Here is a 72,089-nt window from a genome sequence, read left to right as displayed (position 1 = left end):
CCAGCTGGTCAGCGGGAGCTTTGTGATATAAACAGTAAACAGTGAATAGGCGAAGATTTATTTATTTGAACTCTAACACATATTCATGATTTTGCCTTAAGAAAGCTCTGAGAGAGAATGTACCACATTTTATGGGAACAGACCAGGGTGGAGAAAGAAATGGTTGAAAGTGGTGATTTGGCCAGTGATTATCAAGGAATACCTATAGTTTCCATAAACTCAGTTTAAAAATCCTAATGCAGGACCGAAATAGACACGTATCTAAGGTCAAGAAGCAGCTTCATGTGTGTCACTTCTACCAAGTTTGCTTTTGGCCTTTTGACACTATCAGTTGTACCATCCCCACTGGAGGTTTCTGTCTTTTCTTTCTTTCTTTCTTCTTTCTTCCTTCCTTCTTTCTTTTTTTCTTTCTTTCTTTTTCTTTCTTCCTTCCCTTCATCTTTCTTTCTATTTTTTTGTTAAGTTCTGAGCTTTTTCAGAGACATAATGTGCCTATGACATAAGAGAATTTTATTTAACTCTTTATTTTCATCAAATTATGTACAAAATATTAAACCAGAAAAAAAGTTAAAAGCCTTAACAATTAAAATTTCTATATGAAATTGTAGACAAGTAAAATTTAGGACTTTCAAAAAAAAGAAGCCTTTAAAGCAAAACCCATAGCTTTGGAACAACTACCAAATGTACTTGTTTGGTCTTAAGTGTAAATACTTTGACACCATAAGAAGGATAAAAAATTTCTATAAGTAGGATGAAAATATATAATATTTATGAGATTTTGGTCAAATTGGAACATTCGATAAAATTTTTTAAAGTAATTTTACAGTTTAGGGAAAAAAATTTCTCTTCAAAGAATTATCGAGATTTCAGGAAATTCCAGGCACTGTGCCAGGGTCTAGACACTAAAGAAGACCAATAGGCTCTGCCTTTTGGAACTTACATCCTAGCAGGGGAAATAAGCAGTAAACAAATACATGAGATAATGATAGAGTGTAATTCTTCATGCAAAGGCAATAAGCAAGGTGTTGTGACAGAGCTCGAAGTGAGGTAGTCAGAGAGGACCTCTCTGAGTTGGTGACACCGTTGCTGTGACTTAAAGGATGGAAATCAGCAACTAACATCAAGACAAATGTAAGATCATTCCAGGCAGAGGGGACAGTGAGTCAAGGTAGTGAAAGGAGGCCATTGTGCTTAAGGCTGAAATTATGGGAATAAGAGCAGTTAGAGAGACTCTGGCCTACTCTTCTGGGATTTTCATGGCCATCACAAGGAATCTGGATTTTGCTCTAAATGCAAAAGAAAGCCACTGGAATGTTTTGAGTCATAAAGCAATCCGATCTGATCTACATGATCCCCTTTACACTTTAAGGGCTTACTTTGGCTCCTGGAGGAGGGAGGCCTACGAGGTTATTGGGGTAGTCCCAGGCAGAGAGGATGGTAGCTTGATATGGTGGGTGATAGGAAGATGGAGAGAAGACATGCTTGGGTATGTTTGCAGCTAAAACTCACAGGACTTGGATATGGACTGAACAACTAGAAGAGACAAGTCAAGGATGAACTCTAGGTTTTTGGCTTCAGCAATGTTGGAGAGCAGTGCTATGCACTGAGGTGAGATATCTGATGGAGGAACAGGCTTGGGGAAGAGGAAGAGCATCAAGAGAATCTGATCTGAGTCGGGGTGAGATTCCTATTTAACACCCAAGTGAAGATGTTAAACAGGCATGTGGATATGGAGTTCAGAGGAGTCTGGGTTTGAAATAAAAATACAGAGACTTCATTATGTGACTATAAAGCCAAAAGCAGAATGAATTCCCCTAAGGACAGTGGGTGGGTGTAGAGGAAGATCTACAATACTCTAAGAAATAAAGGTCGGTAGAGAAGGGTGTAAACTGAAAGACAGAAAACCTTGAGTATAAGGTGTTTTGGAAACAAGTGGGGAGAATGATTAACATTGCTCCTGAGAATTCAAGTAAGATGAATATGAGAAATAGTCCTTGAATTTAGTAACCTGGAAAAGAACAATTTCAGTAAAGAATGAAGCCAGATTCAAGTTAGGTGAAGAGTGAATGCAAGATAAAGATCTAGGTGCAGCATGAGTAGTAATTTGAAGGATTTGGGTGAAAAGACAAACAGGGAAATGGAAGGCCACTGAAGGGGGAATGTGAGGGTACAGGAGGCTGCAGTTTTTGTTCATTTTTAAAAAGATACTTAATATAGAACTGGTTAAATAAGTTATGATACATATAATGGAATTTTACAGTTGTAAAACAGAATGAGTAAACTGTGTATGAACTATGTTGGAATGATTTCTAACATGAACTGCTAAGTGAAAAAAGCAAGTGCAGAAAAAATGTGTGTGGCACACTACCTTTGTTTTCCAAAGGGGGAAATGAACATACATATCTGTATGTAACTACACATAGCATGAGGTGTTTTAAGCAGGACATAGTAGATGGTGAAAATGCTGCCTGTCTACAGGGAGAGCAATGAGGTAACTTGAGCACACTGGGAAAGGGAGGCTGTCCTTTGTAAACCTTTCAAAATTTGAATGACATGAATGCATAACCTTTCCAAAAATTAAATAAATAGCCTCTGCTAAAGCATGTTTGAGTGATCACACATAAAGAGAAACCATTTGATGGTGCAGTAGAGATGCTAACTAAAGAGTGATGTCCAGAAGGAGTGAGAGGAGGTGGGTATCAGAGCCCCAGTGGAAGAGGCCCACTTGGCCGTGAGCAAGGACACTGTTTGCTTTATGATAGAAGGTAACTGGCAGGTTTGTACATTAGATGATGGGGAGATAAGAGTGTTTTGCTCAGATGATATTTATTTCATCAGTGAAGGAAGGGATATCAGCTAAAAGTGCAGACAAATGAAAGAGGTTGGGAAAATTTAATGGTTTCAAAAGATGAGGTATAGTCCCTAGGAAAAAGGAACATGATTTATGAGTAAAATTAGGTGGTCACAAGTTAAAAGCAGAAGTAGTTAGTCTAGTTGTTTAATATTTTTCAGTCTCACTGAGATGGCCAGGTATATGTCCAGCCAGGGGGTGGTTGAAGCGTTACCATTCTAGTATGACCTAAGCCAGGCAGAAATTTAGGATTTTTGCAGGAGATTGATTCAAGAAGGGACCACAGAATCTACCTGGATTAATTGGAGAGTGAAGGCCAAGAGAGAGGCCTATGAATAGTTAAAAATAGGTGGTTTCAACAGATTGGAGGTTTCTATTACATGGATGAATCATTGCAATGGAGGTTTCAAAAGAGAATGACTTAGAGGGACAGGGAATGATGACAAGAATGAGATCTGAAATGAGTGGCAATGTAGATCAGAGCACACCCAAAGGAAGAGAGGACTGAGGCAGATACAGGAAAATGATGGTGACCAGGAGGCCTCAACATGGATAAATTGGGGTGTTGGATGAGGCCTTGGGATATGGGAAGGGGTGGAGATGACTGAACAGCTGAAGTTGGTATAGAGGTCTTGAGATTAATCTGAGCTGAAATTTTTAAAGGAGGAAAGAGAAATAGTTTGGAAGCCACAGGGGTGGGGGAGAGGGGAAGGAGGGAGGAGAGATCTACTGAGAAGCCTCTCCCTGAGGGGACTGTGGGGCCAGCAGTATCCCCAGGGGACAAAGCAGTCACAGGAGGCTGAGAGGAGTTTGAGAAGACAAGCATGTCCTGAGAAGGCATGCATCCCAGAGGGCACAGTGATATGTAACTGATACACATCTCCTACCTCCTTTGACCTCAATTCTTTCTCTCCCGCCAAACATCCACACCTTTGCACCTGGAGCTAAGGCTCTTATCTTTGGACCTGGATCCCCTGGCTCACTACAGATTCACAGGGGTTCCAGGTGGAGGCCAGCCACAGCTCCCTCTTGGTTTCTGTGGGTTGAAGGACATTACCTAGCAACCACATTTTTTTGAGTGATGAGAGTATAGCCCAGGGGAGAAGAGATTCCATGCTAGCCACGTAAGATAAGGATTATACTGACAATTTGTTGTCAGAAATTGAACACACCATTGTTCCCACATGTAAACAGGTACAGAAAACCTCCCTTGGGCACTTAGGCTTTTGCACAACAGGTATGTAGGACCCTGCCCCCTTGCTCAGAGGTAATTAATGCATTTTATCACCTTAGATTGGGTTGCCACTTGTGGTGTAGACTGTAAGTGGGATAAAAGTGGAACTGAGAATGGTTAATGGCAAGAAAGAATTATGTTAAACAATAGTTCCCCAATTCTAAAACCAGAAAGAGGACACCAGGAAGATATCCCATCAGTCATTTCCTATAGTGGTGGGTCCCTAGGTTGTGAGGCTTCAAGGTCCTGAGAAGGTCATTATGGAATGCCCTGGGTCTTTTGTACACATGTCCCAGGAGCCTGACGCATCAGAGAAGGATATTTGAGGACCTTCAAGCATCAGGGTCCTCACCATTGGAGGAAAATTGTACTTTAGAGAGTTTGAGGGCTCAGTTATCCACAACCTAGGCAGCCCTTACAGCTAATACTTTGCCTGGAACAGAATAAGAACTAGGAAGACTTTTAAAAACTTACCATCACTCCCTTTTCTTCCTGTACCCTCCAATGATTGTGATTCTAATAAAATCCCAAATAGACCTTAAGACCAAGCCATTACTTGCTTTCACTCACTTCATTGCCTTGAATAAATTTCCCACCTGAAGAAGTCAAGCATCTTTACTCGTTTCCCCAGAGTTTCTAGCTGTAGTGCCAGCTGTAACCTTTAGTGTATACGGTTCTGTGTTCAATCTCTTTCTGGATCAGACCATCTGGCTTTCTTCTCTTTCAGGGTTACAGACACTTCCTTAGTTGTGGCCAGCTCTAGATGTTTTTAAGCCTGAGTTCAACCAGGTCAGAAGAGTCTGGTCTGTAGTTGGTGCTCAAAAGGGCTGTTTTCCTTCTTCTATGATCATATCCTTGCCAGTCTTGGGGCATTCTTATGAGCATATAGTCTTGGTATTTCCCTCACTCCTTATTCTTTCTGATCCTCTTAATATTGCTAAAAGGATATGCAGAAGCAATAGAAATTCTCCTCCCTTCCTCTTCCAGCAATTTAACAGTTGCAGCTGGAGAGATCAGAGAATTGGATTTACTCTAATGATTAAAAGTAAAATGTAAGAGCAAATCAGAGGTGAAGTGCTGCCTCATAGTCACGGTTAGAGATGAAGATATGCAAGCAATATTGGGGGAGGTTTTGGTTGGGGTAAGACATAGGGTAGATTTACCACTGAAAGTTATGATTAGCTCTTGATGCTTTAGGAAGAAGTCAGCTCTCTACAAGTCAGCACACACTGGAGATGAAGAGAGAAGAGGCAACTCGTGACTGGATTTCTGCCATAGGCTCAAAAAGATGCAGGGACACCCTTGGCCTTGGCATACTCAGATAAAAGGGTACTTTGTGTTGTTTTGGTTTCCATGGGCACCCCTCTGTTCCTAGGATAATAGGACTTAGTATAACTGTCTGCACAAAGTATTGGATGGCAGAATCCCAGTTCATTGCTAGGGGCCAGTAACACCAGAGGAAGTATGACTCCAGACAAGAGAGTGACATGAATGACCTAAAAGGGAATCACTCATCTTCTGGGACACAAGACGCCTGTCTCCTTAGTTCTAGTACTTCCTTCAGACAGAACAATTTTGTAAAAATAAAATACAGCAAAATTTAATAGGAGGAAATTGAGTCTTGTATCATTACAAGGTATTCAGCCAGCTACTGCAATTTTTGTCTGGATAGTCACATGGAGATGCTAAGCTGGGAGGCAGCTTTCATGCTGATGACAAACTTTGCTAATCACAGCTACCCTGCTAGCCCTGGCCCTGTTGGAAGACTGTTCTGAATAGGTGCTGCCTGAAAAACACCTCTTCTCCCTGAGGCTCTTTCCAGCTCGTGTAAAAGTCCTAATTACTCACTATTCATGTTCTTTTCTGTAGGTTAATTCTCTCTGATTTGGTAAAGCTGAAATTGTACTGAGTGACCATGATTTTCATTGGGAAGATATTCCGGTAGAGGGTATGTGTGTTGATTTCCATTGGGAATATGTAGTAAACAGAGCTTCCAACACAAGAATTCTAAATTAGGCCTTTGAATCTAAAAATCATGTGATTCTCATTACAATCAACTGGAGCCCGACTTGTGCATCCATAACCAGGTAACGGTGTATGAATTCCAGAATTAGCTCATTAGACAGCTACTTCAATCTCCCCCTCCCCAGAAATGTTGAAATTGTACAGCTGATAAAATCACGGGTCTCAGATAGCAAAGAAAAACATGAAATTTTGTTAATCTACAAAGTAGTTTGGGATTAACATATATATAATACATACACATAAATTATATATGTACATTATATATAAAGTGGGTAAACAATAGACCCACTGAATAGCATAAGGAACTATACTCAATATCTTTAACACTAACCTACAATGGAAAAGAATCTGAAAAAGACTTTATATATAAACATATATATATACCTATATGCTTGAAACTAACACAACAGTGTAAAAAAATACTTTTTCTACTTCAGTTAAAATTTTTTTGTACTTCAATTACATTTTTTTTTTTTTTTATTCTTTGTCTTTTTGCCATTTCTAGGGCCGCTCCCGCGGCATATGGAGGTGCCCAGGCTAGGGGTCGAATCGTTGCTGCAGCCACTGTCCTATGCCAGAGCCACAGCAACGTGGGATCCAAGCCGCGTCTGTGACCTACATCACAGCTCATAGCAATGCCGGATCCTTAACCCACTGAGCAAGGCCAGGGAACGAACCCGCAACCTCCTGGTTCCTAGTCGGATTTGTTAACCACTGAGCCACTACGGGAACTCCTTCAATTAAGAAAATTTTTGCATGCCAAAAGAAAAGAAAGAGAAATCAGAAAAGTTCAAACAACTCCACTGTAGCTTTTTGTTATTTGAAAGCCATAGTGCATAGTTTTCTATTCCAAGAGTTAAATGTGCAAAGTACAAAAGGAAGGGAAAGAACAGGATATTAAAAGGATTAGCATAACCAAACCAATATTTTCCCCAAGATTGAAAAAAAAAAAAAGTACCACTTCCTAATACATGCTACAACTCCCACCCTTGTCAAAGAAATATTTTAAAACTAAAATTATATTGTAATTAGCCTTTCAAAAATGTGAACACTTCAGTATAGGAGTCCATTAATAATCTAACTGCTGCTGCAAAGCTTGTTTCTCCCACACATGTAACTTAATTAAACTCAGGGCCTCTCATTCCAATCACCAGACAGTCATGAAGAACGGGTGGTTCCCATCTTACAGATAATGCAAAGATAGATCTTGCTATGACTCCTCACGTCCAGATGAAATTATCTAAATGCCTTCCTTGTTCTTTTTTCTGGCAATTTCTATTTCAAACACATATTTGCTTCTACTTTATAGGATTTAAAGTTCGAGCACTACCTAGGATGAGTCTAATGAAAATTAAATGTACATTTATATAATGGTCCGTGTCATTCCTCATTTGTATGATCTCAACAAATCCTTACTTTCTAGAGTTAGGAGGTTAAGTTAGTGCTAGGAATAATTACACACTGGATAGTGTGAATTCAAGGATGCTGAGCAGAGGATAACGAACAAAAGCAGCAACCTCTGAGAATCCTCTCCCTCTTCACTAGTGGGTTATGGGTTAGGTGTCAAGAGTTCAGAAGCCTGGAGGAGTAGGCAGGTGGTTGGATTGAGTGAAGATGCTGAGTGGATGGGTGGCAGGCATGTGTTTATCATGCCCTGTCTAGACAGGCAGCCTCCACCCCACTCCAGCAGATCCTTCACAAGAGTCGGGAGGCCAGATCATCTGATGCTTTAGGAGAAGAAGTGAATTTCAATTTTTAGGTGCAATCTTCTAATTATAAAAAAATTGGCACCTAATTAAAATTTTCAAAACCCATGGATGGGACAAACCAAACAATATACAGGCCTAGAGTCACCTCTGGGGACTGCTGTTGATTAAGACTTTGATCTGCTTTGCTGCTTAAGAAGGGAGATATTTTAAGTTATCAATCAGACATTCCCCAGAGTAAATCCACAATCTGAGAAGATGCTTTGAAGAGGGAAAAAGATGTCCTGCCAGTAAGGAGGGGAGAAATGTGTCTGATGGTGCTAAGTCAGAGGAGAGGGTCTATTGCAATTAAAATATTCAAATCACAAGGATGAGGGAGACACAGAGAGCTAAGGTCCATCTCTACGTTTCAGCTGAGTAGATCTGGTGCTGTGGTACTACAGTGGACACTGGTAATTTTAAAGACAGAAGCCTTCCTCCTGGGCACTCAGCCTTTCATTGGCTCATCTTAATGTCCTTCAGCAAGCACCTAAAACTCTGGGAGATTTCTCTCAGCCTGAACGGAGTTCCAGAGAGTTAATACCATCTGTCCCATCTGCCCTCAGAAAATAGCCTTCACGACGGATGGGAGGTGGAGTGTCACTGCTCCGTCTTCCCCACTTTCAGGAGCACCACTCCACACCATCTCTAGACCTCCCCCCTGGAGGACTGAGCCCCAGTGACGGCAGTGGCAACATCCTCATAAAGTGCCCTTTACTGTCTTTCTTTCCTATCTTATTTTCCTGTTCCCCTCCTGGTACTTCCTAGGATCCTCTCCCAAACCATTTAAACTCATATCCATGCCTCAGGTTCTGCTTCTGGGGGGACCCAAGCTAAGAGTCTGCACTGCCACGAGAGCATCTCCTGCAGATCTTGCTCATTGCAGCTGACCTGAGGGAGTGTTTCGTATGACTTGACCTGGGGAGGGTTTCGTATGACTTGAGCAGGTAGGAGTGTGTCCTCTTATCTACAAAATGGGAATCATTTTATAAGAGCTGCCATTCCAAGCTCACAGTATTGTTATGAAGATCAAATAAGCTGATGTCCATAAATGTGCTTCGTGTGTTGCAAAGTGTGACACAGAGGCTCTTTTATAGCTCCTCTCGTTATTGAAATCCAATCATGGTGTGTCTCCAGGAGCAAAGATGGGCTCCATGGTGGGGGAAGAAGGAGCGAGGTGTACATTTTGCAGAATGGCCTGGTAAGTCTCAGAACAAAAACATCTTCCTGCTTGGGGCAGCTTTTATTAGGTGCCTTCGAATTTATGACACTGCAACAAGGTCGATCAGTCCATCGAGGTGGCGCTGTGGAGGCAGGTACTATTTACAACACATTTAATGCGTTTGGAAACTGAGTTATTGTCCCCAGGACAAGGGGAAGAAGAGAGTGGCTGACAGAAGGCATAAAACCACAGTTTCGAGGAGAATTTCATCTATGTAAACTACAGTGACTAATTCAAACAATGAAGTATTTCAGTGTCTCTGAGACTATTTATAGTGGAAAATTCATGGGTCTTTTATACCTGACTTAATGGCCTTTTAAAGAGAAAAAGTAGAATCACAGCCCAATCAGTGGAATGACTGATATTTACAGGTTGAATGATGATTAACTAGAGGGAGAGAGGGACAAACTTTTTTTCTAGAAATTTTGACAGTTGAGGTAGCCTTGAGCTGTGGTTAGATATAAACACCTTATTTTTGTGGGCATAGGGGTGTGTGAAGCTGAAGGCTTTAAACACCACAGGTGACAGGCATGCACTATTTGCCTCTTAGAGCTGCTGAACTGCTCTTTAGGATTTGTTTCTGCAGATCATTATTTCAGGTGAGTCTCTCTTTTCCCTTAATACCGCCAGGTAAGCTTTTTCCCTCATGATCATAGGCATTCTATTCAAGAGGAAAATCCTAACAATTCTATCCACACCTAGATTTTTCACTGCTTCCCCAACTTGCCCTTTGCTTTGATGGCTTGCAGCAAATTATTGTATGCAAAAGGAAGCCTGGTTGAAATATTTAAATATGAACTTCTTTCCAAGAGATAAGCCCTACTCAGGGTTCTTCAAACTCAGCACTGTTGAAATTTGGGACTAGAAAAATTTTTGCTGTGGGAGCTATCCTGTGCCTTGTAAGATGTTTAGCCGCATCACTGGCCTCTACCCACTAGATGCTAGTAGCAAACCCCCATCTGTGACAATGGAAAAGTGCCTGAAACGGGAGTTCCCACTGTGGCTCAGTGGGTTAAGAATCTGACTGATATCCATGAGGGATGCAGGTTCAATCCCTGGCCTCAATCAGTGGGTCAGGGACCTGGCGTTGCCATGAGCTGTGGTATAGGCTGGCAGCTGCAGCTCCAATTCAACCACTAGTCTGGGAAGTGCCTGAAGTTATTATCAAATGTCTCCTGGGGGGGAGTATGTGTGCCAAACCACTCTTGATTGAGGACAGCTGCATTGTGTGTGAAACATGGGGTAGTTGTAAAGTCTATTTAAGAATTCCCTTGCATTGGGATCCCTGGGGTGTATTGAGACTTTTTTAAAATTATAGTTGCTTTAGTGTTGTATCAATTTCTGCTGTACAGCATAGTGACACAGTCATACATATACATACATGCTTTTTCTCATATTCTTTTTTTTTTTTTTTTTTTTTTTTGCTTTCTAAGGCCAAATCTGCAGCATTTGGAAGTTCCCAGGCTAGAGGTTGAATCAGAGCTGTAGCTGTTGGCCTACACCACAGCCACAGCAAAACCAGATCTGAGCTGCATCCGCAACCCACACCCCAGCTCACAGCAACGCCAGATCCTTAACCACAGAGCGAGGCCAGCGATTGAAACTGCATCCTCATGGTTTCTGGTCAGATTCATTACTGCTGAGCCGCAATGGGAACTCCCTCATATTATGTTTTATCATGTTCTATCCCAGGAGACTGGATATAGTTCCTTGTGTGGTACAGGAGGACCTCATTGCTTATCCATTGTGAGACATGATTGAGAGACTGGATGCCTCCACCAGGGCCTTGGGTGGTTTCTGAACAATACATTTCCTCATCTGCCTTGCAGTGTGAGAATTAGAATGGAACATTTATATTTATTGAATATTTACTGTGTTCTAGGCCCTGTTCTAGGTGTTTTGGATGAATTCATTCATTTAATCTGCATGTCAACCTCTGAAGTAGGTACTCTAAGTATCCCCATTTTACAGCTGAGGGAATGGTGGTAATCGGCCCAAGGTCATGTAGTTGTGAGTGGCAGATGGATTATAAACTCAGGTATGTGGCTTTTGAATCACCAAATCTACCTCCACACCACACAGCCCCTCTAAGACTGACTGGATAAAGTAGCCCCCCCCACCTTCTCTGCGGTTTTGCTTTCCACAGTTTCAGGTAGCCACAGTCAACCACAGCCTGAAAATATTAAATGAAAAATTCCAGAAATGAGCAGTTGATAAGTTTTACTACTCGCACTGCTCTGGGGAGCCTGATGAGTTCCCTTGCCATCCCGCTCCATCCCGCCGGGGATGTGACTCATCCCTTTGTCCAGAGCATCCTGTCCCTTGGTCACTTAGTAGCCCATTTGGTTACTGTCACAGTGTCACATTGCTTGTGTTCAAATAACCCTCATTTTACTTAAGAACGTCCCCAAAGCACAAGAGTAATGGTTCTGGCAAATCGGTTATGCCAAAAACAAGCCATAAAGTGCTTCCTTTATGTGACAAGGTAGAAAGTCTCAATCTAATAAGGAAAGAAAAAAATTGTAGGCTGAGGTTGCCAATACCCACTGTAGGAACAAATCTTCTATCCTTGAAAATGTGAAGAAGGAAAAACAAATTTGCGCTAGTTTTGCTGTCACATTTCAAATGGCAAAAGTTAGGGTTTATGAGCACAGTGCAGGGTAAGAACTTAGTTAAGACTGAAAAGGAATTAAATTTGTACAACAAGATATTTTGAGAGAAAGTGGGAGAGAGAGACCACATTCACATAACTTTTTTTTTATAGTATGTTGTTATTACTCTTTTATTATTAGTTACTGTTGTTAATTACTTACTGTGCCTAATTTATAAATTAAACTTTATCTAAGGTATGTTCATTAGGAAAATACATAGTATATCCAGGGGTTGGTATTATCTGTGGTTTCAGGCATCTACTGGAGTGTCCTGAAATGTATCTCCCAGGCATAATGGGGGACCGTTGTAGAAGCACTTTGTAAATGCTAAAGCAAGAAATCCATTGTGAATAAACTTCCACTGCATGCCCAGACCGCTCTTCTGCAGGCGAAAATATCTTAAACATCTTAGCAAGGAGCCTCTCCACCATATTTTCCACTTGCATTGCTTACTTTCCATTTCTACAGATTTAAATTCCACCCATCCTTGGAGACCTTGCTCAAATGCCACCACCTCCAAAGACCTCTTCCTCTTCATTCCTTTCAATTTCTGCCATGAGCGCTTCATCTCTTAGAACACCTTCACACACTTTAGACTAATTTAATGGACCTTGTCATCCTCTAGAGCAGTGACACGTGTGTGACTTATCCCCCCCTCTAGTGGCAAACTCCTTGTGCTCATCAAGCACCCTCAGTGTCAGTCCCTTACAATAGCTAACATGGAACCTCATCATTGCCTGCATTGAGATGGACAGATTGCTAAATTAATGGATGAATTGAGAGGATCACTGGATTGAATAACATTGATTTCGACCAGTAATCATTTACCTCTCTTTTACCTGCCCCCCATTGGCAGGGGGTGGAGGATGGTGGTGGAGAGAGGTCACCCAAAGAGGACTCTTTGGACTCTCTTCATCCCCAGAAGCCCCAGAAATATGGATGCCAAGAGCACCCACAGTGTGCAGAAATCAGCTGAGCACACAACTGCTTGCATAAAATAGTGACTGAATTCTGCTGGGTGAGCAATTGATGAAAAAAAGTCCTGAAAGCTGTAATCCACCATATGCAACTTCTCTCCTCAATCGAGGGACCTTTTTCTACTTTGCTGTTGTGTCATTGCTGTTGAGCATCACCTTACCCTGATGGATGATTTGCCATAGATGTTGACAAATACCTCATTGATCAGATTTTACCAACTGTTCAGGCGAGAGATCATGAGAGGAGAGACCAGCTGACACGGACCTGATTACTTAGCTTACAAAAGCTTTTTGTAGCTGTCATTATCTGGGCTTTGCTCCTGTACTCTACAGTGTCAGTTTCTTAGAGAGATTGAACAGGGCTGCCAAAGGCATTCTTCTTTGTCAAATGTTGCACTTATTATTGAGTTTGTACCCAGGGAAACATTTATCTCTTGTGGCAGCATTGCTGCCATGCTTGCTTCTCTGATGCCAGATTTGGTCCCAGTGAAGTTTCAGGAAGTCTTGTTAGAGCAGAAGAGATGGGTGTTGAGTGTATGAGACTAATTAGCTTGAAGATGCGTGATCAGGATGTCAACATAGTAAATTTATGCCACAAGGATGGAGAGTCAGAGGCTTTCCACTGTTAGAGATGCTCAGAGTTAACTCATTGAGAGCATGATATGTTTCTTAGATATATCTTTGGTTGACCTTTATTCTAGACTCTGTTTTTAAAGAATGCTAGTCCACATAAAGTCTTCACTAATGAGAAGCAACAGCCGAACTTGGTTCATTGGTGGTATACAGTGTTTTAGGCTTTAAAAAAAAATTACCCTCTAATGCATCCTAATCTAAAATATTATAACACACAGTAAAATCAGAGAGATTGTGGTTAAAATGGCATTGTCACATGGACTATTTCTTCCCTTTTCTATATAATTTTATTTTATTTTATTTTATTTTTTGTCTTTTGAGGGCTGCACCCAGGGCAAATGGAGGTTCCCAGGCTGGCAGTCCAATCGGAGCTACAGCCTCTGGCCTACGCCACGGCTACACCAACTTGGGATCCAAGCCACGTCTGTGACCTACACTACGGCTCATGGAAACGCCGGATCTGAGCAAGGCCAGGGAACAAACCCGCAACCTCCAGGTTCCTAGTCGGATTTGTTAACCACTGAGCCACGATGGGAACTCCTCTAATCACCATGAGACTGGTAGATCCCTGAAAGAAGAAGTAAATTCTTCATCAATGGCATTATGGCTCTTGCTAACCAATTGCTACTTAAGACCATATTTTATGATGCAAAGGGGGAGAAATAATGTAATTTCTACTTATGATGCAAGAGGCAGAAATAGCCCAGCTTTGACGGAGATCCATATTTGAGCATGCAGTTAGAAAAACCCTTCTCTGACTTGTAAGATGAGCAAGTGTGATGCAGATGTGACTGAAAACAAATACCTAACTCTTAACTACCCCAAGTTAAGGCCTTTAACTCAGCTTCATTTTCTCCCTCCAGGCACAGCCTTATTGGGGAAAAAATAGCACAGCAACTTGACAGATTTTCTTTCAAAGGTTTATTTGTTGCAAGAAACCAACTTTCCTTCTATCCCTGACTTTTCACACCATCTGAATTCAGAACACAGCTCCTGTTTAAAAATAATATTTCTTCAAAATAGAAAAATAAACTTGCCTGTACATGGAACATTTCCAGAGCAAGAGAACATGAACAAACAGGTTTTTAATTTCAGGTGGAAAGTAAACATTTTGGCCCCAAATTAATTGCAGATAAGAAACTCTCATGTCTAGGACTTAACTAGCTACCCTCCAATGACGGCTTATTTTATATACACAAATCAAGAACAAGTTATTTATTTATAGATGAAATGGATAATTAACCATAATACTGCTATATTTGGAGATCATGGTTTTCCAGAAATCAAGAAGCTAAGAAAATTTAAGTCATCATCTTATAGCTCAAGTATAAGATGATGCGCTCCTCTAAACAAGTAGCATTCGAATGCTTTGCATGTAAAAATCGACAGCCTGAAGGGCTTCACCTTACAGTGCTGAGTAGAGGCATGCTTGCATGACAGCCTCCAACCTCTGTGAGAGTTTAATCCTTCTGAACTGTATCTTTACCCAGATGACTTTCTATTCCAAAGAGCAAGAGTCTGACTTCCTGTTTTATACTCTGCTGAGTTTTGAAAATTGGAAGCACATTGTTCAATTAAGAACCAATTAATGTGACATTCCAGCATGAAAGAAGTGTTAGGCAAGAGGAACCCACAGCAAGCTAATCAGTTTAAAGTTTCATTGACTCGCAATCCACTGTTTTCTTAAAGGCACAAGAGTGTTTTGCATTTATACCACCTCTGGCTCTTGGAATTTGTCTGGGTTCATAAACTATGTAGGGTCAAGTTGAATCAGGATCACAGGGTGACCTTCCCAGAGCATCCCAGTTTCTGCAAAAACATGTACAACTTGAGAGAACTTTGTCTCTCTCACGTTGCTACTAAATCATCGGTTCTCTGCCCATGGGTCTGTTTGCCATGTGACTCAAAAGACAATTAGCAACCGGAACCTCAAAGGGCAGGTGTCACAAAGCAATTCTCTTGAGCACAGCTTGTGGCCCTGAACTTCAGTTTCCTCATCTCTTAAATGGACTCAACAGAGTCTATTAAATGGAACAAATTTGCTGTGTCACTCATTACCAGAGAAGAATAAGCCTTGCTTTTTTTTTTTTTTTTGAATAAATGCCAGCCTCAGCAATTAGTCCATCAACTTAAATTCTTCTTGCAGTTTCAGTTAGATTGCGAACCCTTCCCTGGTTTCCACTAAGGCTGTTGTGCAACATTTCTGCAAGGCTAACAGCTGTCTTATTCCACCCCAGAGAGTGCTCTATTTCAGCTACGCCTGCATTTGTAGTTCATGAAGCACTCTGGGATCTAGTGGGTGAAAGGCACTCTTTAGCATTGCACGATGATGTTTGTTAGTAGTAAATAAGCTATGGTAAAAAGGCAGGCAGTGATGATACTCTTGTTAACAAGTCACTCTACACTCTGGTTACATTCACTGTATTGAGAACGAGTTGAATATTGAAGAACTTGGAGTGGCAGGTTCCATAGGGGACATTGTTTTCTTTAATGCCAGAAGTTCTCATAAAATAAAAGAATTCCAAAGATGGATGTTCACAATCTCTCAGCATCATCTCCCAGTTCAAAATGAATGTGCCAGGAGATATTCTATACAGTCATTTGGCAGATTTATTTATTTTTAACATCATTTAAGGCAGCTTGTCAAATAATATTCTAAAAGAGATAGTTTCACCAACATTCTAGTCCAACCCAGAGAGCTGTATTTGATTTCTCTTTCCTTCTTTCTCTCCATTCATCTCTATTTCCTTGTCCAGCTATGTTCACTTCCTTCTACTATGCTCCTTTTCATGATGTTAGGAGACGTCAAACACTGCTGTCAGTAAATCTTCCTTAGAATTCCCCCTTTAGCATCCCTGTGGCCTACTGTCCACCTGTGCACCTGCCCATCCTATCCTTTCTCTGCCCTGAGCCCAAGAGCCTTGCCCTGGCCTCTCCTTCCCCCAGGCTTCCTTGACAGTTGGTGTTGGGTTTGGTCAGTGGGATGCAGGAGGAGAGAGGTTGAGGCATTCCTTCTTCCCTTTCCCTGCCCTGCTCCATTGTCTTGGCAGTGGCATTATCACTCCATGCTGCAGCTCCTCATCCAGAGCTCCAGCTCTTACTGGGCTCTGCCAGCAATCTTTCTTTCCTTGCCCTTCTTCCTAGAGGCAATAGTGAATTTCTACGGTTGCTCGTCTCTGGCTGCCTCCACCTTGCCAGTTCCCTCACCCCTGCTCACAATTCTGCAATCAGTCCTTTCAGTAAATGATTTGAGCCTGGAGTCTAAGTCCTCCTAGGACTCTGGTCCTCCTCCTTCTCACCTCACATACATGCAAATGGAAAGACAAAGAATGTTGAATTCATATGGGGCTTATGATCTGATGTGCATGGATTGACTGCCTGAGTTCTTTCAGACTCTGAATATACAAGCCCTTCTTTCTGTACTTAGCAGCTATGTAATGTGACTTCTGTCATATGATAGAATTAATCATAAAGGAATACTACTTTATTTGGGAATTACGTTGATATAAAGGGGGTAGCAAAGTATCCATTTAAAATGGTAAGGAAATTATAACTAGTCATAACCAAATACTTTAATGACAGTGAAAGTGGACTATTAGCCAAAATAAAACTTCTACTTATTTAAAAAAAAATAATAAATGTCTTTAATTAGCTACTAGTGTTACTAGTAGTTCTCTTGGGGATTAAGCCTAATTTCAGTATGGTCCCAAAGGAGTCCTATTAATTTAAAAGGCAGAAGGTATTTAGTGAGAGGACTCAACTTGCAGAAGTATTCACTTTCATTACATTATAAAGGATATATTTTTAAACTGGTACCCAAATATTTGTAGCTTGTATACTTCCTTTCGCATTACTGTATTTGTCATAAAGATGAATTAATATTGTGCCATTTTCTGCTCTTATGACAATCTTGGTCCTGAGATGAAATATTGAATGTTCAATATTTTTATGAATTATAGCAGTAAACTGTACAATGTTGACCTTTTTAATATTCTGGTTTCTGACTGGCTGGCATTTCCCCTCCTTCTCTTCCTTCAACGATTTCTACTAACATGGAAGAAAAGTTTAGGATAGGTAGCCAATGAGAAAGCATAATATTAAAAAGGTCAACAAAGTACAATCTTTTCTACAAATTCAAAAAAATATATTACAGCATTAAAATTCAAGTACTATAGCTCATAAGCAAAACATGTAATTCATACTTTGAAAACAACCCTGTATTAAATTCTTTTCATTCCTGTGATAAAGGTACAACATGATTATTCAAGACTTAAAATATTCTACTAAATATTTTATAATAGACAGAATATTTTAAAAAATAACTAAAAATATATTTTTAGTGGATCAAAATCACTTTCTTCTCTTTCCTTATGGTAAAAAGTTATATTATTTCTTCAGCAATAACACTAATATCAACAGAAGGCTATAGACATGGAAAATGTACTTTGAATGGTTGTAATATTATTCACTGCAGAAAGAATTCTTAATTTAGATTTTGGCAAATAAAAAACATCTAAAATTTTATATTCACACTCATTGTTTTATCTAGCACATTTTAATTTTTCTATAAATTATGGGCCGGATGAATGTCTATGCTGGAAAAGAAAACTAAAGAATTATGATAGAGTGCATATTGTTTTTGGAAGGGTATTTGAATCACTGCAAACAAAAACAACAACAACAACAACGAAGGGATTAACTACTGAGCTTTTTGGTTCACAGGTGTGTTACTCTTCTTAGAGTACCTGACAGAAAGTGAATCATTAAAAATGCTGCATTAATGAATGAGGAAAAGGGAAAAAAAGAAGCAGTGAAGTATATTATCATAGCTTGTGGATTCCAGTAACACCATCTGTATTTTTAGTCTGTTTAGCATTCTGGCCTTTTATGAATTCCTCAGCCCTAATTACAACCCCTCCTCCACCATTTCCCCTAACGTGACGGTCATGTGATCTTGGAGGACAAACTGAGTTTCTTCCTCCTTGGATACTGTGTTTGAGTGAAGCGGGCATTTGACACAATCAGGTCTGATGCAAATCCACGCTGAGGGAAGGATAGGAATGCTGAGTGAGAAAGAGGCTGCTCTTTTTTTCCTGGCTCACTGGCTGTGAGGACAAAACATCCCTGGAACTTCCCATGACCATCTTTGCCACGGACAAGAGAAAATTAGCTGAGGACTGAAGCCAACAGAGGGGAAAACAGAGGAGAAAGCAAAGCTAATAGATGCAGAGAGGGAAAGCTTTGATGACATTTGAATGCCTGGATAGGGCCTTATTTAAAACTTATGCCACCTCTTGAATGCCTCAGTTATTAGTTCCCTTTTTGTTTATGCTAATTTGAGCTGAGTATCTGCCACTTACAATTGGAAGATTCTTAACAATGGATTATCGTGAAGGTTTCTGGGGTCCACATAGACCTCAAGCATTAAATGAATACTCAATAATATTTATAACTATTTTTGCATGAATGTGGATGTTTTGGTTAATAAATTCTAAATATATATGAACTCAGAGCAATATTGTCATTATTTAATTACTGTACACTAAACCATTTAGTGTGTGTGTGTATATATATATATATATATATATATATATATAGACTTTGTAAACGTAATCTATGCTCAGAGGAGATCCTTATACTTAAGCTGAGAATCACTAAAATAAGATACTTTCATTTTTAATTAATCTGTGACCTATTAGTACTACAGTTAATCACAGTTAATTCACCTAAGAGCTGTGTAAGTTTCTCTGATCTCAAAACATGGATGCAGGTCTTACCCTGTCCATAAATCAATCACTAAACATCAATCATTATTTACATATGTAGAGTACTCCACAGGGTGCTAAGGCAAGTCCAACCTCATGGCTGCCTTCAAGAAGCTTAAAATCCAGGGAGGTGTACAAAGCATACATACGTGACAAGCAAATGAACAACACGAGGCCAAAATAACTTTTAAGGGAATGATGCCAGCCACCATTCCCAAGGAATTTAAAATTCATCTATTTTGCATATATAAGAATATCAAAATGGTAAAAGATTGATCCTAAGGTTAAGTACAGAGAGAGGTAAATGGCTGTAACTAATTTCTTTCTTCCACTGGGAAAGCAATTCAAGCTCATTCTAAAATGCCTGAAATGTGTTAGCATGTGAGGCTAAATCCAGCCTTGGCTTACCCTGTTCCCACTGTATATCATGTCCTTTGATTTTCCACAGTGGACACCTCCTCTCCCATCCTATTCTCCTACTCCTATTCCAAGGCCTTCTCCAGCACGATCCATTTTGCTGAATAACATTGTTGGTCCTGACCTTCCCTACCCTGCCCTCTGCTTCTGGAGGCCGAACTTGGACTGCTTCTGGTCCCCTGGCCTCCAGTTGGGCTGAGCCAGTGGGATGCCTTGGTGGGAACTGAGAGCTGGGAGGAAAGACAGGCCCAGGGTATTTGAATCATTGCACAGTCATCCTTCACTGCCCATTTCATTCCCATGTTCATCTCCTCTATGGTCTGGAAGCTTCTGAAGAGTAGACTGTGCTATTCCCCAATCTTAGGGCCCATAGCAGGTGTTTAAATGCCAAATGAATGAATGAGCAGCTGGAAATACTGCCCTAAATCTAAGTCAGTACCACACACATTCATATTAGAGAAGCTGGAATGTCACAGTACTCTTGGGGGTCTTAATATGTGCTTCATCATGGTGAACTCAAGCATACCAAGTTTAGAAAGTCAATTCTTTATCTTGCTTAGGCTATACTTAATTAGTTCAAATTTGCCAAACTCAAGAGATAGGGATCTCTATAATAAAATAATTCCCAGTTGACAGTTGATGATAGGAACTATAATTGCCAAATGCCTGTGTTGTCTTTGTTTTTGTTTTTGTTTGTGTTTGGCCATACCTGTGGCACACAGAATTTCCCAGGTCAGGGATTGAACCTGCACCACAGCAGTGACAATGCCAGATCCTTAACTGCTAGGCCACCAGGGAACTCTACCAAGTGCCTGAGTTTTATTGTGAAAATTTTCAAACATAAAAGCTTTGAAAATACAGAACACCTTTATATTCACCACCTAGGTTTAATGGTTATTCACGTTTTTCCATATCTGTATCATTTAACGATCTATGTTTATATGTACATATATACGCGTATGCATATATTACATCTGTATTTTTTGCTGAATCATTTGAAAATAAATTGCAAACATGATTAAACTTCACCTCATGCACTTCTGCACATGTCTGCTAAAACTATGCCTAATCTCCTTCCAACCACGCTGCCAGTATCATACCTAAGAATGCTGGCAATAATTCCTTGATAATATCTAATACGCATTGAGGCAGTGTGTTTGCCAGCCAGACTTGGGGAGCAGAGGCACTTTGGCCCCCAGAGTTGCTCTGTTTTAATCTCAATTTTATCTGGCCTGCAGCATTTTGTCTAAATGTCGATTATCTGTCAGCTTCTGCTGCAGCCATTGAGATCAACAAATTTAACTGTGCCTGTGTATCTGAGAGTCAAGAGCAAAGGGAGTTCTTTCTGGGTTTCTCCGGGTTCCCTCTCAGGGATGAGGCCAAGATTGCCAGAGACAGCAGGAGGCAAGTTCTCAGCAAGAAGGAGCTTTAGATCGCCCTCCTTTTATTTCTTTATCGTTTTCCTAATCCTAGGCCAGGATATCTTTCTTTCTCCGGGCTAGACTTTATTTCTATCTTTTTCTAAAAGAAAGATGGAAGAAACATCCAGATGTAAAAGATGACCCATATGTGGAACTTGTAAAATAATCCAGGCAACTCCAGGACCCTTGCTGGGAGGCCACCCTGGCCACCCTCTCTCTTTAATTCTAGTGACTGTGCTGAAATATGTGTATTATTCACTGCATTAGTCAAGAAGTTTTTAGGTCCTTCATGCTTAACTTACAAAAAAGCAAGAGAAGTGCTTAAACTAACAAATTTTAGTTGTTTTAATTGATTGTTTTCCTACTCCTTGTGCATCTGTTGACCAGCTATTAAGAAAAAAAATGTTTTTTACTTTTTGGTTGAAATAACAACGTGGCACATGGACGTAGGCTTGAGGTTTGAGGTCTACTTGGTGAATACTGGCTTAGCACGAAGGGAAGTGGATGCTTGTGCAGGACCTCCACTGTGTGATGGACAGCGATGCACCAAGCACGATGGAGAAGTGGGTCAGGCTCCCAGGGACCATCATCCTCTTTCCCGCCTCCTGGTAACAGGAGAGGAAATGGGTCTTTCTCCTCTCTCTCTCTGCTTCTCGTGGGGCCTCTAGCTTTGGGTCCATCTCCACAAAGAACCCCAGCTTATGCAGGACAACCATTACCTCCATGATACTAGTTCCCATTAAAAACTTTTGTTAACACCACCTCCTCCCAGTTTCCCTCCGTTGATAATCTCCAGTCATCAGCTCAGCATTCCCTGTTTGTCTTCACAGCTCTTCCATGCCATGTAGCTAATTTCCTATTTTACATATCCCCTAGAAAGATATAGTGTAGTTGTTTTTTTTTTTTCCCCCTTGGCTCGACCCTAATACATCTTAACATATGGCCACTTCACAGCTTCATGTAAGAATGGTCAGGACAAATTCAAAATAAATGTGAATTTTCTCCCTAAGTTATTTAGTGCCCATTATGTGTAAAGCACTGCGTCTAGGCACAGGGGCAGCAAATGAATAAACATATATTTATTTATTTTTTAAGGTGCTCACAATTGAGGGGAGAAAATAGGTCAACAGATAATTTTAACAAACGGTGATAAAAGCTATCAGGACACAGAAATTACATCCAAAATGCCCTCTCAGTGTTGGTGTATTGTTTACATGCTGCTCTGGGTGGTGTGGATAGGAAAGGAGCACTAGTTAAGAGCCATGAGAATTAGGCTCTTACGCTGGGTCTATTACCCCTAATTAGTTGTGTGGCTTTGGGCAAGTCATGAAACCTTCCCAGGCCTCCATTTCCTCATTTATAAGATAACAGGAGCATTTTCTGTCAGATTGCCAACATTATGATCACTGTGACCTTTTCAATCCCTCATTTAAGAATCCAGAGAGCCCACTGGCATTTATTTTAAAGTTCTTTCCAAATGGATAAACAACAAGGTCCTTCTCTACATCCCAGAGAACTATATTCAATGTCCTGAAATACACCATAGTGGAAAGAATACAGTAAGAAATGTATGTGTGTGTGTGTACATATATATATACACAGGTTCACATTTATATACATATATATCTGAATCACATTGCTGTATAGAACTTTATACATTGTAAATTAACTCTATGTCAATTTTAAAAAATTAAAATTCTTTCCAAAGGCCATGACTGAGATAGGACTCACCCCTATTTAAACTAGGAGTCTTGCTTCTCTAATCTACTATACATCACGGCACAATACAGGAAGACATGGATACACATGCATACACACACACATACACACCTATACAATTTGGCAGTGCTACCCACCATCTCTAAGACTTAGAAACTCCAGGGGGCCTTTAGCAACCTATACAACACGGCAGACATCATCATCTGAGAGTCACCTTGGAAGCTGGAGAAGAACAAGGATGTGCACCCCCCCATGTGGGGCTCTGCACACACCATTGAGGTGGAGCCTGCTTGAACAAGAACAGGTGCCGCTGGCTGAGTCCTTCCCAGACACCTCTGTGATGTCACAGCCCTTGAGTGACAGTTCCATTTCCATAGAAACAGAACAGCTTCTTAATGGGGGAGCTCTACAGGAAATCAATCATTTAAATATATTCTTAAAAGTACATTGTCACCAATTATGCCTTTTAGTTACTACCTCATCTGGAAAACAAAACAAAAATGCCTTAATTAATTAAACAACCACACATGAATATTTAATTCCTGCCAATGTACAATTTAAATAACGTTTTCCAACTAATTTGTTTACGGCCACCAGATATACTGAAGGGCCTCACAAAATGTCTCTTGGAGAAACACAAGGACTCCCCTTGCTAAGGACAAACAGACCATAAGAGACCATTTACTGCCTTGTGTCAGCACGATGTTATTGGAGGTGCTGGAGATATAGTGGTAGACAGGACAGGTAGGGATTCACAGCAATGCAACAAAAGGGAGGAAAACCTGGACTGGGGAAAAATGCTTGATTGGTGGGCCTTAAAACAAAGCAGATTCACCATATTATTCTCAAGAGAGTTGTTAATTTAAAATGTATTGCACATTTATGGAGAAAATTCTGCTTCACCTCTATTCGGTGTTCAACACAAACCAGGTTTATATTCTAGCAGCAAATCGAATTTTAGAAATGACGGGTTTCAGCGCTGTGGATTGTAGGAAGCGCTGCCCACCTGCCACAGTGTCTTCTGTTATAAAGGGGAATTGCATGCACTGTATACGCTAGACCAGAGGCTCAGCCTTTCGTTGCAGAAAGTGGGATTCACTTCATAGGAAACTTCAGCTTTTCTTTTTCTCAAAGGCTCCTTAGGCTTGTGCTCAGAATGGAAGGGCCTCCCTGACACTCCCTTTCCCACGGCCCTAGAATCTGTGTCTTTCACTTCCTGGCAGTGACCAGCTGCTGGGTTTCCTTCGCGTCTTTTGTGAAGGCAGGAAACACAGAAGAGGTGTCTTGGAGACTGAGGGTGGCTTTGCCGGTGGCACAGACTGTGCTCCACCCTATTTGGCCCTCTGCCAAGGGTGCTGGGGCAGCCCGGTGACCAAACCTGATCCTCAGTCTCAGAAGAATCTCTCTGCCCCCACCCTGGCTACACCAATACTGGGCTATTGGAGCCCATTCTGTTCCCTGAAAACTAAGTTTGATGACAGGAAGGACTAACTGGAGGTAGAAGTGCAAAATCTGCAATTAGACATTTGTGACATTCCAGGTGTAAAAAAGACTAGGATTACATGCTTCACATTGTCTTGTTTAAATGAGTGCTCTCAACCAAAGGCACTTCATCTTGAGCTTTTAATTGCTCGGTTGTGTTCTTAGCTGCAGTCACAACCGAAATAACAGAAGGTATGAATGTATCTGTTAAAAATTAGTTTGCTTGTATATACAGAAATCTTCCAATGATAGAGGCTTACACATAATAGAAGTTTTGTTCACATAAAAGGAAGTTGACATTAACTCAAGTTTTATAGCTCATTTCTCTGCCATTCCTGGAATGTGGGACTAGATCATTTTTAGTTTTCAAGTTTGGGGCAGCTTTTACACATTTAACACCCTTAAAAATTATTGAGGGTCCCCCCAAAGAACTTTTGTTTATACTATGGGTTACTGTACTAGAAATTTAAACTGAGAATTTTTTATACATTAATTTATTTTAAAATAATAGTAAATCCATTGCATGTAAACATTAATAACGTAGATTTCTGAAAATTAATGATATTTCTAAAACAAAAAAATAGTAAGGGGAATAACATTGTTTTATATAATTGTAAATCCCTATCTGGCTTAATAGAAGATAATTTGAATCAAATATCTGTTACTGCATGAAATCTGTTGCAATGTATTGCTTTGGTTGAAGTTTATGAAGAAATTCTAAGCTTCACATAGCTATGTGATTGGAAAAGGGACTTGAAACTTCTGGATCCCACAAACAAGGGTTTAGGGGACCCTGTGTGTCCCCAGTCTACACTTTGAGAATTGCTGTCTTAAACCTCCCAGTCTAAAATAGCTGCTGGAGCTCCAGCCATTATATTCACATTCAAACAGTCATGATAGAGAAAAGGTTGAAGTAAAGATTGGTACTCTTCCTTTAAGGAGAATTCCTGGAAGACACCCAGAATTCTTGCTTACATCGCTTTTGGCCAACATTTTCACATGGCAACATTAAGCTGCAAGAGAAATGTTTCAGTAGGGCAGCAATGTGCTCAGCTAAAAATTTCTAAAAAAGAAGGGGATAAAAGCTACTGAGAAGCAATTAGTAGTCTCTGCCACAGGAAGCGTGAGTTAAAAGCATTCCAATGACCCTAACACTTCATCTGCTGTTGCCATGACTGCAGATCATCAAAACACCACAGATCCCATAGGAGTCCCCTGTGAAGAAATTATTGTTTACTTGGCTAAATGATTTGTCTACAGCGTTCGAGTGCATTTTACAGTGTCTGCAGAGGAACAGGGTGTGGAATAGGAGTTGCCAGCTAAGAGAAGGGGGTTTGGGCTTTCTGAGAAGGGCTGACCAAGACCATGCTGTGAAATGATAGTGAAAACCTCAACTAAAGAAAGACCACCCTACTAAGATTTTACTGTAGCTGTACACACATTCCTTTATTTTCAAAGACTTTGAGTAATACTCAAAGAAAAGCTGTCAAGGACAGAGTTTGTTGGAAAGGAAAAAATTAAAGTATTCTCTCTCTAGTAAAGAGTGACAACAGAAATTTCTCATAGTTAATAAAGTGTTCCACTGATTTAAGAGAAAAAGTATTGTCACCCTTATTTTTCTGATAAGAAACTGAGGCACAGAGAAGTTCAGCCACGTACCTAAGATCACACAGCTGAAGAAGGCAAATTTGGGTCCATATTCCATGTTCCAAAACCACTAAGCACCCCTTACATATAATCTGAGGAGGAACTTGGTGCTCAGGCTAAGCTTAAGGAAGTTCATTGGGTGAGATAAAAATATATCACAATATAACTTGGTATTAATGAAATTGAGTGACAGCCACATATTACATGTCACTGAATATGCGTTTCAGTACCCCCTTGTGTTTAAAGGAAATATTAATTATTATTAAAAATTGTCCTTTAGGTTTGTTAGAGTGACCTTTTTACAGGTTTGTTAGTTCATCAAGGTAAACCTCAAGCCTGCTCTGCCCCTCTCTTTCAGTAATTCAAACCTAACACCACATTCTCACTCAGAGCCTGTGACTTCAGAGGCCATCTCAGTGGCAGAAGTATGAGCCTACTCACCTAACAGGAAATGGCACCTAACTGGAAATAATCAGTCTAGGGGGATACATATTAACAACCCAAACTTGCAGAGGGTGCAAATTGGTGGCCTGCTGGTGAGATTTTGCCTATGATATGGTTATTTGGTTCATAAAGTATAATTAAAAAAAAAAAAGATTTGGGGGACCAAAATCCCAAACCAAAATTTCCCATAAGAATCCAAATGAAAACTTCAGCCCCTTTCAAATAGGCCATGTTCTTTCCAGTTCAACTTTGCCCCCACTTCCCCTCTCCTCCCACACCTAGTGTCTCTTGCCTTTATGGTACCTGTCTGTCCCTGGCAGGCAGTTGAGTCTGCAATCCTGTCTTTACAGATATTAAACTCCAAATCATGTTAAGCCCTATGTTCTACTGTAGCAGAACCTGTTCTGAAATGACTCCACCAGCAATTTTCAGTTGAACTGATTTAGTCACAGCTTATCCACACAGTGGGATCTGCAATCAATTGAGACAGAGAAAGTATGATTCCAAATTTCCTGCTGGTAAATAAATGATGGGCTGATCATGACAGGACAGGGTAGATTACAAAATAACAGGGAAAGGTCTGGAGTATAGTAATGCAGAGCCTACCCACAGTAGGAGCTTAAACGTTTGCTTTTGATAAAGTGTTTTTGTTTTGTTTTGTTTTGTTTTGTTTTACTGTGCCCATGGCATATGGAAGCTCCTGGGTCAGGAATCAAACCCTCACCAGAGTAACAACAATGCCAGATCCTTAACCTGTTGAGCCGCAAGAGAACTTCGGATGAAAGTTTGATGGTACCTAGGCAGAGGCTTACTAACTGAGATGCTGGAATTTCTGTTCTGATTATCACTATCATACCTGTGAAGGTCATTGCTGTTCCCGAAACATTTGTGATTCTCTGACTTTGGGTTCGTGGTAGGCTGTCATTTTCTGCCCCCTTGACATTGGGTGGGGCCCTCTGACCAGTTCTGTTAAATGAGTTATCAATGGAGATGATACATGTTACTTTGGACAAGATCCTATAATTGCCAACAAGACCCTCCAGCTCAATCTTTCCTCTGACATGGTGACCAGCAGTGTTTGAGATGGTGGCAGCTTTATTAGCCTGGAGTTCTGAATGACACCAATGGGCAGAGGCTTCAGCCATTCTGTGACAGAAATGTTTCAAGAACCAGAAATAAAATTTTGTTTTTATAACGCACTAAGATTTTGGAGTTGTTTTTTACTGCAGCGTAACCTATCTGAAGACTAAAATATTTGCTAAATATTAGTAGATACTAAGGTTTTTTTAAAATCTAAATTCAGTGACTTGGGCCATCAGTTGAGAATCAATGAAAATGCTTCTTTTGGCTCTAGGTCACCGTGACTCTGATTCTAGATCCTATTTCTGAAACCTCCTGTTGTCCTTGAACTCTTCTCCAGCCTTTCCAGCCTTTATCCTTTGTAACTGAACTGATCAGTAATAGATTTTTTTTTCTGCTTAGGGAAAAAGATCCATCAAGCATCAAGAGACAGCCTGACCTCTGAAAGTCAAGCTGCAGGGTCTTCCCAGAGCTATGTTTTGTAGCAGCCTGACATCCAGAGCCCACAGAGAAGAAAAACCAGTTGCCCAGCCCATCAGGGACTCAGCCCAATACTTCCTAAGGCGCTTGTGTGTATCTGCTAGGAAAGGCCCAGGACCTGATGCTTTTTAGAAAGACCTGGACCTAACCAATCCATTCTGCAGAGCAATTCACTTCTTACAGGTTTATTTCTCTGTGTGAGTATGTTAACATTATGCCTGCAATTGAATTTACCTTCTAAGCTAGGGATGCATTTATATTGTTTCTGTCAATATTTTAAAAATAACTCTCCTTTAAGTTTATTTTTTTCCAACTGCAAGAAGCATCCCCTAGGACCAACTACTTGGAAGCATATGATCTCATTTGTCGGTGGAAATCACCTGTCTGGGTGGGAAAAGCTTTACTGAGACCTTATTTTAGACCTTTTTTGGTCTGAAAAATGTGAGTTGGGATGCTCACTAGTGGTTTTAATATACTGTTGGAGAAGTTGGTGTCTGGTTAGCTCTTCATTTTGAGCTTTTTAATATTTTTAATACCATGTTTTAAAGTATTTCGGTAAATCTAGCAAATGCTGTGAAGTAGGCAGGATTGTCCAGCTTTCATAAGCCATTTACTTTATCAGCAAAGGATTTATTGAGCACCTAGGAGACTGTGGTTGACCTCTCAGTGGAGGGGGCTGTGTTTTGATCACCTTTTTATCTCTATGGCCGAGCCCAGTGCCTGTAATATAATGGGTATTCGGTGTCTGAAGCAATTTCTGGTTTGAATGTAAAAGATTCCTCTCAGGGCTGTCACAGCCCCCACTGACTCAGTTATAATGTGCTCGGTTTGTATTTGCTTTGAATCTTGCAGAGCTTCCCTACATCATGGATCCGATAGAATTCTTTGCTTCTTTGCCTGTGAATCATCAAGGATGCTGCATGTGAATGGGACAACAAAACCAGTGAGCATGTTTAGTGCACATGCCTTCTGGGTTCATGCATATGCTCCACTGTCCCTTCAATGGAACTTCACTTACAAAACACAAGTTTAAAGATAAATTTATTAAGAATTTTAAGATGGCTCTAACTGATCATTAAAGCAAGAATGGGGCCCTGTGTGACTGCACAGATATCATACCCATGAGGCTGGCCCTGTGGGAGGCAGATACCCCTAAATGTCTACCCAGCAAGCCTCCCTTTCTTCTGTATAGAAAAGAAAAATGGATTTTTTTTTTCATAGTGTCATTGTTCTCAGTTAAGCATTTCTATGTGTCCTAGCCTTCCTTGACACTGAAGTGATGGGATGACAAGAGTTCTTACCAAGGGATAGAAGCCTACTGGGACTTCTAGAAAAGTCTTGCTTTCAAGAACGATCCATTATGCTCTTCTTTTCTTTTTTCTAACTCTTGTTTAAAATGGGGACCTGAGACTGGAGAATGGGCTGGTTGCCCAGGAATCAATGAACATGAAAGTAAGATCATGTGGTTGGGAGCCTGGAATAGAAGGCTGAGGGGAACATGGATCTTCCAAGCCTATACTTATTAGGCAAGGAAACTAAATCCCTGTTTGATGCAGCCACTATTTTTCAAGTGTCTGTTACTTGCTGCAGAATGCATTAATAACTTACAGTTATTAATTTTAAATACATTTATCATGTACTAAATTCCCATAGACATGTAATTCTCTTTCTATCCTTTTAAACTGTCCCACTGATTTTAAAAATGTGCTAAAATCACACTCTTTTAACAATTATAGATTTATGGTATGTTTTGCAATCTGTTAGAGTAATGCCTCTGTTTATTTTTTTAAGACTTAGTTAATTCTGTCCACACTCACTTCCATATGAATTTTAAAACAAGCTTGTTGAGTTCTGTGAAAATTCAGTGGAATTTTGATTGAGATTACATTGGATTCATGGATTCATTGGGGAAGGATTAAAATCTTTAAAATTTTCAGTTTTTCATCTAGGAACATAGCATACCTCTCCATTAATGTAGATCTTCTTTATTTCCTTCAGGAGAATTTAAGTTTTCTTTACATAGGTCCTGCACATTCTTGTTAGATTTATTGCTGGGTATTACATCTTTGCTAATTTATAGTAAAGCTATTATTGTTTAAATTAATCTTGATTTTGTATTCATCCAGCTGGCTAGATTCTTTCCCTTAGATACTTTCTGGGATTCCCATTTCAGCTTTAAAAATACTAGAACTTAGGTGTTATAGAACTTCGTGACTGGAAGGTGATATCTGGTCAAGTTCAAAGGAAAAGCTTCATGGCAGGGATGGGATTTCATTGTCATAAAGCTAATTCTTCTGGTGGGAATGTCTCTAAGTCCACATGTTTGTTTATTTTTAGAAGCAGGCTATTTAGGCTTCCTGCAGCCTCCTCTGAATCTTTTTAGTGTTTAATCCCTACTTGCACAATTGTTTCCAAAGGTGCTGTAACTATCATGGCTGAGGGCATTGCAGCAGAATATCCCAAAACATCCTCAGCATTGCTCACAGTATTCTTACTGGTAATCAATAGCTTCCTTTGCCCCTAAATCCAAAGATCTAACCTGAATTCAGATTCCCTAGGAACTATACTGATAGACCACAGCCAAATTTTTGATTGAACATTTTAGACTCTTGGCTTACTAGGTTGAAACTGAACTTAGAATGTTTCCGAAAGAATGGCGAGTAGCCAAGACATCATATTATTTTCTCTTACTCCACAACTTAGTCATATCCCCAGGTGCCTAAGAAGTGTGGCTTTTATTGATAGTGTTAGCAAATATTTAGCACTCCGTTTCCAATGTCCTGCTTTTGATCATGCTTTCATGGACAGTGTTCAAACTTGAGCTTACCATGATAGCTGTATTGCATGTCACACATGTATCTTTACATATGGAACTTTTTAGGCTCTTCCAACCTGAATGAGCAGTGGGGGAGCAGTAGGGAGAGATGGGAAGCTTCATTTTCCAAATAGATAAGACTCAAATTTTTTTCCTGAAAATCTTTGATTATATCTGAGGGATAGTGATCTTTGACCTGTGTTAAAACCTGGCTCTACTACTTATTAGCCGTGCTACTTCCAAAATTCATCCACAACTTCCCTAAGTCTAGTTTTCCTCTCACAGGAATTCTGTAAGGGTAAAGTGAGATGAGGTTGACAAAAGAACCATGTAAACTCTAAAGTGCTATGCATATGTGAATTGTTAGTAATTTCAGAATGTTGAACATTTACGTGTTGTAATATGCTTATGGATGTGTTATTCAAGGGGGAAAAGAACCTTCAAATGGCCCCAATACCCAAGAAAATCATTCTTAAGCATGATGAAAACCTTTGCAAAATAAAGTAAAACTCATGACTTCATGATAAAATATTGATGAAAATGTTCAAAATCCAGACATAAAATATAAATGCAAAGTAGTTAGCATTGTTTTGATGTTTGAACTAGTAGCTTCAAAATCTAAAAAGAAAAAAACAACTCTGACAGCTTGATTGAATGCACAGAATCACTTTGGTTTTATCAAGCCCCCTACCTGATATCTTTCCCTAGAGTTGGAGAGCATCCACTTCTCTGATTGGTTAGATTCTGCTTCTTGATTGTGTGTAGGAGGCACTGGTTTTTAGATGATCATCATTATTATTGTCAACAACATCACATTAATTTCCTATTGCTGCTGTAACAAATTCCCACAAACTTAGTGGGTAAAAACAACACAGATTTATGATTTTATAGATCTGGAGGTCAGAGGTCCCAAATGGGTCAGCGGGGATGTGTTCCTTCTGGAGGCTCTAGGAGAGACTCTGTATCTTGCCTTTTCCAGTTTCTATAGGCTGCCAACATTCCTTAGTCAATAACTCTCCCTGCATCTTTCTGACCTCTGCTTCCATCATCACACTCCCTTCTCTGACTCTGACTCTCCTGCCTCCCTCTGATAAGCATCCTTGTGACTACATCCTTACACCTGGACCAGAATAGTCTTCTCTCCTCTCAAGATCCTTAATCACCTTTGTAAAGTCCCTTTTGCATATAGGGTAAAATATTCACAGATTCCTATGGCAGTGGACATCTTTGCGGGAGGGGTATTATTCAGCCATTATAAATCATCAACAACTGTGAACACTTATGAGCATTTTTTATGTGCCCAGCACCATCTAGGCACCTCAAATACATTAAATCATAGAGACACAGAAAGGTTAGATAACTTGCCCAAGGTCACACAGGTAGGACTTCAATCCAGGTGGGCTGACTCCAGAGCCCAAACTCTTTACCAGTATGCTTTTGAGAAGTGAACAGATTGGTCCACCAGATTTTGAAGAAGCAGGAGCTCCTAAATATAGTTATTAAAGAGGTAATTATAACTACAATGTCAATATCATATTTTTAAATCATGGTTGGCAGTTTTTAAGGCACATTCCTAGCAATTTCCATGAAACTTTTCAATAATCCTATTTTTCCCCCCACTAAATCCTCTTTTGACTTATTTAAACATCCAAGGATTTATAATATACCTTCCACTGGAGTTTATGTGCTTGTGTATTTGTTCTGTCTGTTCAATTATGAGGCCCTTAAGTCAAGGGAGAAATAAGTATCCACTCCACAAAAATAAAACAAACAAAATCACCTTAGTATAGTGATTTGAAAACATAGTATTCGGTTCAATAGGATACGTAAGGTAGAGTATTGTTTTGGAAGTGTACAGAACCAATAAAATAGATGTGGTAGACTGTTACTTTGATGACCCTGAAGAACCATGCCTTTTGATGGCCAGGTCTTTGTGGACTTCCCTCTCATTTGACTCTGAGCTGAATCTACAACTGCTTTAACCAATGGGCTATGATGAAAGTGAGGCTGTGTCAGTTCTGGCACTAGCCTTTACTTGATCTGGAAGTTTGTACTTCCTCCCTCTTGGAACTTTCCCTATTGGAATGTTCCTTTTGGAACACAATCTCCACACTGTGAGGCAGCCCAAGCACCATGAGGAGAGGCCCAAATGGAAAAAGACTAAGTCCTCTACCCACAGCCCTGGCTGAGTGGCAGTCGGTCTTCCAGACGACAACAACAATTCCAATGCTCCAGCTGATACTGCAGAGAATTGCCCAGAATGCCTGCAGAATTGTAGGAGAATGAATTGCCTCTGAGCTCTAGGTTTCGAAGGTTTTTTAATGTGGTGATAGATCTCTGAGATACCAGGACAGCCTTATCTCTGCAACACTGGGACACCATGCTCACTCTGTTTTCTGTTGGTGGTGGGATCATAGATTCAGGGTCAAGAAGGCAGAACTTCTGAGACTCTATCTGCAGGTCATTGAATGAGGTCAGATACTGGGAAATAAAGGCTAAATGTGGCCTTCAGGGTTTGGCGCCTTGAGTAGTTGGAGGAGGAACTGCTGGTTGAACTCGGAACCTGTGCCTATGTGACCTCTTTCTCCCTCTGAGGACACAGGCTTTCCTTTCCCTTTTCCAGTAGTTTAGCTTGTTCTCTTGACTAGGTAATTTTGTTTCAGGTTTTGCAATCTTTTGGCTTCTTTGTTGAATTCCTGTCCCTGATCCAGGTGTTTATTCAGGTCCTAGTTCTCCACTGTGAACAAAAACAAGAAATATAGAATAAAACAAACTTCATTCCTGAAGCCTGGTGACCCTCGTTGCCTGAAGTGCCATTCTTCCAAGGCTCAAGCTTCTGACCACGGAGGCTTTGTGGAAAATCCAACAACAATGGTTGTTGTCGTCTGGAAGACCTGCTGCCACTCAGCCAGGGCTGTGGGTAGAGGACTTAGTCTTTTTCCATTTGGGCCTCTCCTCATGGTGCTTGGGCTGCCTCACAGTGTGGAGATTGTGTTCCAAAAGGAACATTCCAATAGGGAAAGTTCCAAGAGGGAGGAAGTACAAACTTCCAGATCAATCCATTATTCATTAGCCCATTATGAATCCATTATGGCCTGGATTCATAATGGGCTCGTTCTGTGCTGGTCATGAGAAGGAGACTAAAAATAATCACAGGGCTTGAAGAAATGTGTCTCAGTAGGGTCTTCTGCATGGAGAAAACACCCTTGCCACTTCACAGTTCTTCCTCTCTCACCCTTCTACCTGCTCTCTTCCTAAGACCTTGTGCAAGAAGAGAGAGGCACTGACCCTGTGGACATTTGGTCCAGCGTGAGCCTCTTGTGCACCTGTGTTTGTTTGGGGACAAGGTGAGGTGAGTGAGGGTTGAAGTGATGAGGGACAGAGGGAGGCAGCTGGGAGTCACCTCCCTCCTTCTCGTCCCTTGATCTACCACCTGCCAGTATAAACTCCACTGTGGACTGATATCTGGGCAATGGGAAGAATGGGAATGGGGGTGGGGTAACTATTGTCTAAATCAACTCTGGGGGTTACTGTGGGAAAGGAAGAGGGAGTCTGGGAAGACAGTTGAAATAACTGTACCAGGAGAGAATCCAGCCCCTCGTTCCCCATCCTTGAGCAGAGACTGCGAACAGTGTGCTTTTGTAGAACAATGGAAAGCATGCATAGCTAGCTTGGGAAAATGTTGGTTGGATTATTTACTTAATTAATGATTATTTATTAGTGCTTGTTGTCCACCAAGTTATGTTCTAAGAACTTTACAGATATCAACTCATTGAATCCCCAAAAGGAGTCTGTGACATAGACTTTCAGAGGACGATACTATCGTTATCTCCATTTTGCAGATGAGAAAACTGCGGCTCTGAAGAACTGAGAACCTTGTCAAAGATAGAGTTGCCAGATTCAGCCAATAAGAATACAGGCCCAGTTACACTGAATTTCAGAATAACAAAAGATAATATTTTAATATTGCACGTGATATGTGGGACACACATACACTAAAGGATTATCTATTGTTTCATGGACATTTCAATTTGACTGGGCATCATGTTTTTCATTTGGAAACCTAAGCTCCAGGAATAGACTTCCAGTAAGAGGTAGATTAGGATTTGAACCCAGAAAGCGTGGCATTCTAGTCTGGGCTTCAAAAAGGAGAAAATGAACTCACTTCCATACTGCATGGTGGGGTAAGCCCACCCCAATATTGTTAAAATGAACATATTTAATGAGGAGTTACTCTGTGCCTGGCCCTTGCATACATGCATTTCTCCTTGGATGCTCATACAACAGCCCTATTATCATGTAGACCAGGGCTCAGAGGGGGAACAGGTTTGCATGTTCGCACTTCAAAACTCAGATAGAGCTCAACCTGAAGCTCAGGCTCTTAGCCACACCATTACCCTGCCTTTCTCAATTCTAAACACAAATTTAAACTTGAATCAAATTTTGCAGTTTAATCCTCTGATTTTGGGGGGTGAAGTTCAAGAACCAGGTTTAGGAAGGTTTTTCTCCTTAGGCTCTGAAGAGGAAAACCATCTACAAACATCAAAAAGTGCTGCTGGATTAATTTTCAAAGAAAGTTGTTATTTTTTCAGGATTAAATGCCTGCCTTTTTAAAATTCCTAGGTTTGAAATTTTAAACAGAAACACTCAGTTTGGTGGAGTGCTACTGAGCATGGACATCTTTCCCCAACACACGCCACATTAGTCTTAGCCATACATTCCCAGGTCTACATTGTTCTGCCACAATCCCACCAAGTCATCATTTTAGGATAGAGTCTGTGGGCCCCATGAATGGTCCTGTGGGGACCAGAAATTCGGTATACTCACAGGAGTCAGAGATGTTCACAATGTGGATCAGCAATAGAGCACCCCCCTCACACCCCCCAAAAATCCCATCTTTCCTACAAGCAATGCTAATTATGCTGTTTAGTTTTGTTTTTCCAGGGCAAATGACAAGAAAAATGTATAGCCAAGGGACTGGTTGACAGAAGTGAAGAAATATGAGACAACTAAAACAGAGAACACAAAATAATGAGAAAAATGATTAAAAGAACTGAATTGTGTGGTTTGCTTTACTGGTAATGAGCCTGAACTAAGTGAAGAAGTTGCATGTATTTATAGAATCTAGAGGGGGCTGGGGGAAGAAATCCCTAAATGGATTTTGTTTCCAAACTGGGTACATAATATAATAGCAGCATGAGAAAGCTGACCTGGAGTCACCCTGGCTGTGGCCCCAGAAGAGATGCTGGCCACACAGGAAATTTCTGCTTTTCTTTTTTTTTTTCTTTTTTCTCCTGCCCTTAGATTCCACTCTGCCTGGGCTTACTTGGAAGAAATTCACACCTGTTCATACTCATGTATTCATTGCCTTGATCCACCCCATCCTCAGTTCAGCTTACCAAGAATTTCCCTCCCACCCTATATTAGGGTCTTCTGACTATGTAACAAATTACTCCTAATCCACTGGCTTAAAGTCAACTGAAACCCCTTCACTGTTCTAGAGGCCAGAAGTCTGGAATCAAGGTGTTGGCAGGTCTGAACTCCCATTCGAGGGTCTAAGGGAGAATCCTTTGCTTTTTCTGGCTTCTAGAGGCTCTAGGTATTCCTTGACCTGCAGCTGAACAACTCGAGTCTCTGTCCCATCTTCACATGGCACTGTCCTCCTCTCCCTCTGCCTTTTTCTACAATAGCCATAGGTTTTCAGGTCACTCAGATAATCCAGGATGATCTCATTTGAGATCCTTGACTTCCTGACATGTGCATGGAAAAAGAAGAAAGTCCCACCAGAGGTCTGGGGTAGACATATCCATCATTGAATTCCTTCTCCTAAATTCAAGAATTTCTTACTCCCTAGGTAAGAGACTAAGTCAATCCAAAGTCAATCCATTTATAATGCACCAAAGCATTTTGTAACGAGTAGGAACATTTGCATATTTGTACTTCAAAACACAAATTGAGCTCAACCTGAAGCCAAACTTGCCTTGCCACTCCAGTTTTCTTCTAAGCCAAAGTCGTTTAAGAGAATCATTCTCTTGATTCATCAGAATCAAACTCTGTCTCAAATATCCCCTGAAACTCATACTCTGCTTGGCCTTAGGGTCCTATATATTCAAGTCTCGTTCTAGTAGGGATACTTTCCATAGTCCTTCTTTTGTTACTTTACTATGTAGATCAGTTCGGCTTTCCAGACCCTGATTTGCCTGAGACAGTCCTGTTTTGAGCCTGTTCATCACAGTGTCTTTTCTGGCTGGTATCCTCTTTAACTCTTAAAATCCTGGTTTGGAATATTTTCCTTTTTGGAGGGAGGATTTGAGGGACAACTGACAGGATTCTGTTTAGTAAGTAAGGAGTGATGAAGAAGCCAAGACCTTTGCCTGAACTTACCCATTTGGAGGCTAAAATGGGAGTGAGAGAGAGGCACACAGAATAGGCCACAGTGTAGATTAGGACCAGACTTCCGTTCCACCTGCGCTAAGAGGAAACTGAGCATCTCCTAATAGTGTGGGACCTCAGTTTCCCTACCTGAAATAGTCTAAGAGCTATTAGCTTCTGAAATTCAAGCCTCTGATCCAATCTTATTATTTGATTTAGTGAAATGTGGTTTCTACAAGTTTGCAAGCAAAATGCTTCCCAGAATGATTTGGTAAGAACTTAGCAACTTTTTTTCCCCCCGCCACTACCCAAGGAATCAAGTGATTCTGTCTTTCAGGAAAGATGCTTATAGGACCTTTGCCTCTCTGTCTTTCTCAATACTCAAGACACAGGGTACTTTTTAAAGAGCTTGGCACATTGTTTCATTCGAAAGAACATGCTTGACTTTTGTGCACCACCCTCATAGTCTAATAAATCACAAAGGAAGTATGAAATGGTATAATCACTTTGGCAAACAGTGTGGGCTGTTTCTTAAAAATTTAAACATATCCCTCTCCCATGACCCAGAAGTTTGACTCTTAGGCGTTAAACCAAGAGAAATCAAATCAAATGCCTATAATAAGAGTTGTACAGGAATACTGATAGCAGTGTTATCTAGAATAGGCAAAAACTGGACAAATCCCAAATGTTCATCAGTGGAGAACTGATAAATCTATTATTATATAATATGTAATGGAATACTAATTAGCAATTTAAAAAAAGAATCATTGATTACATTAATCAGTCTCTAAATCCCATGGTGTCTGCTCTCCAAAATCTGTCTCCTTCCCTCCTCTCATTATCACCATGCTGGTCTAGACTCCTATCACCATCCCTCACTCAGGATTGCAACAGTCTTCAACTGGCTTCTCCCCTTCTTTTCATCCTTTGTCACATAATCTCCACACGGCAGCCAGAGTGATCTTCCAAAATATGACTCTGATCCTGGCACCCACTTTATGACCCTTCCTTTTGGATAAAGTCTAAAAATCACTGGAGCCTCAGTCACCCTGCCTTCAGCACATCATTCCCCATCTTCTGCTCAGTTTACTCCTCTGTCTCCTCCAGGAGAGGGGCATTGATGGAGGTTGGCTCTAGTCTCTTTTTAGAGCAGGACTCTCACCCTTTCTAGCGGCATCCTGTGTTTTCCCTTCATGACACCCTCACAATGATTATGAAACAGGTTTTTGAGTGACTGTCTGCTCATTTTTCGGTATTATTTTCCTCTTGCTGTTCTAAAGAATTACCACAAACTTAGTGGCTTAAAATAGCACAAGTTACTATCTTCCATTTCTGGAGGTCAGAAAGTTAAAATGGGTTTCCCTGGGCTGAAATCAAGATGTCAGCAGGGCTGAATTCTCTCTGGAAGCTTTAGGGGAAAATCCACTTTCCTGCTCTTTCCAGTTGCTAAAGGTCCCATGTCTATTCCTTGGCTTGTGGCCCCTTCTCTCTCACTCCCAACTCTGCTTTGTTATCACACATCTCTTGACTTCAGTCCTCCTGACTCCCTTGTGATTACATTGGGTCCACCTGGATAATCCAGGCTTATTTCTCTATCTCAAGAACCTTAACTTACTCATATCTGCAAAGTCCCTTTGACTTTGCAAGGTAACATATTTAGAAGCTCCAACAATTAGGATGTGGACATCCTTGGAGGTCATTCTTTGGCCTACCACTTTTGTCTACTCCCCAAATATTTAGCTTTATTGAACATAAGGACCATGCCAGTTTTGTCCACTGCTGAACTCTGACTGCCAGCAGGTGCCGTGCACAATACAGGTGCTAAATAACACATTTGCTGTATAAAGTAATAGCATTGAGGCCACTCGCATGCAAACAACTAAGATTTTATAATTCTGCTCTTTGATTTCATTTCCAAGTTTAAGACTAGAATGTCTTTGTGGCTCTGTAGCCATTAAGGAAAGAAGGACCATTCTACCTGGACCTTCTAGGCTCATGTCAAAACTATTCTTAAAAACTACCTGTTCCATGACTCAGTTACTCACTGTTTTTGTCCATAGAGTTTTTCCACATTAAATTGTCTTTGCCTAATCATCTAACACTTCAGGCCAAACTCCCTTAGACTACTCCTACTTTAAAAGTATTCTCACCTGCCTCATGAATGCCACAATTCTTATGGATCAACATGCATCCTCCAGCCCAACAGGCTTCTAAGAGATTTTTGCCCCCACAGTGTTTCTCCAAGCCAGATTTCTTCAAACCCTCTTTCCAACCTCTATGTATCATTTCACTGGCAACTTTCCAAATGAAGGTCCTGAGATCAGTATTCTGAGAGCCAGATGATAGCACAAGAATGTATACTAGTTTCAACTCAATTATACTGATATTGTTTTAGCCTCTGCCATATTGAGACTCTCCCAGGTCAGGAGAGGCAAAGAAGAGATACAAAAAGGATATATGAGTGTGTGTGTGCACACGTGTGCGTGCATGTGTCTGTTTAAAGCAGGGACACCCTACAACTGCACATTGAACCCATTTCTAAATGAAAACTTTCTTTGACAAGTGAAATAAGTGAATTCTTTCAATCAACTAAAATAAAAATAGAGAAAATTGCCAGCCAAAACCAATTCCTTAATGCTGTGTCATCAAGATAGGAAAAGTTGGTTATTTCCTTTCCCTTACAGTTGTTTTGATCCTATGTAGGCACAGGCTGATTTGAAAGCATTATTTGTGTGGTAAATAAAATTACCAAATAGATTTAAGGTACTGTAAAGCAGGTTCTGCTTATGAATATCTTCTTGCCTCACTTGTTCTGTTTTGAAACCTTGTCTTGGCTTGTTTCACTGGGACCTTATGAAGTAAGTGTCCCCCCTGACTACCCCCCTCCCCAAACTAGAGCAACACAATCAATGGTTAAGCCCATTGTCTCCTCTTAGCCTTGCCTGGACTTTGAGCATAACGCCTGGATGTAGGAGGCTGGGGAGCATTATTCATTTCTCATAGAGAGGCCAAGGGAGTCAGGATTAGCTTCAACAATGCACCCTGCTATTTGCTATTTGGCCAGGAGCAAGGTTCTCACCCAATACAATGCTTGTGCTCATTCAGCTCATTGCTTGTCTGTGCACATCTCCACATGTAGGGAGGACTTTTACAATCCAAAGTGACAACGCTGTGTCCTTGGCTTTTTTCCCAGTAAGGACAGGAAGGAGACTGTTCCGCTCTCTGCAGTCTATCTCCTTGGCTGCTGAAACCTCTAATACGGTGATCCGGGCAAAGGACTTGAGTTTCCCTGTAGTCTTTAGAGGGACATCTTGGGCTGATTATTGAGGAATTTTCATTAATAAAGAAGCATTTTGACTTAACCTCAAGTGAGCATAAAAGTATTTAAACATCCTGACAAGAATGTCACTGGGTAAATACTAGAAAATTTCTTCAAGAAAAGGGAAACCAAGCTGAAGAGAAATATGGCCAGAAGAGTCATATATAACTAGCCCTTTATTTAGGGATATTCAGGACCATGTTTCTGAACATAAGTAGGAAGTTTGAAGAATAGACTTAAATTTTATAAAAGGAAGAAGATCATTCCACTTAGAGTGGCAAAAATGTCATAAAATTTCTAATTCCAGGTCTTGTAGTGCCATTGCCTCCCTTCAGTCCTTATGTGACTGAGGTCCCCTTTGGGGATGAGGGTGGAGGCCTCCTTCCAATTCATAGGAAGTCACCATTGCTACAAGCACCTGCCTAAGAACTACCTAGCATGTTGAGTCCAAATATTTATTTCAGCAAAAGAGGCTGAGAGAAAGTGACAGGCATTTTGAATTTAGTCCTTCATGCACCAACAGGTAAACAATGATCCCCACTGTATGAGGAAGCCGCCATATGAGAGGTTTACTCAGCCAAGTAAGTACCTCCCTGTTGGGACCAGACCAAAAAGCAGCTCTTGGATTCATGGCTGTATTACTTTCCTATTTCCCCTGTGACCAATTACCACAACATTACTGGTTTAAAACAATACAAGTTTATCATCTTATGGTTCTGGAGTCCAGAAGTCCAAAATGCATCACTGGACTAAAATCAAAGTTTCAGCAGCGTTATTTTGCTTCTGAAGTCTCTAGAGGAAATATGTTTCCTTCCCTTTTTCAGCTTCTAGAAGTCACCCTCAATCTTTGGTTCATGGTCCCTCCCATCACTCTAACACCCACTTCTATTGTCACATCTCCTTTTATGACCCTACTGCCTCCCTCTTTCTCATATAAGGGTCATTTTGAGTACATTGGCACACCCAGATAACCCAGAATCATCTCCACCTCTCAAGATCTTAATTTAATTACATTTACAAAATCCTCTTTGCTTTATAAGGTAATATATTCACACAGTTTCCATGATTGAGACTTGAACATCTCTGGAGGCCATTACTCTGCTGAACACAAAACGCTTTTCCCTTTTCAAACCAGAAGCTATCGGTCATTTCTACACTTCAACTCTTCTTTCTGTACTCATTTCAATTGACCATCTGTGTCTTCCTCCCCCCAAAGCATTATTTGTAATTTTCTACTCCTTTAAAAGATTGAGAGCTTCTCAGAAAAGCAGGTGCTATATTTTACTTACTTACTATTGTATTCTTCATAGTCCTTAGCATAATGAAAAAAAAAGTCAATAAAATGGACTTATTGAAAAGTAAAAACTCCTGCTCATTGGAAGACATCATGGATTAATGGAGCAAAATTAGACTGAGATGGGATTTCTGCTTCCAGCAATGTCTAAATATCAGGGACCAGATTTACTTTCTTCCCTGAAACAACTAAAAAACTGGACAAAATAAATGGCACGGTGGTTATTAAGATTAAGATTTGGACAAGAAGCAATGAAAGACAGTGAGCCCTGAGAGATGGGAAATAAATGCAGTGTCCTGATTTGCTCCCTGGAGGGAGTTTCTGTCTGAGGCACAGAGAGTGGGATCTCAGAGTACATTGGTGGAGTTTGTGTGGCTGGAGTTTCCAGGGTAGAGGGAGAACAGAGATCAGTAGAGGGTCATGCTCCTGTCTTCAGCCAAGTACTGATCATTGCAGGTGTGTGGGAAGACTATCACACAGTATGTCTTAGTCCCAGGCAGAGTGGAAAACCTCGTAATTCATGAGGTGTTGGGTAGTTTTCTGAAGGATTAGTTCCAGTACTGAGACAAAGTTACCTTCGAATGAAATCTGCTCTAGTATGGCATAACAAAGCTCAAAAGCAAGTTCTGAAAGGGTAGAATTGTTTGTAAGTAATTCAACTGCATCCCAGAACAAAACTCAAAAATATTTACAGAAATACAACAATACCCAGCATCCAAAAAGGTAAAATTCACAATGTCTGACATCCATGCAGAAATGAATAGAATTAACATTCCAAATTAACATTTGGAATCAGTCAAGTATGACCCATAAGGAGGACCAAAATTAATCAATGGAAACTGATCAAAGAAGTACACAGATAATAGAATAGATGAGACATTTAAAAAGTTGTTGTAACAGTATTCTGTAAGTTCAAGAGACTAGAGGAAAGGTTACACATAAAACTAGGGACACAGAAGACAAAAAGAGCCAAATTATTTTCTAAAGATGAAAACTATAATATCTTGAGTACAAAAAAAAAAAAAGCATATTAAACATTAGAGGAAAAAAATTAGTGAACCTGAGAACACACCAATAGAAGCTATCTAAAATAAAAATCAAAGAAAATTTTTTAAAAATTGAAAAATGTAGCAGTTCCCGTTGTGGCTCAGTGGTTAATGAATCTGACTAGGAGCCAGGAGGTTGTGGGTTCGATCCCTGGCCTCGCTCAGTGGGTTAAGGATCTGGCATGGCCGTGAGCTGTGGTGTAGGTTGCAGACAAGGATTGGATCTGGCGTTGCTGTGGCTCTGGCATAGGCCGGGGGCTACAGCTCCAATTAGGCCCCTAGCCTGGGACCCTCCATATGCCGTGGGAGCGGCCCAAGAAATGGCAAAAAGACAAAACAAAAAAAAAGAAAAATGAAATGAGAAGATGGGTGGACATCTTTTAACATCAAATATACATGTAATTGGAGTCCCCAAAGCAGAAGAAAGATTTTTCAGTTCTGATCTGTTTTGAATAAAATTGCTATGAATACTCATATATTATGCAGACATTTTAAATTCTCTTGGGTACACACCTAGGAGATAAATTGCTGGGTCCTAGGAATCACATAAATTTAACTTTTTAAAAAACTGTCAAACAAGTTTCCAAATTGGTTTTATCATTTTACACTCACTCTAGCAATGTATTCTAGTTCCTTTGCATGCTTGCCAAAGTTATCATTCTTTTTCATTTTAGCTATTCTAATGGGGGTGTAGTGGTGACTCATTGCAGTTTTAATTTGTATTTTCCTGATGATGAATCTTGTTGGGCCTCTTAAAGGCTTATTGGCTGTTCACATATGTTTCTTTATGAAATGTCTGTTGAAATATTTTTCATTTTATTTTATTGGGTTATTTCTCTCCTTATTATGGAATTGTAAGAGTATATAATATATATACTCTTTTTGATATTTAACTTCTATCCAGAAGATATGTTAATTTATATATATACATAAAAGTTAAATATAAAATGCAAGTTATATAAAAATATATATATATACAAATTAATATATATATACAAGTTAATTATAAAAATTTAAATTTTTCTCTTCTTCTGTGTGCCTTATTTTTGCAATAGTGTCTTTTTAAAGAGCTTTGTTTAGATATAATAGGCATGCAATAAATTGCACATATTTAAAATATACAATTTGACCAGTTTTATCATATGTGAGACACTGACTCCAGTGAGGTTAATGAACATTTTCGTCACTGTCCAAAGTTTCCCTTTTGAATACTTCCTTACTACTCTTCCATGCCTAGCCCCAGGCAACAATCAATCTGCTTGTGTCACAATAGGTTACATAACATTTCCTATAATTTTATGTGCATAAAATCACAGTGTTTCATCTTTTTTCTGGTTTCTTTCACTAGATAATTATTTTCAGATGTGCACACATAGTCTGTGTAACATTTCTTCTCTTTTTATTGCTGAATAGTAGTCCATTGCATGAATATAGCACAATTTTTGTATATATTTACCTGTTGATGAGCATCTGAGTAGTTCCCAAGTTTTGGCTATTAAAAATATATAGAATAAATATCTGTATAATGAATATTTGCATGCATATATACTTTCATTTCTTTGGTCTAAAATCAATGACTTCAGTGTCCACCTTAAGATGTAGAAAAAGAAAGGCGGATAAAATGTATGGTGAGAAGCTGAAAAGAAATAATAAAGATCAGAGGTGAAATCAGTGCAATTGAAAAGAGGAAAGCATGGGAAAATTAATAAATACAAAATCTGTTTTTTCAGATGATAATAAAATAGCAAACTTCTAGCAAACTGATCAGAGAAAAAAGGCACATACACATACATGAAGAATGTCTGCTCTTCAAAAAATAGAGCTAAGAGAATGAAAAGAAAAGACTCAAGACTAGGAGAAAATATTTGCAAATGATTGATATATCTGATAAAAGTCTGTGTCCAAACTATACAAAGAACCCTCAAAGCTTGATTCAAAAAAAGAAAAAAAATGTAAAACACTGGCAAAGATTTGAAAGGTCATTTTACCACAAGAAGATAAATGGATGACAAATAGGATCATGAAAAGATGCTGAACATCAATAGTCAATGGTGAGATTCAAATCAAAACCACAGCAAGATATAATTATGTATCTATTAGAATGTCCAAAGTTAAAAAGATGAGTGTTGGTGAGGATGTAGAGGAAAAGAACCCATCAAAAACCGCTTGTGAGAATGTAAAATGGTATAACCACTTTGGAAAACAGTTTGTCTGTTTCTCAAAAAACTCAACATACATCTACTAAATGACCCAGCCATCCCACTTCTGACTATTTTCCAAACACAACTTTAAATCTGCAAATTTGAATATCCCAAGCTTTGGAGGGAGCTTCAATTTTGTGGTTTAGTTTCCTTCACAAGAAAGTGTTATTCAGATGTCTAATACAGATAAAATGCTGTCATTCTGGCCTATGTGAGGTTTCCCGCAGCTGACTGGAGAGTCATATGCAGCCTCTAGGTTGAAATATTACTTCATATTTTTCCTAAATCAAACATTACTTGAAGAGCATCCTTCATTCATTCAATATTTATTAAATGCCCATTCTGATGAGTTAACTATTTTCTCCTCCATGTTTACATAAAAAGCCTTAACTAATGCTTTAAACAAAATAATTCCTAGTAATTCGATCACTTTTAAACTCCCTTTCAGTGTGTCATGATTTTGCCTATTTACCAACGTTCTACTCCTAATTTTCTAAAATCTCTTAATAGCTCAACTACATTTGGAGTATTTTTTTTCCCGCCCTAGTTCAGTTCTTCCATTATGATCTCTGATTCATACTTTCCAGTGGGGGGAAATGTTTCTAATTAATGCATCTTCATTTCAGAGTCTTCAAGACAAAATCTCAGCAAACAGGAACCCCACTGATATTTCAAACCTGAAGACAAATTCGGTGCTTCTTTCCTTTGTGTACCCTTCTCTTCGGACATGCGCAGCTGGGTGTGTCGTATGGGCAGCATGGTGGGTCAAACCTCTATCACAAGATCAAGGAAAATCAGTTGTCTCTCCCGTAAAAACAGAGCAACGTGTTTTCAAATCTCGAAGCTCCCAGCAAGCCTTCGTGTTTCCATGTGTCTGTAAGGCAGTTCCGCTCACCCTCCCCACTGTTGTGACTGTCTTTGTCTCCACCCTGGCAGCACAAATACCAAAGGAAAATGGGACTGGTAGCTGCTTTTCTTGCACTGGGGAAGATAGACATGATTCCACAGTAAGAAAAGATATCTGATCTTTTTAGCCCCCTTTGTTTCCTCTCTCAAAGTTTTACAGCCCTTTTTATGAATAAATAAAAAAAAAAGAGTTGTACATACATTTTCAAAATATGCTGCATAATACAACTTCATATATTTAGGAAGCTGACAGCTGCCCTCTGAGGTATAGCCTGACAGCGTAAAATCCAGAGATCAATCATTTAGATATAGTGGTGCTACGCTATTGCTCTTGGTATGTACTGCGGCACCCGGGAAGCACTTATTTGAGATATGCCATCGCAACTCTGATAGATTAAAGCACCACATTCAAGAAACAATTGTGTCGGAGGAGGGGGTGCTCTGCCATGTTACAGCCCAGAATCCAGCAGCCAACCCGGCAAGTCTGTGCTGAATTGGAGCTTCCAGAAACCTGTGAAGCAGCAGGATGACAGTTCTGTTCTTCAACAGCCCATTATGAACTAATTAGCATACATGAATTGCAGATTTGAAGCATTAAAGTGATGTACAAATCATTAATTTTTTGTCAAATCCATGTCATTCTTGTGTATGCCTTCCTATTTTAATGTTGCATGACAGTGAAAGAGGTACAATCCTCTGTATATAAAGAGGAGAGATTTGGTGTAGCTGATATAATGAGATCTATTTAAACACTATGTATTTTTCAGCTTTGAATATATCTACTTGGAAAAATACTACACTTGTCCCATTAGGGTTAATTGTGAAAGGATGTTAATATATTCAAAACCCCAGGGGTGGTTCTACATGTTGTCTGAGTGAAATAGGGGATGTAAGACCAACTTCACATTTCAGCTTTCTTTTTAAAAAGCTCTCTTTTTGATGAATAAAAAGAGCCATAAAAGCTTTCTCACTGTCTATGGAAGGTGTAACTATTTAGAATGGAAGATGAGCTTTAAGGTATGTGAGGGGTCCAACAGAGCAGATCTATTCTTGTTAACCCCATGCCAAACTTAATTTATAAAGATGTACAATGCAATGCAATGGAAAAGGGAAAATAATACCAAAGCCGATTTTCATGCTGGAAAAGGCTTCTAAATATTAATTTGTGGTTTTTTGTATTGTCTCTGTGTATTTAATTACTAAAGCTATTTGTGCTTAAACAAATGCTTGGTGTTTCATTTGAATTTCTTTTTTCTTATTACAGTGGAGTCACAATGCTTAATTTGTTAGATTTGTAATTGTTGTCATGGCAACAGACCCTAATGTTATATATAAATATGTATGTAATATATATACATATGTGTGTATATATGTATTATAAATATATAGTATAGATGATTATGACTTGATACCAAGAGCATATTTCAGAAGACTTAGCTCTCAAGGAAAAACCCTAATTAAAAAGGCAGCTGTATTTTATGAGCCTAAGGACATCGTTCGAAACTCAGGTCTCCTTTTCACTTGGGAAAAAAATGCAAGTTCTGCGAAAGGGGGAGATGATTGTCTGCTTCCTTCCTGTGGGTTCTCTTCTGCCTGAAAGTAGGGCCATCTATGCTGGGGTCATTCTCTACAGACTTTTTTTTCTCCCCAGCATTTTTTTTTTATACCTCAAAAAGTCTAGATAAAATGAAAATCAAGACCAAACTCTAGCGGCAGATCCATTTCCAAAAAACATTCTTTTTTTTTTTTCTTTTTCTACCCATCTCATGGCATATGGAGTTCTCAGGACAGGGATCAGAACTGAGTCCCAGTTTCAAACTAAGCCATGGCAGCAGCCATGCCAGATCCTTAACCCACTGTGCCAGCCAGAGATTGAACCTGCATCCCTGTGCTCCCAGGAGGCCGCTGATCCCATTGCACCATAGCAGGAACTCCTCAAAAACATCCTTATTATAACAAGAAGACTGAAGAATACATTGGGGAAGGAGCAGGGGATGGAGAGATGACTTGTTCCATTTGTATTAATGAGACTTCATATTGACATACATATTAAGTACTGCTGGACTTAGGCATTTCACACAATTCCCAGTAAATATTTAAGGTAGATTGGTAAAGTTTTCATTTTAAAGCTAAGGAAGCTGAGGCTCGGAGTGAAGGAGTAAATTTGCCAAAACCTATACTCTTTATACAATGTCACCTTACTACCCTGAGGCCTTTTTAGAGCAAGGTGCCAGAACCATAGCCCACTCCTTCCAGACTAATTAACATCATACCTAGTCTCTCATTCAGGTATGAAGCTGGGTCAATGACAGTGATATGCCCTATGCTGGAGATGATTTCGGCAGCAAACAGAGAATACACCTGATTGAAGGTGAAAATAGCATGCCCACCTCTATCAGTTGGTATTATTTTCAGCTTCATGTAACAGCAACAAAGCTACTGCACCTTAACTAAATAGAGGTTTATTCTTTGAAAATCATCACAAATCCAGAGATAGGCAAACTTAGGATGGTATGGAGTCTCCACAATTCTATCAGGGATGTGGCAGTTAGGTTGTGGTTTATCTTCCCACTATGCCACCTTTAGCATAAGACTATAAACCTCATGCTCATAAGATGGCTGCTGCCCCACTAGACATTACAACTGCTTTCCAGGTTAGAAGAATAAGAATGAATAAAAGGGAAGGTGCATGAACCAGGAGAGCTCCTCTCTCTCAGAAAATCATCGATGCCACTTGTTGTAATTTGACTCATTGTTTCATTGGGTTAACCAGCAAAGTATCAAAATTTCTGGGAATTGTTCAAAAGACAGAACACTCTACAAACATGCATGTCATCCTTACAAAGGCTAATTTCTGCATTATTCTAGTTTTAGTACATTTGCTGCCAAAATAAGCATAAGCTTGTTTCTTTTCAGTGATAAATAATAACTTTTCAGGAAGCCCTAACCAAAAGACAGTGCTTAGTTTAATGTCATTGGCCAGTCTTGTGTCATATGGCCAGCCCATAGAGGCAAGAAAAGTCCATGGAAGTGAGTCATTTCAACTGAGCCTAATGTTGCCCCTAGTAAAATGGGGGTTCCATTAGTAAAGAATAGAGAATGGTTATTGGCAGGCAATTGACATTTTCTGTGATAGCTCTTTGTGACTTCATCAAGAGTACACACTGATGTCGAGAAAAAGGGCCTCTGTATCAGAGAAAATATTAAGTACATATTCTGGCATATGGTTAAATACCATCTTTGACCTTGCTCACTTTCTTGCTATTTCTTGAATTTTCAGTTTCCATTCCTAGACTCCTTGTCTATTTAATTGTTCTAGGTTGGGGTATTAAGCTGCCTTATTGGTATTTAACCATTGCCTTTCTTGCTTGGTGCCACTTGAGTAAGATGATGGCAGTGTTCACAGTCTGAGTGATTTGATTTTTGGGAAACTTTACAGTGGGTGGTTGAGCTAATTAGTCACACAGAATTGGATTAAACTCGAACTTCACTTTTTATAAGCTGAGTAATTCCATGAAAGTTACTTCTCTGAGTCTTGGTTTCCTTATCTGATAATAAGGATACTTAAAATACCTTTGTCAGAAGGTTTCTAAGAGAAGGAAATGAGTCAAAGCACATAAAACACCTAGAGGAATATCTGACTCAGTAAGCGTCTGACCAATGTTAACTCTTATCATTGCCATTAATCAAGTTGACCTAGATTAATCAAGTTGATCATGGATCTGCCATTTTTTTCAGCAAGTTATTAAAAGTCTTTGATTCTCAGTTTCATTATGTGGAAAATGGTTCTTGGGTAATGTCAGAGAAGGTGAGTATGTGAAGTCCGTGATAAAGTGACTGGTAAATAGCAGGAATGGTAAACACTACTAGTTGCCTGCCAATAACCATTCCCTTTTTCCTTTCCTATCATAATTTCATTTCATTCCTCCCTTGGCATTCATTCTATGGTCTAAACTCATTGCCCTGGAATGTAACCTTTTCTAAGTTGGCCTATTAGGACTATCAAAAATTTTCCCACTCAGAGTGAAAAACAGAAAATCTTGTTGCTGATATTTATCTTGGAGCATTATTGTAAAGGGGGTAAGGCAGGATTGAAAACACAGAGTATCAAATAATGAAATTTTGGGTTGATAAGATGGGGTCATATTTAAAATAAAAAAATCATTGATTATTAGAAAATTAAGAGAAAACATGATAAACATTGCTGGGAAGTTCAAAACAAACCTTGTCTTATTACACCATCTCTCCTCTACTTTGACACTGCATTTTGCAGACCTGCTCTGATTTCATAACCATTTATGTTTACCTCTTTGATGAGTCCTTTTCTTGATTAATAAGCAGCCACTCTATGGATGGCTTCTAATTAATTTTTGCATAAGAAATTATAGGGAAACAATGAAAGAGTTGCCACATGTGGTCACTGGTTTGTAGGGGCATGGTTTATATTATTTTTTTATTATTAAGGTGTAATTGATTGCCAATGTTTCTTCAATTTCTGTTGTACAGCAAAGTGACCCAGTCATACACAGATCCCTGTGCCATACAGTAGGACCCCATTGAGTGACATTGTTTATACTTTCAAAGAAGCCGAGACAGAGTCTGCTCTGGAGATTCCATAGTCCTCTGAAGAAATAAAGAAGATCTATAGCCATCATCTCCATGATTCCTTAGAAGGCTAGACTGACTGCCTTCCCACACAGAGCGGAAGTCTTCCAGTTCCTACACTTGCTTTATGGCTGTATGTGAATGTGTTTAGTGCTCTTTGGCTGTTCTTCTGAGGCAAAAATCATTCTCAGTTGTGTTCTTTTGTTTGTTCAGTCGTTATAGAGGTGTAGGCTGGAGATGGCCAATGCAGCATATAGCTCTCCTTTTACTGGAGAATGTGGTTCAGTAAAAACGAGTATACTGATTGAAGCCAAAACTGTGATGGACTGGCTGGATTTCTTGAGGGAGTGATGAGGAATGGGTAGAATGAAGTTCCTTCTAAAGAATCTGGTACTCCTCACCCCCTGCCCCCCTGCCCCCCCACCCCCTGCAAAACAATGGTGTCCTATCTCACACTTCTCTTCATCTGTGAAACAAAGATCATTTTTTAGCCTCCTTCATAGGAAGGACAAAATAAAAGCTCCTATAAAAGGCTTAGTTAGACACTAACTGTTAAGTAATCTCTTAATGATAATCTACTGAAATCTTTATTGCTTGATCTTCTGGGAATTAAAAACCAGTGGGCCTTCCTTGAAACTCTTCCCTGGGATTCTGGGCAACTCTCTTCCTGGAAAGGAGGAGGTGGGAAATTGTAGATCCCTGAATTGATGGATGAAAACAAACAGAACAAAAACTAGCTAATAGATAAATGAGTTAAATGGTTAAGGGGTGATCCTTCTGAGTATTGGCCCTTTCTCTACTAAACCTAATATCCAAGGAAGAAAGTGATAAGGAGTTCAAAAGTATCCTAAGCTTGAAACCGCTGTGGAAAAACCAAGCTGGCTTAACTGATATAATTATTGTGGATTCATTGAAGTCTGAACAGCAAAGTATTTAAAGCACTGTCAGAAAATATTAAATCTCTCTTCTGAGACTAGGATTGAAAAAAGGTAGGACAGTTCATTTTTTACATGAAAGCCAGGATTGGGCCTGATTACTATTTGAAATATTTCTTTCCCAATTTGGGGCAGCATTAGATTTTGGCTAGTAAAATATAAATGAACATCAATTGTACATGACAACTGCTGATCCAAACCACTTAAAATTCCCTGAATGTCTTTTTCTCAGACCGGCTGCCAGAGTCTCATCATCAAAGCCAGCAGAGCTGACCAAAGGCTTCTCTACACTGGAGGCCCCGCCTAAGCTGTGAAGGGTTAGCGAGATAGCTGTTTGTTTTGTGAGGACATGAATCACTATCAGGGCCATTACAACATTTCAAGCTAGGTCACAGTACTCCAACATCACTCTGCATTTGGCTCCGAGGCCGGGGAGCTCAGAGACTTGCTGCTGCCTTTTTGTTTCAGAGGAAATCAAATCCACTTTGGCCACCACTTCCTGTTGCTTCAGACTGAGACCAAAGTGTTAAAGAGAAGCATACAAGCATCACATGTTAAAGCCACCGTAATAAAGATGACTCATTTACCTAGTAAACGTTTTTGTGCATGATTTGGAAAATGGACTAAGGATAAAAAATATTAACTCTCCTTTTGTTTGTCCTTGGAGGGAAGTGGAATTATGGCAAGGCCTTGGCCATCATAATAGGTTCATTGAAGACACTTCCTAGGCCAAAATAAATAGTTTGTTATATACAAACCAATTCAGGAGATAAGATTGATTTGTCTCTTTTGAGGAAGTAGGTCTTTATCTTTCCATTAGCCTAGTTAAAAAAATATGGCAACCAAGTTTACCTAAGAATCCAAGCTCTCTCCATTCCTCCCAACCCCACCCAGACTTGATTTCAAGATCTTGTCTAAAAGATCTATTAGAACAAAGAGCTCACTAATTAAGCAGCTGACCCTCAGACTGTGCTGTTAGCCTGGGGGGACTTGTTTTATTCTGTTAATTTGAGAGCTGTTACTTTATCTCCAGTGGTAATTGGTGTGTTAAGTCCATTTCTACCCACTTATGTGGGAGAAGATACCACAATTCACTCTAATTTGGAGTCAGTTTTACACTGCCCTTTAGATTGGCTAGTCCCACATTTTTCTTTATTAGGGATCTTGAAGAAGCATCCTTGATAATGTTTTGGAAGACTGCTCCATCTTTATCTATTATCCATGAAAACGTTTTGTGTATAGCTTAGGCTGTAGCTGCTAGAACCAACGTGCTTAGCAGATTTTGGATTGATTCTACTCTCCGCAGCCCAGTCTGCTCTCTGCAGCCCAGTCTGCTCTCTGCTATATGAATGGAGCATGAAAGGTCACACTAAATAAATCCTGGCCTGGGTTTGCAAAAATGTGAATAGAAGGTAGTCAGTCATGGTAGCTCCCTTTCGTGAGAAGGTTATTAAAGTTCACTGGAAAACAATTTCCCTCATCTCACATTTATAATTGAATACTGCTGTTGTGAGGTTTCAATAAGATGAAATATGTGAAAGTGGTTTGTAAACTCGGCAAAATAAAATGTCTAAAAGAAGAGGCGTAGGGTTATTAACGAGTTCCTGCCGAAGAATGGGATCACGGGGAACACTGTCTCACTTATACATTTCTCTAATGATGGAATTTTTAAATACGTGTGACTTATAAAATCAGCAAAATATATAAGGATATTTCCTTTTCTTAAAGTATTTCCCACCGGAAAGGATGTAAAAATAGGCGATCTTTTGCCATTAAAAAAAACCTCACGGGACCCTGGAATTCAAATGTCTAAAACAGGGATAATAATCAAGAGTTTTCAAGGAAAGAAAAGTCAAAATAATTTATGAAGTTAAGAATAGAAAAACTGAAATTAGATTTTTTTTTTTTTTCTGGAGACTTAATACATTCTATAGGTATAATCTGAAAACTCTGTTAGAAATTTTGGAAGGAGGTCTTCTTTTACTTTGGCCGTACGTACAAACAAGACAGTCACGACTACTCTGGGGAAGGTGTTTAAGTTGAATGAACAGGAGGCCATCCCAGGGCACCAAGAGGACTGGGCCAGGCATGGTTTGATGTAAATAAGACAGAGATTTCAGTTTCAACATAGAAATCCCATGAACACCAGGGAAGCCTAAGGGGATGCCCCTGGGAAGGAGGCAAATACCTAATCCTTCCTCCTGTTTTTGAGAAGCCCTCACTCTGTTCTTCACTGTTCTTCAGTGTGCATTCTGAGCTCCAGACATCCATACTCCCTTTGGACTTCGGTGTCAGAAGATTCGAGTTCTAAGGCTAGCTCTACTTATCACTGGCTGTTTGGAACTGGGTCCATGCTTTAAGCTTATGGAGCCTTCTCTGTTAGAGGTCTGTGAAGATTAAGTGAGGTCGATAATGAAAGCCGCGCAGAAAGTGCATATCCACAAACAAATGGAAGATCGAATTTTATTTATTTACTTTCCCCACCTCCCTGGCCTTGTCAACATTTGTGCACCTGAAGTCCCATGCCTCAGGGACCTTGTTTTCTGCAGTTAATCAGATAAAGTAAACGCTGCTTATGTGTTAAAAGGTGCTAATGAGTTAACTTAGTGCCCTTCTCAGGTAATATATTTACATTTGGAAGGAAATGAAAGGATTTTTTCCTTCTTAGTTTGGGGAAGGGGAGGAGATGGTGGGAAGCAATGTTAACACTTGGTACTTTCCCCAAGACATTGATGGGAGCTCCATATTTACTGTTCTTAAACTCCACACAACAAACCTATGAGGCTGCTACACAGACAAGATTTCATAACAAGTGTTGGCTATCTCTAAGTGGATCAGTTCATCAGGGAATCTTGAAGGTTACAGTGGGTTCAAAGCAGGAAAGGACATCATGATTTGGAACTTCCATCTTAGGGAAAAGCTGTCAACTGCAGTTCAAGGGCATTATTTAGTGCTTTGTTTATCTTAATTACGGTAATCAGGATTTTAAGAATGTGTATGCAACCCAAGGCTAATGATAGTGATGAAGGGGTAGAAGAAGAAAAAAAAGGACTTTCTTTTAGTATAAAAAAAAAGAAGTATAGTGAACCTTCATTTATTCAACATTTACCAAGATTCCTCCTCACTTGTTTCATCTACCCCCTCTTTTAATCTGAAAAATGTTAAAGCAAATTAATGACTTGTGTGATATTTCACTCCTACAAAACAATGATGAAAATGGTCATTTTTCTTTAAAGAAGACTGTTTCCTCATTGACCAGGGCTGACTACTCTGAAACCCAATGCATACAAGAAAGTTAGGTTCCATGCTTAATTTTCCCCTTTAAATGCCACTTAGAGTGAAGTATTACATACTGATGACCTCCAACGGTGACCAAGGAGGGTTTGTGTATGTGTGTGTGTTGCATTTTGATTTTGTTTGTATTGCTCTGGCCACCTCTCTTTTTCTGACTACCATTTGAACTCTTGGATTTTTAAAACGTATTCAGCATTGTAGCAGAGTCATTTGTGTCCTGCCCATATCACCCCAACACTGACCATTCTTGAATATGAAGATGACAAGCACCTGCAACTCTTCATCTGAGAAATTTATCTCATCTTATGCACAGGACAGGCAGGAAGTGCCAGAAAATTGACACCTGGGAATGTCCCCCAGTCAGTGATGCAGAAGGACGAGACTAAGGTGTGTTCCACACCATTTCCCAGGAGTCCCAGCAGAACTGAGCCCAGTTGCCCTCCCCAGTGACCTGCTTATTAACCTACATTCCATCAGCTTCCTACCCTTTCCTGTCTTACTTTCTCACTCCCTGACCCCCCTGGTCCAAAGGTGGTCTTTTCCCCTTGGGTAGAAGAAAGTAATCTTGCATTTTCTGAAGACCATGCAAGATCCTTCCCTGAGATGGATGATTTCAAGGGTTTGTCCTCCTTCAGATCTCTACCTTTCCCCAACTTCTTCACTGCTTCTACAGCTGTGTTGTCCAATACAATAGCCACAAGTTTCATGTAAATGTAAACCAATTAAAATGAAATAAAAATCAAGAATTTTTTTTCTCAGTCACCCTAGCTGTATTACGAGTCTTCAGTAACCACGTGTGGGTAGTGGCTATCATGTTGGACAAAGCAGATCGGACATTGTAATCATCACAGAAAGGTCTATTGGACAGGGCTGATCTAGGGATTGGCAATCTTTTTTTAAAGGGTCAGACAGTAAATAATTTAGGGTTTGCAGGCACTATGGCTGCTGTTTCTACTATTCAACTGTGTCACTGTAGCATGAACATGGCCACGGACAATACATAAATAAATGGGCCTGTAGGCCCCTGTTTGCCAACCCCTGGTCTATAACAAAGATTAAGTTCAGGTCTTAGCGTAGTGAAAGTTGGTAGCATCTGTTCGTACACAAGTCAAGTGTATTTCCATAAAAGGAATACAGATCGAATGACAATGAGGACCTGTGACCCACAGGAATCTGAAGGTGTTTAATAGACCATGGTATTAATAGAGGCAAGAGAGTTGAACAACCAATGACAGTGTTGCTTGACAACCAAAAAAATCAATAGTGGGAGAGTAGAAAGCTGATGGCGAGTACCATCTTGGAAAATCACAATCTCTCACACTGTTCCACACTATGGGGAAAAAGACAGGGGGGAATTATTCACCAGAGGGCTTACGTACACTAACAAATTTCAAGGCGACATGTTTGTTAATGTAACTTGAGGCTGCTCAGAGAGGATGAATATAAGGTTTGATGAGGAAAAGTGTATTGATAGGAGTACTGGCAAGATTGAGATCCTGGCAAGGGCTTCTGGAGCCAAGCCTAATTTACTACAGGGATGGCAACTTAACTCAGAAACCTCCTATTTTCTGCAGGCCTAGAGTAAATAAAGTAGAGATGCCAGAATTGTCTTGGCAGAGTGTTAAGGAAAGGGTCGAAAGGATAAGACATGGGGACATGTTTGAATGAATGGATTTACTATATAATATAAAAATAAAATTAAAAAATAAACCAGCTCTCTGTGTTCCTCAGAGGGTCCAGAAGATATACCTTCACTAATGCAATAGGGAATGAGAGAAGCTAATGGTGGTTGTCATTTGTGAGCCGGGGTGGAATGGAAGGTTATTAAAGACCTGGGCTACTTAGTATCCTGGAGATGATAAGCTTCTGGCATACTAGAGGCCAGGTGGCAGCATTTAACCATCAGAGGCAAGATGTTGTAACTTCCATAATGGGTGTACAGCTAAAATGATGAGAAGTCCACTACCCAAGGGAATCTGTGAAGCTATCTAACAGACCATGGTATTTCTAGGGGCAAGACAGTTGAGCAGCTGATGATGGTGTTTTTTGACTTGTATGACCAAAAAAATCAATAGTGGGACAACAGAAAGCTGAAGAAGTCAGATGCTGGATTGGAAAAATCATGTCCCTCACACTGTCCTCAGACCCAGAGTCCATTAATTGAAGGGAAGGCTATTTCCTTCCAAGGAGAGGTGCTATGATGCCACAGGAGGTATAACTTGACATAGCAGTAGCTATTTCCCCAATCTATCCACAAAGGACTTAGGTCATTAACCAGATAACTGTACACTCAGGTAAAGGAGATATTCGAAGGGCTGTTGGGTACTGGATTATAGGTGATACTGATAGAGCAAGGGACTCAAAATCCCAATAGCAGCTGTGGAAGTCATGTGATAAATCAAGTCCTGTCCTGGTCCATCTTACAGCAACCACAACAGATCTGTGGACCATGCTGTGATGAATTTCCCAGGCTTAAATGCATCATTAGGATAAATTTACCTAGAAACTGACAGAGACCATATATCCATTACTTGATTGTGAAGTGTTATGATAGAGGAAGTTAGTGGAAGCATGGTAGGCAGAATAATAGCTCCTCAAAGATGTCATGTCCTACACCTGGAAACTGTGATTACATGGCAATCGGTGATTAAGGTTGCAGATAAAACTTAGGTTACCAATCAGCAGGCCTTGAGCTGAAGAGATGATTCTAAATTATCTAGGAGGCCCAATGTAATCATAAGGGTCTTTATATGTGGAAGAGAAAGGCAGAAGAGGAATTCACATTCAAAGAAAGATGTGAATATGCAGTGATGCTAGCTTTGAAGGCGAAGGTAGAGGTCATAAGCCAAGGAAGGCAGGAAGCCTCTAGAAGCTGGGGAAGTCAAGGAAAGAGATTCTCCTCAAGGAAAGAGACCCTCCATAAGGAGTATAGTTCTCCCAATACCTCAGTTTTATCCCAATGAGATTTATTTTGAACTTCAGACCTTCACAACTCTAAGATAATAAATTTCTGTTGTTTCAGTCACTAAAGTTGTGCTAATTTGTTATAGCAGCAAAAGAAAACTAATATAGGCAGCTCTTTTTCTTTTTAAAAAAAATTATTACATACTCTCTCTTTTTCTCATATTATCTTCCATCATGTTCTATCACAATTGATTGGATTAATACATTAAGCCCTTAAATTTGCACCACTACTTTCCACACCTCCAAGGAACTAAAATAAAAAATGACATATCCTGGATGAATGGCAAAGATGAGTACAACTCTCAAGGGCTTACATGTTGCTGAGGTGGCACATTCAATTCTCTTTTGATTCACTGTGTGGTCCGTGAAAAATCAGTTGGATTGTGGCAGAGTATAAACTTAAACAAGTGGGAATTCAGGGGCACTACTGTGCCAAATGTGTTATCTTTACTAAAAGATACCAAAATAGCCTCTAGCATTTGGAATACAGCTATTGATCTGGCAAATGCATTCTTTTCCATTCCCATAATGAAGGAGGATCAAAAGAAGTTCAAACTCACCTTGGAATGAGAGCAGTACACATTCATTTATAGTTATGCCCCAGGGTTATGATGTTTTCCTAGTCTTGATATTCCAAAAGATAGGACGTTGATCTACACATATTAATGATAACATGTTAATCATACCTGTTGGGCAGGAAATGGCAAGTCCCTCGAATGCCCTGAAACAAATGTATACATCACTGTGAGAGAGAAAACTTTTGATGATCTAGGGACCTCCCATATCGGTGATATGTTTGGGGGTCTAGTTGTCTGCATGTGCCAGGATACTCCCTCCAATTTATAAGACAAGTTATTGCACACTGAACCTCCTACCGTGAAGAAAGGGATATACATTTTAGAATTATTTCTTTGTTTTTTTTTTTCATATAGTAAAAAGTATGACTTTTAAGTGTATGACAGAAATAAAGTTCTGTCCAAAGCCCATCCTATATTGAATGCAATGGATCATTGGACCACACTCTGAAGCTTTTCCAAGCCCTAAATGCATTAGTAGAGTGAATTTACCTAGAAGATAACAGAGCCATTTTTTTAGAGAAAGAGGGATGGAAACAGAGACAGAGAGGCAACCCAGGTAATCATGACCGAGATTGGCCTATATCAAGAATTTTCTATTGTCTCAGAACATTTTCTCATGCCCTTTCCTGTCAATACCCCCATCCTCTCAAGGGTGACAGTTATTCTTTTATCATCCTAGATTAACATAGCCTGTTTTTCACTTCGTCTAAATGAAATTATAGTGCCTGTACTTTTGTGTCGGCTTATTTGGCTCAACATGTTATTTTTGAAATATATCTGTGTTTTTTATGTTTCAGTAATTGGTTCTTTTTCCTCATGGCATAGTATTCCATTGTGTGGACGCACCAAAATATGCTTATCTAATCTATTGATGAATATTTGGGTTTGGATATATTAAGAATGAAGCTTCTATGAATATTCTTAGATAAATATTTTTGTGGACACATTTATTTGTGGTATACAGCAAAGAAAAAAAATTGCTAGTCACAAGGTAAGCATATATTTCACTTTCTTAGAAACTTTCAATTTTCCAAAGTGGTTAGACCATTTTATATGTCCACTAGTGATATATGAGAATTCTACTTATTCCACATCTTTGGCAACTTGGTTTTGTCAACCTTAAAAATTTTAGCAATCCTTGTGTTTGTGTTTTTAATTTCCCATTGTGGTTTTAATTTTCAGTTTTCTGTTAATTGATGATGTTGAGTATATTTTCATGTGCTTGTTGGCCAGTTGAATACCTTCTTTTGTGTATCTAGTGTTGTGCCTATTCTTTTATTTTCTTTTTATATATTCTTGATATGAATCCTTTGTTAGATTATTCATATTGCAAATGTTTTCTCCGTAGCCTTGGGCTTCCATTTTTTACTTTCTTAAACACTTCTTTTCGTGAGAAGTTTTTAATTTTGACAGAGTCCAATTTTTTTTGTATATGTGGTTAGTCCTTTTTGCATTCTGCCCAATAAATCTTACTTTAGCCTAAGGTCATAAAGATATTTTCCTCTAGAAACTTTATAGATTTTGCTTTCTTATTTAGGTCTATGATCCTAGTAACTCCAAGTTACTTTACATGCATAGGGTGAGTTAGTGGTCAAGTTTCATTTAGCCCCCATAGATATGCAGTTACTTCAGCATCATTTATTAAAAGAATTTTCTTTAATCATTGAAATGCTTTGGAAATGATGCATTGAAAATCAAATAATTAAACATATATTGATTTTTGGACTTGGTGTTCTGTTTCATAGATTTATTTATTCAGATTCAAATGCCACATTGTCTTAATCACATAGGCTTATAAGAAGTCTTAAAATCTGACAATATACCCCAAATTTCTTCATCTTCACAATTGTCTTGGCCATTCTATGTCATTTGTATTTTATTTTATTTTTTGTATTCTTCTTTATTTTAAAATTTTTATTTTAATTGTAATCAATCGTTATTTCCCCAATACATTTTTTTCCTACTGTACAGCTTGGCGACCCAGTTACACATACATATATACTTTTTTTTTCACATTATCATGCTCCATCATAAGTGACTACTTTGTATTTTAATTTAAATTTTAAAGTCAGCTCATCAATGTGCATAGGCATATCTTTCTGGGATTTTAATTGAGATATTAAATATGTAGATGAATTTGGTCATTTTACTAGACTGTTTTTATAGCTTCTTTGTAGTTGCCTTTGATTATCTATAAACAATCATCTCATATGCAAAGACAGTCTTATATCTTTAATGTACATATTATTTTCTTGATTTATAACGTTGGCTAGGATCTCAAGACCAATGTGAAACAAAGTGGAGATAGTGAAAGTCATTGCCTTGTTCTCAATTGTATCAGATTTATCAATGTAATATTTAATGTCAGATGGTGAATACTTTTCCAAATTTAGGGGAAAAGTGTGCTGGTCATTCAGTAAATGGTTGGAGCAATATTCCCAAATGTGATACGTGCTGTCTATGTTTCTACTTCCAGTTATGATATAGAAGACTTTGATGGAACATTGTTTCTAGGGGGAAAATGAAAAATTAAATTTAATAAAGTTTTATATACATTACAATTAAATTTAAAAATTATATGCATATTTAATAGATAATTTTTTAGAGAAGTTTTAGGTTCACAGCAAAATGAGCAGAAAGTACAGAGAATTCTCATATAACCCCTGGTCCTCCCTCCACCCCCAACACAAAAACACACACTCCCTCTCCCTCTGTCAACATCCAACAGAGTTGGTACATTTGTTACAACTGATGAACATACATTTAAACATCATCAGGCAAAATTTGTGGTTTACATTTACTCTTGGTGTTATATATTCTTTGGATTTTAACAAATGTATAATGACATGCATTATCCCCTGTAGTACTGTACAGAATAATTTCCTCACCCTAAAAATATTCTGTGCTGTGCCTATTCATCCCTCTCTCCTCTAACATCAGGCAACAGCTGATATTTTTATTAATTCCATAGTTTTACCTTCTCCAGAATGTCATATATTTGGAATTATACAATATGTAGTTTTATTAGGCTGGCTTCTTTCATTTAGTAAAATGCATTTAAGATTCTTCCATGTGTTTTTATAGCTCAACAGCTCATTTATTTTTAGTACTGAATAATATTCCATTTTATGGTTGTACCACAGTTGGTTTATTCATCCATTCTCCTACAGAGAATATCTCGGTGTCTTCTACGTTTTGGCAATAATAAATAAAGATAAACATTCAGGTGTAGTTTTATACAGACGTAAGTTCTCAATTTATTTGGGTAAATATCAAAGCACACAATTGCTAGATCATATGGTAAGAGTAGGCTTAGTTTTATGGGAAAAAACAAATTATCTTCCAAAATGGCTATATCATTTTGAATTTCCACCAGTAGTTAATGAGTGTCCCTGTCGCTTAACAGCATTTGGTGGTATGTGTTTTGAATTTTGTTATAATTTTTTATTCCTGTTATAATTTGCATTTTCCTGGGACATATGATGTTGAGCATCTTTTATATGCTTATTCGTCATGTGTATCTTCTTCACTGAAGTGTCTGTTCAAACTTTTGCACACTTTTAAAACCTAGTTGTTCATTTTATTGTTCAGTTTTAAGAGTTCTTTGTGCATTTTGGATAATAGTCCTTTATTAGATACGTCTTTTGCAAATACTTTCCCCAGAACTGTGGCTTGTCTTACTCTCTTGACAGTGTCTTTTTTAAAGCAGAAGTTTTTAATTTTAATGAAGTCCATCTTATTATTTCCTTCATTGATTGTACCTTTCCAGTGTTTTGTCTAAAAAGTCATCACCATAACCACTGTTGCCTAAATTTCCTCCTAGTTTTATAGTTTTGTGTTTTATGTTTAGGTCTGTGATCCCCTTTGAATACATTTTTGTGACAAGTGAAAGGTCTGTGTCTAAATTCTTTTAAAACATTTTACATGTGGACGTCCAGTTGTTCCAGCATCATTTGTTGAAAAGACTACCTTTTCTTCAACATCATATATTTTTTAAAATGTACTGGAGCACTGTGGATACAAATATGCCTAAAGGAAGTAAATTCTAGAGAGAGACAAGCCCTTCCTAGGTGGGCAGAGATTTTATTTAATTTTCATAAAAACTTTGCAAAGTAGGATTATTATTAAACTACTTTCTTAAGGTCATGAAACTCAGAGGAAATGAGGAAATGCAGAAGCATCAGTGACCTAGTCGCCAAAACCAATGGAAACACTTTTGGCCTTTATCTTGTTGGCAGTATTTTGTCAGTGTTAACCTAAATTTTTTTTTTTTTTGATAACCCTCCCCTTTGACACTGAACTCTTCCTTCTTGTACCCTGGTCCTTTATTTTCAGGTTTGTTTGTTTGTTTGTTTTGCCCTTAGTTGTTGTTATTCCCTAGTGAGGCAACCATAATATTATTCTCACCAATGTCTTTCCTGGGTGATGACATTTCTCCACTCCGGTGGTCAAAGCCAGTGATATTGATCCCCCAAATATTTACTACTAGTTTAGACATTTCTCTGAATCTCCTAGCAGGATCTCTACTTGAATTATCCCAGAGCAACTCAAACAGAACCCATCCAAAACTGACACATATTTCATGATTTCTGGTTCAGAGAATGGAACTCTCCAGCCTGAAAGTTGGACCTAATCCTAATACTCTCCCACTTTTGCTTTCGAACAGTTGCTAATTATCATCACATTCTTTTTTATGTATATATAATAATTTTTATTTATAAACCATGCTATACAGTAGAAAACTGACAGAGCACTGTAAACCAGCTATTATTACATTCTTAAATAATCTCTTACACCTACCCCTTTAACCAGGTCTCACTGTTAATATCTCATTCCAGAATTTTTCACTATTTTTTTATGGCTGCTTGCCATAGGGAGGTTCCCAGGTTAGGGGTCAAATTGGAGCCGTAGCTGCTGGCCAACACCACAGCCACAGCAACCCAGGATCCAAGCCTGCTAACTACACCACAGCTCATGGAAACGCCAGACCCTTAACCCAGTGAGCAAGGCCAGGGATGGAACCTGCGTCCTCATGGATGCTAGTCAGATTCGTTTCTGCTGAGCCATGATGGGAACTCCCAGAATTTTTCACTTCTTATCTATCATTGAAACCATCCCTTTACTTCTCTTCTGCCTCTATCCTGATTCATCTCCAATCCATCACCTGTCATAATGTCAGGATAGTCTTTATAAAGCCATATTTCTTCGTGTGCCTCCTCTACTTAAAATCTTTCAACAGTATCCCATTGACTTGGGGGGAAAAAAACCAACAAAATACTTTTAACATAATTTTTAAACACATTCAGTTAGGTAGCCCTCAATTCATCTCTGTAATGTTATTTTTCATGAATCCCATTTGCGTTTTCCTAAGCGAGCTATGCTCTCTCATCTAAGAAATTTCTAGGATGTTATTGCTTCTACCCAAGAATTAGGATGCTACTCTTTTATATCCCCATTATCTTTTGCTATGTTATTTATTGTGGTTTCTTTTGATTATGTGTTTATTTATGTCCTTCCTTGTTATGCTGTAAGAACCAGGATTAGCTGGTAGACTGGGCCTCTTGGCAGACAGTACCCTAACCCCTATAATCTTCAGACCCAGGTTTGGTTTTGGTTTTGGTTTTGAGCTTGGAGGTCCCTTGGCTGCAAGCTGAAAGTGTTAACTTCTCCCCAAAGAGCTATCTTCTATCACCTATGAGGCTCCTGTTGCCACCTTAATAGCAACTAACTCTTTGGGTCCCAGCTGCCTAGAAATAATATTGCACCTAGATCATTATACCAAGCATTTGGGATAGCTGGTACACATCTGGTATATATGAAATTGGCATATATGAAAGGGAAAGTAAGCTGGATTTATAACTAGCAAATGAAAAAATTAACCCTCCCTCCAGATACCTCTGTCACTGGAGGATAGGGGTTAGGAGTGAATAAGCAACGTAGAAAACAACAAGCAATGGAGAAATATAGAAGCTAAAAAACATCGTCTCATCCTAGGATACTCCCAGAAGTTGCTTTGGGATAGCTGTTCCTGGGGGATGCTCAGAAGGGGCTCACAGACTTCTAAGTCATGGTGTGAGCCTCAGGCCCTCTGAGAATGACATGTGAGGAGGTCCAGGTCTCCAGGGGGTGGAGGTAGCAGAGCAGAGGAAGTGGGGTGGGGGATGGAAGGGGGCAGGTGGAAGACAGGCTCTGCAATTGGACTGCCCAGGTCTGAACCCTGGCTTCACTGCTTCCTAAGACAGGTCTGTAACTTCCCTCTGCCTGAGTTTTCTCATGGATTCATTAGGGAATATAACAGTGTATCTGAATAGAGAAGGGTTACGTCAAATAGCTGGTGTAAATGTCAGATAATGAAGATGTGATTGTTAGTTTCCTTCCTGTGACAATATTCTGAGCACTGAGTTGGCCCAAGACAAATTGATGGGGATTTGAGTGTACCTACTGTAGACTGCAGAATAGAATGGCTTGTTCCAGCCCAGCTATTAATTTCCCTCACCCTGTGCCCTCCCTGGCAGCCTAGGGAAGGGTATGGCAGTCACTGAATCTCTTCTCTGGCTCCAGATCCCATCGGATAAGCCCATCGTGGATCCAACTTCCTTTGAGCTCCACTCACTCTGCCTTCCCCTGGCCTGCCCACGTGAAGATGCTAATGGCTTCCTCTTCCAGTCAGCCTATGGGTTGCTTTTATTGTCTCCTATTTGATCTTCAGTTCTTGGGTTACCTCTACCCCCAATTGTTACAGCAGCCAGATAGTTAGCTATGAGCAGAGAAAAGGGGGGCCATGGGCCAGGTGGCAAGAAACCACATATCTTATAAAGAGTGGGGGTCTGTGGGCAGACATAGAAAAGCAGGAACTTCCAAATTGATAGGAAACCACACATTTGGGGATGATAAGTGCCCTGGAGGTAGACAAGAGAGGTGGAAAAGGGTGCAAATCTCTAATCGCTGGCTTTAGAAGGTAACCTGTTGCTCATTATGCCCTCATTACAATAAAACTAGCCTTGCAGATTAGAAATCCCCATTCATTTGTATGCCCCTCCTAACAGGCTTGCCAAAGAAACGCAGGGCAGCAGCTCGCCTGTCTGCCCACCCCCCAACCCCCCGCCCCCCAAGCAGAGGCAGATTTCTCACTTAAATCTTCACTTCACTTTCTCAATTTCCATCTCGTTTCTGAACTCCTTCTGTGACAAGACAAGAACATTTCCTTGGGAACACAATCACTTGAACTAAATTCCCTCTTTTAAAAAATAAAGTGGTTTCTGCTTTCAGAAGTGGATTCTGACCAAAGCCCTCTGAATTCCTGTCCCATCCACCCTACCACCAGGAGCCTGAAGTTAGGGGACACCGCCTGGAGCTCAAGCAGCTTTGAGGAGTGGACGCTGACTGACTCCGCGCCTCCCTCCTGCCCCTGAAAATTCTCACAGTCCTGGATGGGAAGTCCCTCAGCTACGCACAAAGGCTGTCAGGCAGCAGCGTTCCCCAGCGCGGGCTGTGTGGGATGGTTCCCCAACAGTCCCAAACATTGCTGCTATCTATATGACAGCAAAGAAATGTTTTGGCAGAAGCCAGTCTGGGCATCAAAATGCTCAGGCCCATATGTTCCCACTAACTTCCTGCCAAAATGTTGTTGTTTGAGTTCTGAAGAATATAACTTTTTAATCCAGAATAAAAAAAGGGAACTCTCATCCAGGGACACATTTTAAGCTGAAAAATAAGATGATGAAAGTTAGTTAAAATGTACTAAAAATGATAAATGGGAGTGATTGAGATCAGGTGATTGGAGAGGCAGAGTGTGGGACACGTATAGAAATCTAGAGATTCCTCCTGTCTGCCTCATCCTGAACTTTTAACCTCAGGGGCCCACCCCTGAGCAGTGATCTGCTTGACCCCGAAGATGAAGTTGAAGACAGCAAGCATTTCTGTTCAATTGCTTCTTCCCCCTTATACTCAACCAACCCTTGCTCACCTCTGGTCTCCCTGATACCTGGGTTCTGGACTCTGCTTCAAAGGTCACTGCTTGCTTCTGCCCTCTCTGGATTTTGTAACATACCATCTCCCCGCCTCTCTTTCTGTTTGTTGGGCTTATGTTTATGACTCTGCTTTCAGCTTTGTTTGCTACCTTAATGGTGGCCGTCTCTTCAGCTTCAGGGAAAAATTCCTTCCCCTTCTCAATAACTGTATGAACTGGACAGGACAGAGCCTTTCAATGCTGTTCTACCCAAAAAGGTGAATTCAGCACTTCTAAAACATAGAACAAGGAAGAGAAATTGGCAAAACCCAGTCCAGAGATTCAAGGGGTGGGAAAGAAGCAAAAGTTCTAATGTATATATAACCTTTTCATTTCTTGTATGAAATCATAAATTTGAAAATTTTAAGATGCAGTTAAGAGTTATCAACAATGACAACAAAAAGATGCTATAAGGAATTGCGGCTGCATGGCCCAGTGATTTGGAGAATCCAAGGGGAATTATTTTTATTATAGGCACCATGCTGTTTGGATCCCACTCAGATGCCCAGGCTCACTCCAGAGGTCATCTGATTGTTCTCAGATGTTCCATGGGATGCCTTGCCTCTTGCTACCTGAGGGAGCTCATTCACTTGTGCAGGAAGCAGGCTAGATGCATGGAGAGTAACATCCCAGGAATGAACCTCAAACACTGAGCTGGTGGATAAACATCCAGGTTCTTCAAGCCTTCATAGGACAATGACAAAGTGTATTCCATAGAATGCCCTGGAAAGCCCCAGAAAACTCCTTATTGCCAACTGTTGTAGTTCAGTCCCTAACACAACCTTTATTGTCTTTACTTCCTTCCTGTCTCAATTCCCATCTTATCTTGCATTCTGGGATCACCTCCCATATAAACTATCCTCGTCCCAAGTACCCAATCTGAAGAGCCACCATCATCTCCTCTAGCCCATCAGTCCATCCCTCCTATCAGATCCTTCAGAAGTGATCCAATCCACACCTGAACTGGAGCTTTTGAAAGCAACACCAAAGGAGATGCCAAGATCCCCCATCTTAAAAACAAACAAACAAAAAATCTTCATTTTAAAGATGCAATCAACAGATATCTGAAAGGAAACATGGAGGGCTGCTAATGGTCAAAACTGCTTCCTGTGATTATTTTATAAAGAATACTAAGTCCTAAACTAGAATAAGACATCCCTACACATAAAACCTAGAACAAATTAGAAATACTGTATTGACTTTTCACCAAGCTTTTAGGAGAGACTAGTCTATATCGACTACTATGCTAGGACCTTATATATCATGAGGTTAAAGGTTTACAATCCCTCTCTTATGATGAAATAAAATTAAACTCATTTTATAATGGAAAAAAAAAAGAATTAATGGTAAAGTAACTCGCCCACATCTTAGATTTCTTTTGGGGGCTATTTTTGGATTTGATATTTGGGGGATACAGGTGAGCGAGACATAGTGCTCCATCCCCAAGTCCATAGCCTCCACAATGTTTCTTAACTTACCCTGCAGTTACCCCAGAGTCTTTAATGGGCTTCTGGCCAGTGGGAGATGAGTTGAAATCATGGAAGCCACTTCTAGACCATCCCCTACAAGTTTTCTGGTGTGATAATCCAGCCTTTTTATCCTACAACCCCAGTGAGTTTGGAGGCCAGGTATTCAAGATGAAATAGCTATAAGGTGGGAAAGGGTCATCTGTCATGCATGACACATTGTATGAGCTAGAAATAACATTTACTTATTTTTATTTTTTATTTTTTTCTTCTTTTGTCTTTTTTGTTGTTGTTGTTGTTGTTGCTATTTCTTGGGCCGCTCCCGCGGCATATGGAGGTTCCCAGGCTAGGGGTCAAATCGGAGCTGTAGCCACCGGCCTACGCCAGAGCCACAGCAACGCGGGATCCGAGCCGCGTCTGCAACCTACACCACAGCTCACAGCAACGCCGGATCGTTAACCCACTGAGCAAGGGCAGGGACTGAACCCGCAACCTCATGGTTCCTAGTCGGATTCGTTAACCACTGCGCCACGACGGGAACTCCCATTTATTTTTTAAGTGACTAAAAAGTGACTAAAAGTTCAGGGAGTTGTTTTTTGGTATTTTTTTTTGGGGGGGGGTTGTTTTTTATTGTCAGCCCTGGAACTCAGGGTATCAGTATGTGGTACTGAATTACTGGATGGCCCCTAGATGGTGAAGAAATTAATACTAGAATCTGGAAAAATCTCAATTCATGTTATGCCAAGGAAAAGTATTTGGAAAATTTGCCATCTACAATAAGTTGGGAAACAGGCCCTGTTCTCGCTAAGCTATACCTCTAGGGGAAAAGGTTGGAAAACAGTATGTTAATGTTTTGTGTTGGCTATGGTTGACTGTGTTTGCGGGCGGGAATAAAGAAGAGTTCAAAAGGGAACTGACCAGTTTATAAGCAAAAATCAAGTCCAGAAATCTGAGGTACTGTAAGATTGGAAAAGCCTACTGCTTCTAGATTCCAAAAAGTAAGAAGTGGAGTTTAAAAGGTTTTGAGCAGCAAATGCCTAATAAAAAATTTACACTTACATTTGAGCACAGATTCAGTTAAGAAAGTGACTTCCCACTCCAAACTTGAAAGGTAGCCACCGTTAAGTTGAAAGAGATAGGAAAAGAGGTAAGAAAGGTATGGCGCAGACATGAAAATGATGACCCAAAGATACCTTGGAGTGCGTATATTACCACATGCAGCTTTTTAGAATCAAATAGAGGAAAATCTATTGAATTTTTGAAGGAGTGGTATTCCCCCCCCCCCCAACAATGAGCCTGGAGTATAAAGGGCCTTTGATAGTTTGAGCTGTCCAAACTTTGGTCCAAGCCTCCCATGAGCAGAAGCAAAGGTTGAAAGCTACAGCCTGGATGAGGAGACGATTTATCACACCCATTTCAGGTGGGGTCAGAGAAGAGGATGCACGAGAAAATCTCTCCAGAGGACAGCATTGAGGCTCATCTAGGAACCTCCCTCATCCTGGGTATGGGTCTCTAAAATGTGGCCAGCAAGATTCCAGAAATCCAGATGTGTGGTAATTTGGTCTTCCTTCCTCTTTTTGAATAAGAACATCTATGATGATGACTCTGTCTTTACCCTTGTACATTGGACAGGACAGATAATTAGACAGATAACTAATCTTTTTAAAGTTCACTGGTCTCTGGACCAGGCGAAGCCACATCCACACTTAGTAGAAATTGTTGTGTTTTATCCAGAGACCCTGGCTTTTCGGCTGAATGCAGTGGATTTGGAGTTGGCCCTTGGGGGTGCTGTTGGCTGTGGTGCGGCCTGTCTCTGTTAATAGGAGGAAGGAGCAGAGGGTATCCTAAAGGCATACCTCAGAATGAAGCAGAGCTGCTGGTGCCTCACTATACACACATAAGCTCCTGTGCATTTGCTCCCCTGCTTCCCTAGTAGGTAGGAGTCATGGGACCAGGTTCTGGCCATTGGGTATCGTGAGACATATCTCTACAATATTTTTTTATCCTCTTTGCTGAAAAATCCCATCTTCTGGCTTGAAAAACAGTCAAAGTGCTGGTAAATGACTTAAGCTTAAGAACAAAGACCTAAAGTCATAGGCTATTCATAGGGTCAGCTGAATGAGGACATAATGCATTGGTCTAGGCACGCTGGACCTGTGCAGATTGGCATGCCGTTTGCACAAGCATGTCCTGTCTTCTAAAGGATAAGAGAAAGAGGAACCTCATGGCCAAGTGGTTTATGAGCAGTCATTAGCATAATATGCATTAGCAAAGAGAACCAAGGTGCAAACCTAGGCACAAGGGGTTGCCACAAATAGGCATGCCCTTTACTGGAAGCACAGTGAGGATTCTCTGGAATGCTATGCATAGCTAACTCAAATGCTAATGATTGTTATGTGCCTAAAGGTCAGAATAAAAGCTTAACCTTTTACCAGCTAAGTGGCTTTTAAAATATTAAAAGAACTTATAAAATAGTAAACAAACCCTAAGTCCTCCACCCAAGCCCCTCCCCACTTGATGTCATCCTAAAGAGCACAATAAAAGCAGTGTGGTTTCTTGAGGTGGTGCTCTTGGTCCCTGAGACCTTGAGTCCCCCTGTTCCCACCTTTACTTAAGATAAATGTCTCTGTGTTTTATGTTAACTTTTTTCTTTAAGTTACGCAGCACCCGTTCTTGAGCCCCATCCTGCTGAGCTGGTCTCAGCAATTGGGTGTGGGTAGAATCCACACGCTCTTCCTCTTTCACCCTCTCTTCTGCCATGGTGACTGCGGAGGCCTCAGGTCCTTATGCTCCTGATGGTGCACTGATGTGATGAAGGAATATGGCCTCATGCACATTGCACTTGGTGTAAGCTATAAATAAATATTTATGGAATTAAGCCATGGAGATTTGATTTGATTTATTGTCTTTTTAGGGCCACACCCACAGCATAAGGAGGTTCCCAGGCTAGGGGTTGAATTAGACAGCCACAGCAGTGCCAGATATGAGCCCCATCTGTGACCTATACCACAGCTCACAGCAACGCCAGATCCTTAACCCACTGATTGAGGCCTGGGATCAAACCTGGGTCCTCATGGATACAAGTCAGATTCATTTCCACTTAGCCACATTGGGAACTCCTTAGCCATGGAGATTGTAGAATTTACTTGTAACTGCTTCATAACTTTGTCTATCCTGACTAATATTCTCTCCTATTCATCAGAGTGTATGAGTAATATGGGGAAATTTTTGAGATAAATTCTCAAGTCTAACAAATCTGGGATGATGGCAGGCAGAGATCTTTTTATTTCATAGTAGAAACTATATGGAAGATGAAATAAGATTTCAGAATTTCATGAGCTGACATTTCCTACAAACTGAAAATTAAATCCAAAGATCTACGTATTTCCAAACAATTTTTAAAGAAAAGCTATTTTGAAAAAGGTTGCACTCTGCTGTTTCTGGAAGCACTGGTTCAGGCACTCTATTAGCGCTCTCCTGCCTCTTCAATCTATGTTTCTCTTCAGCTTATAGGCTTCTGTCTTCTGAGCACAAACCCATGAGTTTATCCAAGAAAAAAGTCTTAGCAGTGTTCTTTCACCTTCTGGGTCAAGAAGGAGATTTGCTCAAGAGGAATTACAATATTGTTTTGAGCACAAATGAACAAGGTAGGGGCTTTTCAAGTGTAAACATCATCAAAATGTTTGCCAGTGCTGTAGACGGACACTCCTACCTGGAATTCTGGACATTATTAAATGATATAATGCAACTATATCATGACCGAATCCAACACCAAGCATCTGGGCATAATGGTGCTATTTCAGATATTAGTTTCTTTATCAACCTTTTGGGCAATTCTTGAATGAAAACAAGAAGGAGGACTAGTCATCAGAAGGATGCTACACAGTCCTTGACTTGCAATGGTGTCTGGAACAACAATCATGTATCCATTGCTATAATTCATATCACCCACATATTTGGAAGTTGGCATTTGCCAGCTGAATACAGTTTGAATGATAACTATAGCTTTGCCTGTGTTAACCATCTTGCCAATATAAGCTTGAAGACGTTCAAGTTGGACTCTATGCCCATTACTTCATCCTATGATCTTAGGACCAATGTTACAGGCACAAGGAAGAGTTTGGTTAGCCATTAGAAAAATTCACAGCTTTCTTGTTAGGAGATTGAAGTGCAGATCAGATACCATTTGCTCTACCTCTGGCTGTTGGCTTGAAAACTCTTTCTATGTACCAAGAAGAGTGAAAAAGTAAGGAGTTTCCTGTTTTCCCTAAATTCAGATGTTTTTCTTCTGTTCCTTCCCTGTCAGCACTATCACCTCCTTAAGGACACCTCTGCATCTAGGAATCTACCTCATCTCACCTTCTCATTAAAAAATGAATTCCTAACAGATGATATTGGCCACCTACCAGCCTTCCCTTCCTCCTTTTAGAACCCTCATTTTTTCCCAGGCATCCATCCATCCACCCAAACTAGAGCTAGCTAGGTTGGATTTT

Source organism: Sus scrofa, chromosome 15 (assembly GCF_054392235.1).
Source record: "Sus scrofa isolate SSC_HxYL_T2T_F1_AM1 chromosome 15, Sscrofa_HxYL_maternal_Yorkshire_Landrace_v2.0, whole genome shotgun sequence".
NCBI lineage: Eukaryota > Metazoa > Chordata > Mammalia > Artiodactyla > Suidae > Sus > Sus scrofa.
Note: the sequence above shows the minus strand (reverse complement) of the source record.